Raw genomic sequence first — 70225 nt, forward strand, 5'->3', positions numbered from 1 at the left:
CATGGCTCTGTGATGGGTTATCACCGCTCTGTGGGATGTTGAAGCTGGTCCGTGAGAGCAGCAAGGTGCTCAGCGTGGCCAGCCTGTCCCCGAGGCCCGCTGGAGGTCACCTGGCCACTGCCAACCTGAGCTTCCCAACCTGTGTAACGGGTCACTGTGATGACAAAATGAAGCTGTGAACTCAAGCAGCTCAGCCTGGAGCCCGGCACAGTGTGCTCGGTAAACAGAAGCCCCGAGGAGCAGCTGGCCGGGCCAGCCAGCGCCCAGCACCCACGTCTCACGGCCCTGCCGGCCCCACCCCACGGCCCCCAGCCCTGGCCCATCTGGCCGCCCCACCCCAGTGCTTTCAAGGCTGGCTCAGGGCATCATCACGGAGATCTGAGGGTATGTCCTGTTTGAATCCTGTTCTACAGCTTGGGAACCTACGTCCCCTGAGGGTCAGTAAATGGCCATCATCACACCACCGGCCATGGCTGGCTCTCCCCAACCCTGGTCACACTTACCTCCAGCACCTACTGCCTCCTCCACAGTCCAAGAAACCCTCTTGGGGCTGCCTTTGTGGGTGTCCCTTTTGGCTTCCTTTGTGGAAAATGGCTGCCCCCAAAAGCCCATGCCAGGGAGGACAGCAAGGGAAAGTGAATGGTCAAGACTGGGGTGTTTCTTACCCCAAAAGCCACCCTTCAGATTACTTTCAACTTGGGTTTATAGACTTGTGAGGGCTCAAAGAGGCTGCCTTTTTTCTATTTCATTACATCTGCATGTGTGAAACTAGCTGCTGCTTTTGTATCCGAGCATTGCAGACTCATGAGCACCTTCTGGAATTATCTCTCTGTGCTAGACAAAGGACCTGCGAGGGGTGGGGTGTCACACGTGAGCTGCAGCATGGAGCTGGGTGCACCACAGCATTTGTGGGATCCCCGTCCCGGGGCAGATTTCACACCAGCCTTCCTGGGTCTAACGCAGCAGCCAGCAGCCTTCTGGGAGGAAGGGCCCAGGACACTCCCGTTCTGGCCGCTGTCAGTCGTGTTTGAAGCTCCAGGATTCACAGGCCAGGCCTGCAGCCGCCGAGCTGCAGTCAAACTTTAATTGGATGTCTCCTTTCCCGGCCCTTCCCGAGTTAGCGTCAGCGTCTCTGGCTGACCCGCTGCAGCCACTGTTTTTCTTCTTTATTATGTTCTGCCACAGCCAATTTAGCGGACACAACAGGCGCCTGTGTAAACCAGATGAGCAGCCTGGAGCCCAGAGCAGAGCCCGTCCTGCTAATTAAAGGAGGCGGCAGCAGGGCGAGCAGCCTGGAGGGAGGGCAGGGGCCACAACGCCTGCGGGCAGGTGGGCACCTCTGCCATCTCTGCTGCCTCGGGGACAGCCAATGGGGTCTGTGCTGGGGAGGCTGGCCAGGAACATGCTTCTCAGGAGATCTGAGCCAGCCATTGGTGTCCTTGAAGCGAGAAGCTGTTGGAGAGAGAGAGAGAGGCGGGGAGGGGGTCCTCCAGGAATCATGCAGGAATTCAATAAGCAAAATGAAGCCATGAAGAACACGTGCTGCACCGTTCTCGGTGACCTTATTTTCAAGGCTTAGCGGGCAGGAAAAGATCAATAAGGAAATTACTGTTTCTTTTCATGGCGTCAGCTGCTGAGGCCTCCCAGCTTGCCACGGCCCTCCCTCCCGGGCCTGACTGGAGAGGAAGAAAACGCCCCAGGGTGGGGGCAGAGGGTCCATCCCGGGCAATTCTGGAAACTCCGGCCACTTAGAAGACAGTTGTGTGACACCGCACCACTTTCTCCAGGCAGGCTCCATCAGCAAGGGCCCCAGACTGGGTGAGGGGTAAGTGGATCCATCCAGGTTTGCCACTAACTAGCTGTGCTAACTTGTTCTGGCATTAATTACTCTCTCTGGGCTTCTCTGTCCTTACCTGCAAAGTGGGGACAGCAGTGGCTTCGAGGTGGCGTGAAGGGCCGAGGACACAGGCTTCATCGAGCAGGAGTGGGGTTGGGGAGCGCCAAAGCCTTCTTTTGTCTGAGGCCAGAAGCCCTGCAATCAGCCCAGGTGCTCCCGCCGGCCCAGGCAGAAGAGTGTCACAGAGCTGCGGCCACATCTTGCAGAATGGGGGACGGCTGCCAGCACCACTGGAATGCCCCCTGCTCCCTCTCACCAAGCCTGGGGCAGCTGAGGAGGCTGAGGCCCCAGGTGGGGTGTGTGCAGTGCAGGCAGGTTGGGGTCTCACCTGAGCTGTGCCCTCCCTCCTGCAATGGCGCTGGGCTTGTGTTGGGCTGGAAGGCCTGGAAGGCCGGGGCAGGTGAGATGAGGCCTTGGAAGCAGAAGGGTCCCCCGGAAGTAGGCTGGGCGCATCTCCGCTCATGTTTTGCCAGGGAGGAGCCTAAATGCCGACGGAGGACCTTCCAAGCCTGCCTTGCTCGCCTGCAGCTGCTCTGCGCCTGGTGGGGGCTTGGAGTCAGCTGGTGTGTGTGCACATGTGTGCACGCGTCGGGGCCGTGGGATGGAGGGCATACAGAGGACGGGTGTGCTCCCCCACCCGGTGACCCCCGGCCACGGTGGAGCAGAAACAGATGCCAGCCCTCGGCCTTTGTTGGCCAGGCCTCACCTCCCCCTGCTGTCCTGCTCAGCGCCCGGCATCCATGACTCACCAGCAGCCAGGCTGGAGGACAAGCCCGGATCCTTGCCGGGCACACCATTCTGGCACTTTCTGCTGCCTGCTGTGTGATGAATAAATGTCCGGTGACTCACCAGCTGAAGGACATGGCGTGCGTGCCAGTGCGGTAGAAGGAACAGAGAGTGGGTCCAGGGCCGGCCTGCCACTGACCATTGGGCCATGGCTGCTGCTCAATCTCCCTGTGCCGACTTCTGTAAAATGGGGAGGGCATAGCGCCACATCGGGCCAGGGGGACCTCACCTGCATGAGTCCTGGCAAAGTCTCGGGGTTGCTGCACTGTGTTTGAACACAGAACTCTTCAGAGACAATCATCCCAAAACCACGTTTCCCTTTGCTGATCTGACAAAACGGGTGAAGGCAAACATCCTGCTCAGATTTAGTGACGATCCCTGAGACTTTACAGCCACAAGGGCAGGTGTCACGTACACACGACTTTAAAGAGCACTTGGAAAAGCACGGAGGGAGTGCCAGTCACAGAGGTCACCAATAGTCACCTGCAGGCAAACCCCCGCCCAGGTTATGTAAATGGCTCTTTCCAGGGACAGCGTCACAGACTCAAAGAGAAGAGCCCAGAAACGGGGCAGAAATATAGGGGACACTCAGCATAGGATTCAGTAGTGGGGGAAAGTCGGGACATTTAATAAATAATGTTGGGGCAACTGGGCAGCCTTTGGGAAAAAGATAAACCTGGCCCCACACTTCACACGACATAACCCCAAAGGCACTGCCATCGCAGTGTAAGCAGGGAGCCAACAAGTGGCAGAGAAGATGCCTCTTAACTGTCCTGACTGACTGAGAAGCCAAAAGCAACAAACAAACAAACAAACAAATGAACAAAACCCAAAAAACCACACCACTGAAATCAACAGAGATAATACTTGCAACTCACAGACTCACAAAGACTAACTTCCCACACACAGAAAGAGCTCCTAACATTTATATGGGAGAAAACACAACAACTGAGTGGGAATAAGTGGGCAGAAGACATGAACTGAGAGCTCATAGATAAACACTGCCAACGGCCTTGACTCTTAATAAGAGAAATAAACACTCAAGCTTCTGGGGGACCCAGGTCCTACCTCCCAGACTGGAAAACGCCCACAGACTCTCCAAACACTCAGCGGGGAGGCCGGCCGGCACTCAGGGATCCTGCCAGGAGGACGGTGACCTGGCGCAGCCTCTGTGGAAGGGAATTCAACAGCATGTGGCAAAATAGCAGACACCTGTCACGTGCAAATACACGACGCGACTTTGCATAAGGTTATTCACAGAGGAACGGCTCTAAAGAGCAGCGTATTGGAAACAAGTGAAACTCTATCAAGGGCGGGGGGGCCCAGGATAAAACCAATGCCAAGTGTACACGCTGGAATACCACCCAGCAAGAGGGGGAGCGAGGCAGAGTTCCGTGTTCCTGTGTCACCTTCAGGGAATATTGTTACGTGAAAACAGCAAGATGCAGAGTAATATACAAGCAGGGTGCTTTTTGTATAAGAAAAGTGGGGTGTGGGCACCAATTGATGCCTCTCTTTGCGGTTGGGTTCAAAGGTCTCCATATCTCATTCTCGTCGCCTGTGAAAATAATCCCTAACGTGGGATTCATTAAAACAAGATCGTGATGCAAGAGGCCCTTTTAGAAACAATTCACCCACAGGAAGCCAGGTGGGGCTTGTTCTCCAGAGAGCTGGTCCTCCACACTGCAGGTCTGGGCCACCAAGGAAGGGACCTCTCCTCTGATGGTGAGCGGACTGTCCCGCTGCTCTGCCTGGGCCTGAGGAGGAAAAGCATCGGGTGGGCCATCGGCTCTGAGCTCCTTGGGCCACGGCGCAGCCCTCCTCCAGCGCGTCCAGGGGTTTGGCCTCGCTCCTCAGGTCCCAACAGGCCCCACAGCCGCTTCTTTTACCTACGCAGGTGGCTGGACAAGGATCCGACCCCAATTCCCCTCCCCCCCAAACCCAAGCCCCGCTTGGCCTCTAGGAACCACCTCTGGGGGATTCATTGCGCCACGAACACCAAGGAACCGCTTGTCCACAGTCTGGGCTCAGCCCCTGCCCGGCACCTCCCCCCCTTCAGGGTCCCATCCTCAGAGACGGCTTCCAACACGTCTCCATGTCGGCCAGTGCTGTGGCGTGGGCGTGGACCTTCACAGGGCAGAAACTCAGCAGCCGGACAGAGTTCCCATCTGTGGACAGGGAGCTTGGTGCCTCCCCTGCAGGGTGTGTGAGGTCAAAGGGATGCATGGGGGGCAGGGATGGGTGCTAACGCGGCTCCTCAGTGTCCTCTGTGCTCACGCTTCCACTGATAACCTTCAAACGGAATTCAGGTAAACGTCCCAATAGAAGACAACAACCTATCCCCGAACCTGGCGTGTTCAGCTCCTCTCAGGTCCCTTCTCACAGACGGAGGCTGGCACCTGCATGGCAGCCCTGCGCTGCCTAAGAACCCCCGAGATGACCGCTGCACCCACGGCAGCTGCCTCCTTCCCGCTCACTGTGCGAGTTGGGACAGGGAGAAGAGCCACCCACACCGCACGCCTCCCATAAACCCCACACGGGCGTCATGATGCTCCAGGAGCCGGGGAAGAATTCCACGGGCACCTGTGTGGGGTCACCCGTCACAGGCCTCCTTCGGGAAGAGGAGTCCTGTGGAAATCAGGAAGATTCCAGGCCCAGCTGCACGCAGAGCTGAGCGTCTCAGGCTCGGGTCTCCGAGGACCCCAAAGAATTGCTGGATTTTGATTCCAGGCCAAACTTTTAATAAAGAAAATTCATACAGAGATGTTCAGTTATTGGAATCTGGGAGATTCAGTGGCAGTCCGGCTGTTTGATTTGCTCGCTGGCGGGACTATTTTTCTTGCGTATTTAATATTCTGGAGGAGTATTTTCCCTAGTAAATACTCGGTCTGAGGCAATAAATCCATTCTGGACCCATGAGGTCATTACTTTGTCTTCTGGTGACTCAGAACAGGTATTTGTATATCTGTCGTTTCCTCTGTCACGAGGTGGAAGCTATGAAGGAATCATCCGGAAATGCGGGTAGTTACAGGACAACCCCTGCTGATTGTGCTGGGGGGGTTCCTGTCACCTCAGTAGTTGGTGGCCACGTGGAATTGCCAGCTCCCAGCTCTCATGGGAGGATGTCGTATGCCATCTCCCTCTGTGATGATTTGTAAATGTAAACGGAGGAAGATGCCCCCCACTTGTAAAAGTTTTAGTTGCAAGCTGGTCCAGTGGTGGTGTGACGGCTGATTTCCAGCTAATGAGGCTGATGAAGGATTAGGCGTTCCTTCCCTCCCTCCCCTCCCCACCTTATTGTCACAGTCCCCAAGAGTGACAGAAAGGACTTTTGGATTTTTCGGTCTTGGGCTTGGTGACTCCCAAAGACTGTGTGGGTGCAAGGGTCATCGGCTCTGGGGAGAAGGGGCAGACGAGAGCCCATGAAGAAGCAGTGACTTCTCCTTGGAGACAGGGATGAGAAGCTTCTAGAACGTGGGGCCTTTGTCATTGGAGCTGGGAGGGGAGGAAGGACAGCAGGGAGGCCACAGCAGAAGGCACCGAGAGGCTCCAGAATGCCATGGGTCTGGAGGCGGGCCCAGCAGGGAGTGGCAGAGGGAAAGGGCAGGGTGCACTGGGGTCCAGAGATGGCATGTGTCAGGCAAGAGGAAGCACTGTCTCCCTGCAGTGGAGTCCAGGAGGCCTGTGATCTGGGAGCCAAGGGTCCAGCCGTGGTATAGAGCTGCGGCACTATGCTGGGGGGGAGGACGGGTCCCAGAGCAGCCAAAGGCCAGGCCAGGCAACTGCCCCTCCCCCGACACTGAATCAGGACCTGTTGGCCAACAATCACCAGCACATTTCCAGAGTCCCCTCTTGTTTCCCCCGCCTCCTCCCCCAGTGGTTTAGGGTTCACCGTATTTTTCCCCCAGGGGAGCTGACCACCATCTGAGGACATGAGGACATGCCCATGCAAGCCTCGTGAGGGGTGAGACTCAGCTGGTAGCCACCCCCTTCTTCAGTGTGATATTTGACCAGAAGGGGGGAGGGGAAGAACCGGGGAGCCTATGCCTTATTTTTCGTCCCATCTTTTCCCAACTGTTGGCCAGGGCTGGATCACAAGGGATGACCACGCCTGACATGGTGCCCACACCCCCAGCTGCCTCCTTCCCCGACTGGCTCCCTATTTCAGCGTCTCCAGCTTCTGAGTGAGCTCAGGAACCTGTGTTAGACATCCTCAGAGCGACTCCACATGCACCGAGCACTGTGAATGTCAGCTGTGTCTAAGTGCCACCAACAACCCGCCTGGGTACTGGCCCAGCTGTCTTTCCAGGACAAATGAGAGAAATCCAGGAAGATTGTTTTGGAAATATGTCGGCTTGTTTGCTCACTTGTTTGAATGCCAATTGGGCCAGGCTCACCGAGGCTGCTGGCTTTTCCCAGTGCCCACGTCACTACCCTGCTATCCATTCAGCCAAGGGGTGCCAGCTGCCCCAGAGCAGAGGGGAGGGGAAGCAGGCGGGCGGCTCCCACGTACCATGCCACGCCTTGGACCTCTAGTGCTAATGGCTGGTCCCTAGTGCTGTCCTGTGAACTCTGACATTGTAACTTTTCTGGCTGGCACGAAGCCCCAGGGTACTCCAGATGGGCTCAGGACACCGAGATGTGGCTGTCCTGTGGAGACCTCAGGGATGGCTCAGAGGCAGAGCCCGACTTGGCACTGACGGGCGTGGTCCATGATGGCCTGGGTTCTTTGAATACCCTGGCCTCTCTGTCTCCAAGACCTGGGGACCCAGATCCCAGAGGGGGCCAGCTGCTCACCACAGGCCCTGGGGTTCCCTTCACCCACTCTTTAGCAGGGTCTCTGCTGGCACCACCTGTCACGTCTAAAGCAGGTGCCTGTCCCAGACTCTTCGCAGCTGTGACCTTGGGGGAGACTGGCAGGCAGAGGAGTGGGGGTGCCCAGTGCTGTAGCCCTGGAGTCTGAGTCACCTAAGGGGGGAGGGGACCTCCAGATGACCTTCAGGCTCCAACTTTTCAGGGGATGGGTGGTTAGAGCCCCCACAGGGAACGTGTCCACTGCTGTCTTCCAGAAGGAGGGATCTTCCTTCCTCTTGGGGGACCACTCACATCCTGAACTATATCTGCAAGGATCTGGAAGAATTCATCATTTTTAAAACCCTCAGAATGACAGTGAAGCAAAAACATCTCCTAATATTTTTATTGTTCCTTAGATAACTGGAGAGTACAAAGTTCCCCTCTTTTTTACTTAAAAAATGTACTTTCCTCACACGGACGCCCTTGGGGACATCCCTTCCCATGGGAAACGGGTTTTCCCCTAGATGAGCCCTTCTCATCCGTGGTTACATGGTTTAGATAATTGAACAAGAAGAGAATAATTCCTTTGATTATTATCAACACGAACTTGATGACCTCTCTAGAAGGGTGAACACTGATTATTTTTTTTCTTTTTAGAAACAAGAACCATCCACTTACTGATCCAAACTACAGCACTGCATTACAACATCCACTGCATAAACCGAATGCACAGAGTTACCACCTCAAGGAGACAATGACAGACGTTGCACAATACACTACGGGGAGGGTGGGCACCGCGGCTGTCCGTGCCACACACGCCGACCATCGCGCGGCAGGTACTACACGTGGGTCCACGGGCTACTGGGGTCTCAGCACGTTAATCTAAGACACAACACACAGTCGAGGAATAGCCGCTGTGGTGGGTACCAGCTGCACTAGCCTACGTGGACCCCCCTGGATGCCGAGCGCGGCCCGGGGGGCTCTCAGTGACACACAATAATCCTGTCCATCGGCGCCGACCACGATCTAAGGAAAGGTCCATGCGATCCTAACAGTGGGTTGTTCTCGGGCGCGAATTGGCCAACAGTCATCGCCTTACTGCTTTAGTATGCTATTTGACCAGAAAGGGGGCTGGGGTGGTGATGGGGACAGAACCGGGGAGCCCTGGGCTGCAGTTCCAGCTGCAAAGACGGGGGTTTCTTCCCAAATCTGTCGCCCTCCGGCCTGAGCTGGAGAAACACGGAGGTCATGCCATCACGCGCTGCCGGACTCCATGTTGCTGATGAGTTTCCAAGATTAGCATTATTAGTATCGTGAGTGGGTTTATTATTTTTTTTTTTGGCAGCTGTTTCACAGGAATGTCCACACGGGTGAGGACTTGGACCCTTGGCGACTACAACTCATCGGACCGGATGACGTGGAAGAGGGTGACGTTGTAGAGGACCTGGTGTCCGTTGTTCCAGGCGTACAGGGCCCGGTCCTTGGGGTTGTAGTCCAGCATGGAGATGTGGGAGTACTTGTTCTGGAAGGGGATGTCTATGTACTCGTAGGTGGAGGCGTTGGTCTGGTAGGCGTAGTGGACCTTGGTGCCGCCCGAGTAGCCGTTGGTGACATAGAGGGTCCCGCAGATGATGAAGGCCTCGCCAGCACTGCGCTTGGGGTAGCTGGTGTTCCAGGTCTGCAGTACCTGCAGTGACACGGGGTCCAGCTTGCTGACCACGATGTTGCCGGCGTTCTGGTTGGTGGCGTAGACGGCCCACAGCCCGCTCTCGTCCACCATGAGGTCGATGTCCGAGTGGCCACCCCAGGCGTAGTGGTACATGTTGTTGTAACCGGCGTAGTCCAGGCTGCGCGTCTTGAGGATGGTCTCCGTCTTCAGGTCGAATCTGATGATGATGTGACTCTGGAACTTGTTGAAGTAGATGGAGCCGTTGTAGACCACCTGCCCGGTGCCGGACCAGGGGTGCGGGAGGCGGTGCGACGTGAAGTTGTCCGTGGCCATGAAGTCCAGCATGGATCTGTACTCGCGGACGAAGCGGTTGTTGTGATAACCGTCCATGTACCAAACCTGCAGGCACAGCAGACTGGTTAGCGGGGGACGGCCCTTCAGACTCGCGATTTTAATTTACGGCTCTGACAGAGGGGCTGAGAGGACCAGGCGAGAACTATTAAGACTAAACAATGTCATGTCCTTCCCCCAAACCCTCAGGGCACGCTTCCAAAGGGGAGAAGACTATTTCCCCCCAGAGGAGGAAGCGTCCACTTTGGCAAAAGGTCGGGGAATGAAGTGTGGGAACTGACAGCCTGGGGCACCCCAGTTTCCTGTGGGTATAGGCTACTCTGTACCCACATGAGTGGGTGGTAAGGAAAACCATGATGGGAGCCCAAATTGAGCCCTCTGTTGGGGTGCCTCCAGGCTGTGGGTCTGCGGGCATGTCTGTTTGTTCACTGCCCTCTCCTGGGCCAAAGGCGCACAGTAGGTGCTCACCTATTTGAGGAAGGAAGGAACCCCATCAATGTATGAAACCCCAGGCCAGCAAGATGGTGTTGAAAAGAGCATGGCCGCCTGGGCCCTGGCTGAGGACACAGCGCCGGGCAGCTCCTGTCTCAGCGCTGACCCACACCAAAGTCACCCGGAAGGGCGGTCCCTGGCATCCAACGGGCACCATGCGTCAGGCCTCTTGGTCCCACCTTTCCATTTCTGGCACAGCAGGCAGGATTGAGTCATCCCGTCTGCCAGGCAGAACGTCATTAATTTGGCATTTGGGACGCTGCGAGTGTCGTCACTCTTTGTCACCCAGTCCGGGGGAAAGTGATTGTCCAGGAAGAAAGTGGGCTCCTAGAGGGCCCTGACTGTCGAAATCAACCAAGATAACGAACCTAGTACTGGCCCATTTGGGGTGACGGAGGAAGAGATGTCTGCTTATTGCTTAAATGCCAGTTGACTCAAAACTGTCTAGACTTTGTACAAAATGCTCTAGTCATTTTCAACCAATATGGGAGCAAATTAGAAAGCAACGAGTGAGTCAGGAGAGTCTGCTGGCTGCCACCACTGCCGGGACATCTGTCTGGCAGGAGGACAGCTGTTGTACCCATCTTGTGCCTGTGAGCTGCAGGGTGGCGGATGGGGCGGCAGCTTTCCGAGGTGGCATTACTCAAGCGTTAAAAAAAACCACCAAAAAAATAAAAATAAAAATAAACAAATAATAAAAAAAGAACCAAAAACCCCCAAACAACCTTGTTCCTGAGATATCCATTCAGATGTGCTTTTTGTTTTTCACAAGATTTAAAAGGAAAAAAATCCCCAAACTGGGTCTCACTCGAAGCTTTCAGTGTTTTTCACCTCTGCAGACCAGCCCTGAAGGATGTAGTCACAGATTAGAACGGGGTGAGTGCAGTGTTGCAATGGGTGGAGGTACTCAGGGTGTCCTGCAGGCCCTGCCCTGACCACGTCGCCCAAAACTGGCCCTCTTGCCTCTGTGTGACTCTCTCCTGAGATGGGAGCTCACTGCTTCTTTCAGGCTCAGCTCAGAGGACGTTCCTCCCTGAAGCCTCCCCTGACCCCCTCTAAGGAATGGCCTTGCCTTATCTCAGTGCCCAGATACTTTCTGAACCTGTGCAAACGTCTGCCTCCCACACGACTGGGCCTTTGATAATAGGACCGGTCTGATGTGTTCCTGTACCCTCAGGGACCAGTGCTTCCTTTCTGTGTGTGGAACTGGGTCGAATCATAATCAAATTACTAAGGACTTTGAAACTGCCTGTTCCTCCTGTAAACTGGCAATCTGGACACAGGGCACAACACTTCTGGAAAATGCAACTTAGGTGGGAAGGGAAAATCAGTATGAGGAGCTGCATGTTTAATGACCAGCTCTTGACCTGGGGGCTTTAATCACCAATGAGAAGCCACCCTGTGCAACAGAGAAGGGCGTGCGTGGCATCTCAAGGGCCTTGTGATAAGGGCCCCATTTTTCACTGAGGGCTCCCCGTCCTCTGGGTGTGTGCACTCTGGTCTCTTCTTTCCTTCCTGTCCAAGTCCCAAGTTCAGAGGTATCCTGTCCCATCCAGGACGCCTCCCTAGCTGTCTGTGTCTGAACTAGTGGCCTGGGCCCCGCGGAGCTTTCTTACCCAGAACAATTACATCCGACGGCTGAGACTGAGCCAGGCATTTGTGTTTGGTTAAAGCTTCCAGGGGAGTCTACCGTGCGGGAAGACTGGGAACGTAAGCGGCTCACCGTGGACTTGACCACACTCAGCCCTTTGCAGGTGTTCTCGGCCTCCCCAAGTCTGGGTCCCGGCCCCGCCGTTCTTACTTAATTAATTTGAGTTGTAGGCTGGCACCAAGAGTCACAAAGTCTGCTCACAGTTTATAACGTACAAGCCAAGCTGGAAACCACTACTGTAGCGACGTAGGAAGTATGTGGGGCCGGGTCCTCTCCCTGCGTCCCCCCCAGGGGCCAGCTCGGGCCTAGCAGGGAGTACTCCTGAGTTCTTGTTCCCAGCCCAGGTCCAAGGCCAATGTTCCATCAAGGCTGAGCTGCACTGGCTCCTGCAGGAGTCTGGGGGCTCAGCTCCCGGCTGGAGGCCAGACCCAGCCAGGGTGGGGCCTGGGGGCAGCTTCTCAGCGGGGCATGTGGGCACTGGGCAGCACAGCCAGGGGGGTCCTGGGCAGCACCTGCTGCTCTGTGCCTGGGGGGGCAGCCCCACAGAAACGTGGGCTTTCAGGTGCTTTAGCGCTCGTATTTCCTGGAAGGAAGGGCTAGGGTTCTTTGCATCAAGACCCAAGGTCACCCAGTGAAGCACTGGTTGCAGAACGGGGTGTCTCTCAAAGGAGGGGAGCTCCAGAGGGGGGTGCCAGTGGCTGCTGGGTTCAAACCTGGAGGGCCCTGGGCACAGCTGTGGCCAGTGCGTGTCCCTCCTCCCCGCACGCAGGGGGTGGCTGCATCACTCTTCATTCACGCCGATAGAGGCTGCTCAGGGGCCGCCCCAGCCACCTGGCGCGCTGTGGGCTAAAACCCCGTTTTATAAGAGCCAGTGTGGCTGTCAGTGCAACGGTGCACGGAAAGACCACGTGTCCGACCCTGAACCTTGACGTGGGCTCATCCCCGTCTGGTATTTCCTGACCTTGGCCCTGAGGCTCAGAGAAGAAAAGTGTCTGAAGGTCAGACAGCTGCTCAGGGCAACAGGGAAATCCAGACCCAGGTCTGAGCGGTCTTCCCACAGGAGACACCCGTCTGACATGACCTTACGGCTCTCTGCCCCTCCACAGCTCGTCTTCCCTCTATACAGGCAGTGGGGGCGTGATGGCTGGCCCGGGATGACGCCGGGGTCGACCCCAGGCCCTGACAGCCCACAGGACGCCCTCGGGTCCAGCTGAGGGAAGGCCAATGGGTCACATCCCCTGGGTCTTGGGGTCCCTGCTCCTACCCGCAGCCTCACCCTGCCGTGCACCAAGGCTGCTGGGGGCTGGGGCTGCCTCCTCACAGGCCCCTTCTCTTAAATAGTCTGTCTGTAACCCTCGGTGCCTGGACACCGCCTGCCCTCGGGGCTGGCCCGCGTCCCTGCCCAGAGCGTCCATGAGGCTCCGTGCGCCAGAAAAGGTGAAGTGAAACAACCTGCTGACCCTTACATTTGTAAATGCCACCCGTTGGGCGCACGAGGCCAGCAAGCTCATACACACGCCCGACGCTGCCTCCCGTCAGAAAGCCACATCTCGGCTGCGTTTGGGTCCATGTGGCCGAGTATACTGGGAACGTGGGATTCTCCTAATTGTCTCTATTATTCTCTCTGCTTTTCGGTGACGAGGAGGTCTCGGTTAAGGCATGGCCGGGCAAAGGGCACCTGTCTGGCACTGAGTTGGTGTCGCCATCCAGATGCACCGATGTGGCCAGGGCAGGTGGGAGGGGGCCCTGCGCAGGGGCCACTGCGGGGGACATGGGCTGAGTGTGCTCCTCCCTTTGGGTTGTCAGGCCTCTGTCACATGTCCTCCTGACAGGACTGCTGACATCAGGGCATCTGGGCTGGGAGGAAAGATGCTGGGAAGGGAGCCGTTAGCTGAACGGGGGGAGGGGAGCGGGGAGACTTCCCTGGGAGCAGAGGGTTACACGGAGCAGGGGGAGGTCAGCGGCCCCAGGCCGTCCCCGCTGCCTCAGAGGGGACAGAAGGGGGCTGGTGTCTACTGAGCGCCTCACTGCGCTCTGGGCTGACCGCTGACCACATCAAATAGTCCGTCAGACCAGGTGACCTTCAGAAGAAGGGATTCTGTACAACCCTTATAAAATGCATGACTTTGACACCCTTTAGATGACAGGGAGTAACTTTTACACACTCAGCTCAGCTCACTGCTGCTTGTGACGATGCACCCCTCTGAACATGAACTTTCTGGGGGTGGCAAGAGGTAGCCGGTCTCCTTACTAATGACGTCTGGTGTGAGTGGGGCTGGGGCACCCACGGCAGAAGCAGACCAGTAAAAAGAAAGTGGACACCGGACTCCAGAAGGGCCCACAGGCAGAGCTATGTGCCGTAGCTTTGGGGAACAGGGTCCCTGGAGAGCACATGGTCCCCTGGGGGAGAGGCACAGCCTGGCAGGGGGCGGGGACGAGATCCCGGCATCAGGGTGAGAGCTTCCAGAGCTTGGGTACCAACAGAAACACATGGGCGGGTCATCGCTGAGAGAAGGTATCTTCTGGACTACCCCCCCCACCCCCCACTGCCTGGTATAAGTTGGTGCTGAATAACTAAGTCGAGGAAGGATGGCTGCAAAGGCACACCCAGCTAAGCTCATGCTGAGAGCTCAGCGCACAGGTGGCAGGACCTGACAACTCCGCTGCTCTCCTGCAGCCCCTTACCCTCCTTGGGCCCCCACCAGGGGTCCTTGGGCAGGTTCCTGCCCCTCAGCCCTTGGCCACACCCCTCTCACCACACATGCCCTCCCTCCGTGGCAGCCTGCATTGAAGCTGACATTGATTTTTTTTTTTTGAGCGAGTTATTGGTCTCCTGCGTGTGTGTGATCAAAATTGGATGGGAGAATGGAAAAAATCAAACGAAACAAAACAGTCTTCCAGATCAATGGCAGGACCTGGGGACGTGTTACTTGGCAGCTGAGCTGAGCTCATGGCTCAGAATGGCCCGGGCCCAGCTTGGGGTGGGGCTGCCAACTGCCCACAGTGCTCCGAGCAGGCCCCCGGCCGCCCCTGCCAGCCAAGCTCTCTCCTCCCTTCCCGGGGTGCCATCAGCTCCCCGAGAAGCCCTCCTCCTCCTGCCTTCCTCGCACAATCTGTGCATCACCAGGGCCTCCTTTTCTGGAGGGCGATCAAGTCATCAAGCAGAAAATAGATGTCTAATTATCAAACGCATCCATCACCACCTCGACAGCTTCACGATTCTACGCCCGCCCCGTACGGGGGAGGCAAACAGCGGGCTTCCGGGAGCCCCGATACTGGGTGTCTGAGCAAAGATAAATGACTGGCCCTCTTGGAGACAAAGGGAAGTGATATTAAATCAGGGCTGAGACATATTTTCAGTGTCAGATACAGGCGGAACCATCCAGACTTGGGTTCCTTCTCTGTAGCACTAAGGTCAGGGGTTCTGGCTCACGGACCCCAGGGGGTCTGCCGGGGCTTGTGGGGTGTGTGTGGTGGGGTGGGCAGATTGCAGGCAGGAGGTGGGGAGAGGGCAATTGGGGGGCGGTGCCAGGAGACTCAGCTTGGAACGCCAGTGCCTGCTGTAGACATTTATTCATCAAACCCCTGACTTGCTTTCTGAGACCCTGGGTAAGTCACGTGACCCTTCTGGACCTGCGTTTTGTCATCAGCTCAGTGGCGATGACAACGGTCTCGTGCTGGAGGGTGCTGGAGGCCCAGAGCAGGACAGGCCTGCAGCGTGCTCAGGTGAGGGCCAGGCCCACGTGGGGCTGTGTGGGCCCCCTCACTTCCCCTTGTGTGTGGGGAGTGCCTGCACACACCAAGTGCCTCACCAAACCCGGGCACTCAGAGCTGGTCCCTCAGCGTCTGCCATCGTCTCTGTTTACTTTCGTATTATTGTCATTGTCACCAGCACCTTCAGCTAGAGCCTGATCCTGACCAAGCTCAAAACAGACGTGAGGTTTTGCAGATGGGATGTGGACAAAGGAACAGTCGGGTAACGGTTGGCCAATTAAACTGTTAGAAAACTTGTAAGCATCAGCTAGTGGTCACGACGCAGAAAAGGAATCAGAAACAACCTTCCCCCAAATACCTGACCCTCATGTCATCCTTAATCGTATCCGAGGCTGCAGAGTGCAGCCAGCCCCTCCAGAACTGCCCACTGGCCCATGCTGGGATGAGCGTCTGGGAAGACGCTGCTCCCTGCTGGGGGGCGAGACGGGGGCCGAGGATGAAGACAAATGAGGAAGCTCCCAGAAGCCAGTACTTGTTCCCTCTCCCTCTTCCCCAGAAGCACAGTGTTACCCACATTTTAATTACAAGAGGTCATGCCTTAGGCTGCCTTCTAAATGGTGGAGTTGGCAGGGTGTACAGAGGTTGGAAATCTCGGGACAGAGGGACCATGCGTGACCCATCCGTTTCCATTAAAAATCCTCCAGACCTCACACTTCTCAGCCTCTTTTTCAATCCGGCTCAGAGGAGGAATTGAGTTGTTCTTTTTTTTTTTACAGTGCTAATTTTCTACACGTCCTGCAGGCCCCTGAAGGGGAGGGGGCTGAGAAGCAATGCTCCAGGCTATTGGTCTGCTCACTCTGACAACAGTGGTCAGGCTGGTGGACACCAAAGGACAGCGAAGCCCAAGCAGCTTCTCTCACCCACTGGGGATTTGGGCAGAATCTGCCCTTGGTGGACACTCCGAAACGCGGCTGTCATAGTGCCCAGTGGCCGAGCAGGCCCGCCATTCCCAAAGGGGCTCGAACAACAGCCCCCCCTCACTCCCATCAATCGAGACAGTGAGTGTGCGGCTTGTCTCTCTCTTCCTTTTTGAGATTTTACCCAGGTGGGAAAAGTCTAGAAAAAAGGAACATGGCCTCTTTCCTATATCAAAAAGAAGCATGAGTTTCCATCAGCCATGAAAGGAATGGCAAATGAAATACAAATGATATGTCATTAAAACAAGAAAGGCTAATGGATTCTCCTCCTGAGCAGAGGCGGGTGGCATGTCTCAAAGGTCTCAGACTCTGAGCGCCACCCTGCCTGAGGGACACACGCCTGGGAGGGCAGTGCAGGGGTCTGCCGCTCCGTCCTCATATCTGTCCCAGTGGTCTGTGACTGGTTGGCACAGGGACCTCAGCAGGGGAGGACAAACCCCTGGGGGCACCAAGCTCCGCTCCGTCCACAAGCTCTGGTTGCCGGGTAGGTGGGCATGTTGGCATCAGCGTGAGAGCCAGACACTCAGGGATCCAAATGACGCCAGGCCCAACCAAGGGGGCACTTACCCTGTTATCACCTTCTGGGGCCAGAGGGTCTGTCATCCAGGACCCGAACCTCGAGCCGGAGGTCTTGATGGTCACGGGATCACTTATGCCAGTCAGCTTGCCACACGCTGGAAGAGAGCCAAGAGTGAGTGCCTTGGCCGACCCGACTGCCCACCGGGGGAGGGTGCAGGGTCTCCTCTGGCCATCGGTCTGCGATGGCTGCTAAATAGGCGGCACCCCAAGTCCCAAAGGCCAGAGAAGGCACCTTTCCCCCAAATGGAGCCACAGAAGCCACGGAAGATGGGGAGGGAGGGGCCACTGCCCAGGCCTCCCTCCCTCACCATGGGGCCTGGGGGGCATGAAAGCAGCACTGCTGGGGAGCGGGGTCAGCCTGCCAAGACTCGGTTTTCTCCTCTGGGAAATGGGGACAGTGGCAGCTTGGCCTCCTATGTCTGCTAGAGAGAAGGCACTGGCATCAGCTGGCAGACTTGGGCACGTAGTGAGGCTCCACGCAGGACGCTGTGCGAGCCACGATTCCTTCCACGTGGTAGGACAGTGCGCTTCGCTCCAAACAGCTGCCTACTCTGCTCCCTTCCGTCAGTTAGAACCAGACAAGGAACAAGGGGCGGCCCCCCAGCCCCCCACCCCCTGCAACCTGCGGGCTTTTCCTGCAGGGTGAGAATGTCTCTTCTGCCTGGAGGAGGAGCCCAGAGGTTGGAAAGCTGGGGCGCTGCGGGCACTGACAGATCGGGGGGCATCAGGATGGCCAGGACATTGGATGTGACCTCGGGGTACCCCCGCCCCCGAGGTCCAGCCTCTCCCACATGGAGGCTGGAGATGGGGTGGGATGTCCTCAGGATGTACCATCCATCACACGGCAGCTGGAACACAGCACTTCCGACTCAGCCCCTGCCCTTCCCACAGCCCGCAGGCCTCCCAGGCTGCAGCTGACGGCCCAGGGTGGCCACCACACTGTGCAAAACCCCACTCCTCCCACCCGATGCCAACCTGTGTGCACAGCTGCCAAGGTCCGGAGAGTAACCGGATCTCAGCCAGCCTCCGGGCCCTAGGAGCCGATCTCCGTCTTCAGGTGGGAAGCGGGCGGCTTCCCTGTGAGGACATGTGCCCTCTGTACTGTCCTCCCTTCCTCCTGCCCAGACATGCGTGTCACTTCCCCGGTCTGTTCTGCTCTATTGACACCGAGTTAGCGTATGTACACAGCGGTCTGCAAAGTTCAGAGAGGACCTGGGCACTTTCGGAAGATTGTCAGTGACTTAACCCCAGGGCCTCAGTTTAGCCAGGATGGTCCTCAAAGTGCAGCCCCAGGGAGGTGCGTGGCCTGGCCCACCCCACCTCTGCATGTTTGGGGTGCCTCCTGCTCTCTCCTCGATCTTTAAGTGGGGTACGTCCACTGGTAGCATCACACAGGACTGGGAAGACAGACCCTCCTGACCCCGCGCCCAGTGCCAGGCGCACCCGCTCTCCGTTGGCAGGAGAACACGGATCTGGACAACTCGGAGGCTTGAGGACGGACTAAGAGCTGCCGCCTGCAATCAGAACGGCTGGCTTTACCCCCGATTGCACCAAATCGCGCTCCTCACCCCCAGAGCCCGCTCCCAGGCTGTTGCCTCTGGCCCAGATTCGAAAAAGAAACACCACAACTATTTTTACTCTATTTCTCCTCCGGATTTCTGTTGCCTGTTCCTCCTTCAGGAGGAATTATGGCGCTTCCCATGTTAATGCCGTCCCTCCTCGGTCCCAGGCGGCCAAGCTCGCAGCACCGGGAGGCCAGTGGGCACATGGGTGTGGGTCACGGCTGAAAATCACAGCAACGTCTGCTCGGGCCTGCCCAGCCCTCCCCCAGCTGTGGGAGGAGAGATGGAGGAGAAAGGACCTGGAGGCACTGCCCAAGGTTAACCAGCGTCTATGGCCACTAGAAGAAGAAAGTGGGTGGGTTTCTGGAAATTCCAGGGGATTCCTGGTCAATTTTTTACCCCCACTCACCTCTTGGGGATTGGGGGTGGTGTTCCCTAAGAGCTTCCGGGGCAGGTAGGACAGTGTGGGAGAAGCACGGTCCAGCTGGACGCTCTGCACTCTCTTTGCTCCTATAGGCCCTGGGGGAGCTCTGGGCTGCCCCCAGGACGGTGGCCCCTCGAGCTGGGTGGGAACGGGGAGACGCTAACAGGGGTCGTTGACACCATCAGCAGCCCCCCCTCTGGCCTCTCCCTGCATCCACAGGCCAGCGCCCACTAAGAAGTCATTGAGCCCCTGTGACTTTCCCATGGAAGCCGCCCTCCCGCTGAGCCAGGGGACACTGGTCCTGTTGGAAGTCCTAAGAAGCCATTGTTCCCAAGGCGTCGTGGTCTGGGGAACCGTGGGTGGGAAGCCTGCTGGCTCCCCACCCAGAGCACTTGGTGGGTTCTGGTCATTTCTCAATATGATGGTGACTCAGTGGTACTCTGCTGGATGACCTCCCCCAAAGGACACCAGACTTCTCTCCTCCACGTCACACTCTGCAGGTGAAGTGAGGGTCGGCACCCCAACTCAGATCACATGCCTGGCCGTGAGCCTGGCCTTCCTGCCCCCAGCCTTTGTTCAAGCGACTGTTCCACCTGGAATGCCACCCCCCTTCCTACCTGTCTCCTGTGGCTTGACCCAAACTGATGCTTCTTCCAGAGACCTGTCCCTTCTGACCCCACCCCCTTGTCCTCACTGACCTGTGCAAGTGACCACACATTTCCTGGGGCCTCAGACATGAGTATCTGGCTCTTCCTGCCCCAGGCAAGAAGCTTATTGCACTCGCCCACTTCCCCAAGGCAGCCTGGGGAGTTGTCCAGACTGAATAAATGAAGGGGTGAATGACTCACCCCTCAGGCGCTTGGAGGTGAAATTATTTATCTCCCAGAAATTCCTCGTCCGTCTATTGCTTCACTCTCTGTCCCAGTAGAGGGAACGGGGGGCGAAGGAGTGTGGCCCAGGGAGACGGTTTTCCTTATCTACAATGACTGTGCCCACCTCCGAGGGTGGTTGCGAGAATTACAGCACTGAAGCCACGGAGAGCTTCGAGAAGGATGCCTGACAGGGAGCACATGTGCAGTGCAGGCCCCACTATTAGCATTATTGTGACATCAGACTGAGAATGTGGAGAAAATGGGGTTCACCATCAGTAAAGTCCAGGTCATGGCAGTAAAGTCCAGGTCATGGCACCGTGTCCCGCACATGGTGGACCTTGCGGCCTGTGGCCGCAGAGAAGAAGCTGGTGCCTCGGGAGATAGGCCACAGATCCAGGTGTAACCTGCAGCCATGTCAGCCCCACTTTCCCCGGGCCCAGGTCTCCCTTCTCTCTCACCCAAATGCCCCCAGGGCACCCTCTCCCAGCCCCTGGAGGAGCCTTTAAGCCACAGGTTAGAGCGGGTGGAGAAAGATTGCAGCTGGCCCAGGAGCCCTGCTCTTCAAACGACGGCTGCATGCTCAGCTCTCCAGGGCCGAGGGGCTGGAGGCCGCAGCTCTGCTCCATCCAGACTGGTTCTGATAAGACCTCTGGAACTGACAGGATCTATAACGCCCTCATGGCAGAGCCAGGCAGTACAGCCTCGGCAGTTTCAGTTCACAAAAATGTCCCTCATCACTGGTGCTCAGGGTGTGTGCATGGGAGGGGGGTGAAGAGGAAGGGCTTGGGGAGCAGCCCCGAGCAGGTGCTCTCACAGGAGTGTGAGCTCCAGGATGGCACACCCAGCTGGAAGGGCCTGGCACCCTGAGAGCCCAGGAGGATGGCACCTTGCGAAGTGGGAAGCTTGGACAAAGCAGTGACCCTGCAGATGAAATCGTCACCTCTCGCTGTTCCTAGAAGGAGGCTCTTTCTGAACAAGAGCCAGGGTGTCTCCAAAAGGTGCGTGAACAGGTCCAGGGTGACATGCCCACAAAGGGACTCAGGCCAGAGACCAGACTGAGCGGGCTGGTTGCCCCACAGCAGGCAGAGTGGGTCCTGGGACCACCCCCTGGCCTCCGGGCCCGTCTCCCAGCTTTTACCCCTTAAAAACGGGGAAGAGCGAAGCCAGAATATATAAGAGGTCTAGAAGTTACGAATTTCAGATTCAAGGTTCTGGGTGGACCATCAGGAAAAACATGCAATTCCATGGAGAGATGGATTCAAAAAAGAAAATGGAAAACAAACAGAACCTGTTTTGTTCTGTGTATATTCTGGGGCCAGGAATTGTCAGTAATATCGACTTGAAGAGAAGGTGTGACACAGAGAGACCTCACTATGCAATTTTGGGGAGCGGCAGGGAGGCCCTCTTCCTACTGTTACACCAGGAAGGTAACCGAGACGCTGTGCACGAGGAAACCTGCAGTCAGACTTCATCCCGAGGAACCAGGGAGCAGAGGGGCGGGAAGGAAACTGCAGCCACTGAGCCGCTACGTTGCTACGTCATGCCCTAGTCCTCCCGGCTCAGGAGAGCTGTCTGCACACATGGTGCCACACAGCAAAAGGCTGCCTCCCTCTGTTCTCTGCTGGCCAGCAACCTCAAAGCAAGGAAACAGGCTGCTAAGACCCTACCTATTTGCAAAGCTAAAATACACAATACATTAAGAAGCCACAGGATATGAATTGGGTCCTTAAGTTACTGAACTAGAATGAAAATCTAGGAGAGAAGCAGAAGCAGCTATATCCATGTCATCTGTCTATCATCGACCTTCTATCTATCTGTGTACCTACCTATTCTTTCTATCTGTCTATCTATCTATCTATCTATCTATCTATCTATCTATCTATCTATCTATCTACCTACCTACCTACCTATCTTGTTTCCCTGAAAATAAGACCTAACCGGAAAATAAGCCCTAGCATGATTTTTCAGGATGACATCCCCTGAACATAAGCCCTAATGCATCTTTTGGAACAAAAGTTAATATAAGACCCGGTCTTATTTTTGGGGAAACACGGTACCTACCTACCTTCCTATCCTCCCACCACCTACTCTGTGCCGGTCACAGTGCAGAGCCCGTGACATGAATGACATCTGTGCATTCACACAGTAACCCCAGGGCACAGGAACTCTACACCTTCATTTTATAGACAAAGAGGTAGCTGAAACTCCAGTCGGTCCGTGCCTTCGGAGAGTCACACAGCTGTCGAGTGGCACTGAACACTTTATGACCCTGTTTCCCCAGCCTGGGGTTCTCACAATTTGGTCCATCTGAATAAAGCGGGTGCTGGTTAAATGCTGATCCCTGGGCCCCACCTGCAGACTCAGCGGGTCTATCTCCACATCAATGTCTTTTGAAGAAAGAATGAAATGCAGAGGTGAAAGCATGTGGCTGCCGTCCCACAAGGAGAACGCAGCCTCTGTGGGCCCAGTTGTCCTCTCTTTACTCCCCAATCAACCATTTAGCAGCTGGGGGTAACAACGTGACAGCACCAAGAGCCTAAACCACAAGGTAAATTCGTCCAGTTTCTAAAAGCAGGACGGGCACAGCTGGGAAGGCTGCTTGTCCCGAGAGGGTTGCACCCCCCTCAGAAAGACCCTTAGCCTGTCACCATTTGTAACTCTTTGTTCTGAATTTCCATTTAGCTCCTTGATTCATTAATCAGAAAATGTGGGGGTTTAATCGTGTTTTTCCCTGGTTTCCACAGCCTGTATATCAGGGACGGAAAACACCACTGGTGGGGCAATAGATAACAAATAAAGCCCCCCCGCCCCGGATTCTTCAGAGCCAAGCGAGATCCCCAATGGGCAGGCAAGGAGGGTCTGGAGAGAGACTGGTGAGCTCAGGGTCATTATGGGCAGAACCCCAAAGACAGTGCCCAACCTACATAGTCTTATAGCCTCGTTGTCATTAATAGAGCCTTATAATCACGGACATTTCAAATATCCCACTGACTCCTGGAATGTCAAAATGGAAAGAGCCGGTATAGTGCATCTAGCCCAGACCCCTCCTGGGACTGTCCCAGGCCACCCAGCCCCTGACACACCAGGACTTACGAACCCTGCAGCCCATCACTGAAAAAACGCAGCAGACACTCCCACACGTGACACAGCCAGAGAGCACACATTAAAACAGATTAGTTCTGAGACTCCCAACATATGTCAGTGTTCTCTCCAGGACTGGGGAACTTAAAAGTGTATGCCTTTACGGGGTACCTACAGCAGCATGGAAAATAATCTAGATATGGGAGCCTGTTCAAACAAAGGTTGGTGGACTATTTCCATGCCCTCTGCAGGCTCTCTCTTTCACCTGACAACAGCACTAGGGATTTAAAAACTGTTTATTCTTTTGGGATGTTTTAAGTTTATAATAAGGCATTTGGAGTGCCTGTGTGTAAGTGTGGGGGGAGGATAAAAGGGATCCAAGTCAGAACATCACATAAACCCACAGGGAAGTCTCCTCACAAAGCAGAACACCCCGAGTTCCTCTAAAAAGTATTTGTATGAAAACAAGCAACCTTTATTTTAAAACTAGTGGTGAGAAGGGCCTGCTAATCTTTAATAGGAAAGCCTAAAAATGGAATTGAGATTTAAAATGTGCTACTTAAAAGTGGACTCAGACACTAGCACGCTAGTGTTTGTTAAAGCAATTAACAGGAAGGTGGATAAGGCAAGTGGATGTTCAATCACAAATAAGAATTCAAAGGGGATACCCCACGTCCAGGGTCCTTTGGGAAAATCTGAACATGAGCGAGGAACTTGTGAGCTCACAGGCTGTGGGAGGGATTCCTTCACTCACTGAAGGGCAAATCTTCCATCGTGGTGTGACTGAACTTGTTCTTTTTTTATTCAAACTTTGCATGGTGCAGTATTGGACAGGCTTCCTCAGCCCTCGTCCTCAACCTGGAGGGAACCTGAGATATATGTTTCCAGCCCTGGTGTCTTAAGAACTCGGCCCAACGCACACGCACGTGCAGACACACACACACACACACACACACACACACACAATTCTTCAGATGGTCTGCGACATCTAACATCATCCTATTTATGTCTAGATGTGCAACTCAGTGGACTCTGTGAGCTGGCCTCTGCACAGGGTGGCACAACCCGCTCGCATGGGTGCAGCCTGCCCTCCGCTCTCTCTCCAGGTAGCCCTACCCAGGAGCCCTAACGCAGCCATCACCTCCTGGAGCCAGGCGGGCGCTGTCCACTTCAGCACCACTCCCTGAGCCTGCGCGTGAGCCGCGGGTGGGCGGGGCCGCGCCCCGCCCCGCAGGGCGCTGGGCCTACCTAGCTTTTGCATGCACGCACGGAGCCTCTCTTCAAGATTGGACACTCTGCTCTGAAGTTCTTCGTAGTCATAGGCGCCAATTTCCTCTTGCAGCTCGTTAAGCACTGACGTCAGATTCTGGACCTCCTCTTTAAACTGCAAAACCAATTTGGCATCGGCCTTGTACTCTTCCAACACAGGTATCAAAGGCCTAAGTTCATCCATTTTCGCTTTTATCGCCTGCAAGGTTAAAATAAGCTGGGTTCAGTGCGATGCGTGCAAAAACTTGTAACACCCTGCCTTGGCCTGGCTTCTCCCTAGGTGAGGGAAGTGTGCACACTCCCGCTTTATTTATGGATTTATTTATCACCTGGCCCAAAGGAGTTAGAAGAGCATATTAAACAGTCTTCAGAACACCATCGTATTTGGGAAAGGTCTTTATTGTCAGTTAGAAGGCAACATCTTAAGGTTACATGCTGTAAGTCACATACACAAAGCTTCTTGTTTTTCCTTTTTCAAAAAAATGCATTGACAAGGGTTCAAAGTATTCATGAAATGCATCTACAGTCGCATGCAAATAGAGGATCCTGGTTGTATTCAAGGTTCCTTAGTGAAATGGTGCTAAGAATTGGAAAATAATAGTAAAAATGCAGGGTGCAAAAAGCTGTCTGGCCCTCTTTCATGGTTACATGGAAATGCACTGCTTCTTCAGTCATTGCAGCATTGAAAAAACGCTTTTAAGTTAGCCCTGCAAGCAAGAAAACGAAATACTGTTGAAGAGCTACCTCACTAGCCTGCCTTAAACAGACAGCCACTAATAGACAAATATTTTCACGGTCATTCAAAAAAAAAAAAAAAAAAATCACACTTCAGTGCCAGAGTTAGTCCAAACAAACAGCTTTGACAGTTATGTAGATTCCCTCACAACTATTTCAGTTGAACTTTTTAATGCAATTAAAGTGTGGTAAAAGGCAAAGGTTGCTTTTCTTCCCCTAGAGCCACGGTGCCCCAATGTGGGAGCTGGGAGACAGATGGCTGTGTGGACAGTGCCTGCAGAAATGAGCTAGCCCTGGTCGCTGAAGACACCCTCATCCTTAGAGGAATCTGACTTTGCCCCAGAGAAGGGAATGCTGGCCTTTCAAGGAGAAACACAAACTCTTTTTAGTCAGGCAGGACGAGGTCTCTTTCCAAGACAATTCCTGATGACACATCAGAGGGAAAGACAACACGTCCACCTGCCTCCAACCAGAGTGACTGCCCATTTCTCCTCCGTAGGATCAGGCCTGCTGTTATTTTATTCACAGTATAGATTTATAACTTCATTAGCTTGCCATTTCGTCTATAAAATGTATTGCTTTTAAAAGTGAATTTGTTCTTGCTTCATCAAAGGAAAACATTAGCATTGAAAGTACAGGAAGGCAGAGCGTCAGCAATTTCTAGCCAAGCGGGGCTGTGCAATTTGACCCGTTCATTTGCATCTGGGCTAGATTTCTAATTAACATGCATGTATACCTTAATTAAGGTGCATATAATTTCTCCATGTAATAATTTGGAAGCTTTGTCAACTCTAGGGGTATGTATATATGTATATAGAATTTTAGGTCTAACAAACTCCGGCTTTCATGGCTAGAGTTACCTGGAGAAAAGGAACACTTACCACGAAGTGAGAAAGATGTTGATGTCTCTCTGTTTCTTCCCTGTGAACCTACAGTGAGCTGTGTCACAGCTAAATTAGGTCAGATGTGAAAAACTGCCCTGAGTGATCCCTGCCCAGAAACGGCTCTAATCAATTAAGCTAATCCTTAGCTAATGGGATTTACGTGCAGCAGCTGTGGAGCGACAGGGACCCTTGATGTCCCTTCCCAGCTAATCTATGACTTGGCTGGAGAAGCTCAGGACCGGGGACCCCTGGCCTCAGAAACTAATAGGATCTGAAAACCACTGTCCAAGCCTCCCCCTCTATAAGGTGCCTTTTGTCAAACCAGGGCGAGGGGAAGTTGCCTCTGATCCCAAAGCAAAGAGCAAGGCTCAGGGCTCGTCGTGGCCCCCAACTGCTATTTCTGGAGGGAAAGGGGAAGCGTGAAGGGGAAACACGCCTGGTCTCGGAGAAGGAGGAACACGCGTACCTTGAACTGCCGGGCCAGGTGTTGCTTATGACTCTCCTCCACCTGTTTGAACTTGGACTCCAGCCCTTTCATCTGGTTCTCCATCTTCTCCACGTACTGCAAGTCCCTCTGAGTCCGCCGGTCCAGGACCTCTATGGATTGGGACATGTTTTGCACCTGTCAAAAAGGCAACAGGTTCAAGGAAGGAGCTGTGGCAGGTGCCAGACGAGCTTATCCGCCTCCTAACACGACAGTGGCCTTTCCGCATGGCCGCCACGCTGGGAGCCGGGGGAGGCCCATGCATTATTTACTAGTTAATCACCGGCACCACCGGGGATTGCTAGGACCAAGCACTCCCCGAACACAGCAAATTGGTTTGGTAAACATTCCCTCTGCCATCTTCCAGCCTGTGTTCTTACAACCAAGGATGCAAACCAGAGCAGGGGCTTCCCGGACCCCACTGCTCATAGTTCCAGGCACATGGCTTTGGGTGATTCCTTTTCTGTGTTTTTCTGGGGGTGGGGGGACGGCTCCTAGTCTCTTTATTCTGCAGGAAGAAATCAGTTCCACACCAACGAAGATGGTCAGCATTGTGGGGTTTCCCTCACCTCGGGCACAGCTTCCCTTTCCCCCCAAATCTCACTGGGCATCTCTCTGAGAAGGTCAGTTGCAGAAGGAAGGAACAAGGGATTTGCCCTCCCTGACAGAGCATCAGGCTTCTTTCCCCCACCTCGTATGCCATCCATCACACCCAACAATATCATAGGTAGATGACTGCTGTGCAAACAAGTACATTCGGAACCTAGAGTCGGGAATCAATCACCCAGCAAATGAAGAATCGCTGTTTTACATCCTTACAGGCAGATCTGAATTGAGTCTAGCCTCAAGATGGAACTTTAATATTCAACAGGGTTCCAGGGAGCTTAAAAGAAAAAACAGTTTTAGTGCAGCCACCTGCCCGTGCTTTTTTATTTTCAGGAAACTGGCTTGTGATTCTGTACAAATGCATGTGGGCCGATGGGGAGGGGGACGAGGCTTGGGATTGCCGCAGTGCCGTTGGAGCGTTTGCTCAAAATCTAACCCAATCACGAGGGAGAAAGACACCTCCATAACCGCAAATCTTCATTTCTGACTTTCTGCTGAGTTTGAAAATACGCTCCCTTTTAGGAACAAAATCATTTGGGGATGAGGCTTCACTTTGCCTGGTCCATAAGAAGAAGAGATGGTAGGTGGTTTCCACTTCTTACTGTACGATCCCTCCCCCCAAATAAAATAAATAAAATAAAATAAAATAAAATAAAATAAAAGAGACACCACCAAAAGGCTTCTCAGTGGGAGAAAAACCTGGCATTGCTCACCTCAGTATTTAAAAATGCCTGGAATTTTCTGACTTGTTATTTGAAAGCAACAAACAAAAATTCTGCTGAAAAATTCAGGCTTGTCTAACACAACATGTGGGTGCCTTTGACTCTCTCTGATGCTTTCTCTTTAGCCCTCTCATGGGAGCTGAAATATATTAGCTTTGTTACCGTAGGTCTCCCTGTTCCCTCTCACCTGTCTTATTCTGTCACTTTGAATAACTGCAGCACTTCTTTTGAGAAAAGTTGTAATGTTTGGTTTCCTTCATCCTTCAAGGCCCAGCCCATATGGCACCTCCTTCAGTGAGGCCTCCTTGATGAGTTAAGCCAGTGGTGGCTGCTTAAGACTTGGAAACACCATCTTGTTGGCACAACGCCTGCACAGCAGTAACCCACACACCTGTCTCAGTCGTCTTGTTGGACAGGAAACTCATGGGGGAGGGGAACTGGGCCCCGTTCACCCCGTCACCCCAGCACAGCGGTCAGTACCTGGTGTGCAGGCTACCCTCTGCAGCCAATGGCTGGGAGGAAGGGACACAAATGGTGGCTCCAGTCAAGTCCAGCCCCCTCCCCAGGGGATAAGATTCTAGACATGAAGGCAAAACCCACAAGGCTACAGGCTATAGCTTTCTGAGTGAACAAAGTGACTCTGGTCTCATCCTCTAATAGAGGGCTGTCTGCACACAGCACTGGGCTTTTCATGTGCCAGAGAAGCAATGCTTTTAATGAACTTAAAATTTTAAAGACTGAACTTTAAATTTAGCAAATAAACGTTAAAGATGCTATGCAGTTGCCTACGACCAAATATATACCCTCCCTGCCTACAGTTCTTCCCATCCTGAGCTCCTTTCTGGCCAATGGTAAAGCAGACGATTGGGCCTGAGGTGACACTCGCCTGCAATCGGCTCACCCGTGAGAAGATCGTGGTCTGCAGCCCCCTACCTGACATGGTCCCCTTAGGGTTTGCCCACTGTGGCAGCAGGAGCTGAGACTGGTGGTGGGGGGAAAGCGGGCGGCAGACACACCTGACCTTGAGGGAATAACTGCTAATATTATATTTATGGAGGACTTTCAATGTTCCCGACACTGCCGAGCCTGTCACATTATTTATCTCACCCTGGGAGGGGAACGCTATTTCGAGTTCCATCTTACACATAAGGAGACCAAGGCTCAGAGAAGTGAAATAACTTGCCTGCCCTCACATAGCAGCCAGCCACGCTTCAAGGCCTGGCCTGACTCCCAACCCCACACTTTCAATTTCAGGGCCATGGACATCTTCAAAGAGAGCAGAGCCAGGGCCCCTGCCTGCCTTGTGCACTCTGAGGGTCTCCGATGGTCCACAACCCTGGCCACAGGTCAGAACCAAGGGGGAGCTTTGATGTTCTGACGTCAGGTGTCTCCCAAGGACTCCAGGCCAATGAAAATTACAGCCCCTGGGCTGGGACCCAGGCTCTGCCTTTGGAACTCTGCAGGTGGATTGTAACATGAAGCCATTGTACAGAAATGGAAGTGGACGGAATGTGCTCAGTTGGGACTCCAGCCCCAGTGACAGAACACATGCTCCCCGGGATCCTGCATGTGCTCTGTCTAGGCCTCCCTCCCCCCACCCCCCACAAAAAGAGGAGGGAAGAGAGGGAGCACCACACGGACGGGACGCGGAGGGAGGGTGCAAAGGATTGGACGCTCTGTCCCTTAACACAGAACGCATTGAGCAGAGCGGCCTCTTACCACAAATGACTTCTGCCTCTGAAAGCAGAGTGCCCACCAGGGTATAAACAGGGCTGTAAATCTTTAGGCAGCAATGCTGTGGCATAAAGAGGCAGGACAGCTCCAAGGCCTGCCGTCCCGGGGCTCCTCGCGCTCTCTGGGACCCCTTTCTGGCTTTCTGTCGCCTCTCAGGGGCTGCAGGTCTCGGTCTCAGCGCTCCACCCGGCCCCCAGCAGCCCCACCACCCTCCTCTATAATTCTAAATAGTTAAAGGCTCGATTAGGCTTCGGTCTAGTTTGGTGTTAATAAGTGTTTGTGGATTCTGTGGAGTGCACTGTACTCTAATTCTCGTTAAATGACTTCTTCGGGAGGCTAAAGGGCGAAGGATAGTCTGTTCCGTAAAGGGGAGGAGGCTCTAAGAACCAGGCCCTGCCCTGTCACCACGCCCTTCTTCTACCCAGAGAAACGAGGGGGCCTCCCTATGCCCATTCCAGATGGGCAGTGGCTGGGACAGTCTGGGAAACTGAGTCCAGGAAAGGGACCTGCTTTGCCTGCAGTTGTGTGAGGGTTTGTGGTTGAGTTGGACCCGAACGGAGCAAAACTGAGTTTTGCTGGCCCCAGATGCCGGCCTCCCACTGGGCTGCTACTGCCGGCCGACCTCCCCCACCCACCCACCCACCCAGAGTGGCTGTTCTTCTAGCACAGGCCTCCTCCAAACTCCTTCACTGCAGGGAGGGGGGGGGGAAGCCTTCGTTTTACTGGTGTGTGTGTGTGTGTGTGTGTGTGTGTGTGTGGTGTGTATTTGTGTGCAGTGTGTGTATGCTATGTATGTGAGTATTTGTATGTAGTATGTGTGCAGTGTGTGTATGTGAGGTGTATATTTGTGTACAGTATGTGTGTGGTGTGTGCGAGTATTTGTGTGAGGCGTATGTATTTCTCTGTGTGTGTGACATCTGTATATGTGAGTATTTGTGTGTGGTATGTTTATTTCTGTGTGTGTGTGTGGTTTGTGTATGTGAGGTGTGTGCAATTGTCTGCAGTACGTGCATATATTTGTGTGCAGTGTATATGTCTTTCTGTGTGTGTATTTGTGTGCTGTGTGTGTATGTGTGCATTTGCATGTGGTGGGTGTATGTGATGTGTGTGTGTATTTGTGTGCAACGTGTGTGCTGTGTATGTGTGTATATACATGTGGTATGATCCTGTTCTCTCAGGGTGTGAAGGGTCCCACATATAAAGGACCCCTCTCCTTGCGGGAGGGTGATGAGTGGGACAGAAGGGACCACCCACTTCTCCTTCCTTCTTCAGTAACTCCCAGGGACGCCGACACTTGGGCTACCCGAGAATCCAGGGTTCTTGGGGTGGGAAGTGCCAGGAGGTGAGGTGGCGGTGCCATCAGGAGCAGCAGCTTCTGGGGCTGAGGCCACCAGGCCAGGTGGGCAGCTTGGACCCGCGCTGGTTCCCCTGCGAATGGGCTGTTTGTGTGGGATACGTCAGTCCCCCTCCTGGGACCCAATTTCTACTTCCTGAAATGGGGTGAAAAATCTCATCAACTTCACATAGTTCTTGTGAAGATTAAATGAAATAATAGATTGAAATGTTTATGCAAACTGCTCAATGCTGCTCCCAGGTGGGTTACAAAGGCAATGATGTAATCTGCTTTGGCATCAGGAGCGTCCACCGTGGGGAACACCTGGCCTGGCTATCGGCCAAGGGCAACCACTCAAAGGCAGGGAAAAGATCCTCTTGGGCAAAATCCAAGTGGGTCCCAGGTAGCTGCTTGTGACAGAACTCTCAGGTCTACAGGTGACAGGTATTGCTCAAAGAGACAACATGTGGGAGAGCAGCCCTGCATCCCCTCCCGCCAGGCTCACGTGGCTCCTGAGTGAAACCTGCAGTGACTGGGAAGGTCTATTCACCTCCTCCTGGGCCATCGCTGCGGAGTCTCCACCTATTCATTCATTCATTCATTCATTCATTCATTCATTCATTCACTTACTCATTCATTCCCAGTGGGACATGCCAGGAGAGAGCGAGGCCTTAGAGCTGGGAAGGACACTGCAGGCCAGCCTCGCCTTGCTGCTGGTGAGGGCACAATGTGCACGCACACACGCACGCACGTGCGCAGACTCACCTTTTCCAGCAGCTGCCTCAGCTGTTTGGTGCGGGCGTCCCGCGAACACATGGTCTGCTGGGGGGCGACCACCGTGCAGATGCACCTGCCCTCGCTGTCCTGGGCGGAGCTGTACACCTGCCAGCTCTCCTCGGGGTTGGTGGGCAACACCTGGAGCAGGGGGCCAGTGGGGCAAGGGAGGAGAGAAAGTGAGAAAGGTAGGGCACCAGGGACCAGCCCCAGGGAAGACTCCCCATCTGAGCCCGGGTGGGGAAAACAGAGACATGTTCTGGCCACAGGGAGGAAAGGGTCTCTGAGAACAAAGAGACCCGCAGGGTCCCTAGGGCTGGAAGGGAGGCAAATAGGCACTACTCTTTAAATTTTTTTAAATTCAAGGGAGTTTTACATTCAAGGGCCATTTGGGCATCTGACCGAATCGATCTGTTACAAAGAAGGACGAGGCAACAACAGGCGGCTGGGAGAGCAGGGAGGCAGGGAGGCAAGTGCTGGTCGACTCCCAGTGGGCACGTAACTGAGAAATAAGATCTCTCCACAAGGTGACAGAGGTGGATGGCACAGCCTCGTCTGCTGCTCCCTGCCACTCGGAGATGAAGCACCCACCATAAGAGCTGTGACAGCCGGGACCCAGCAGCTTGTTAGCCCAGAGCTGCAACCCTGAGCCTGGCCACCTTCCCGCCGGCCGCGTGGCACAGACTGCCCCAAACATGCCGAGCTTCCGACTCTGCACCGGCTGCCACCCACCAGGCATTTGGTGGATGTCACCAAGTTTCTGGTGACATGTGGTGCAGGGATCACACCCAATCTCAGTCCTGAGGTGTACCCAAGGGCCACCAAGAAGCCAGAGCTATGAATGGCTGGTGTCACCTTGCAGCCCAGCTCAGGTAGTCCTGACCGCCAGGTACACAGGGTGAAGGCCCAAACACTCCCTGAGCACACTCCCTGCCCACTCCCGCGGGGGCCCTGCAGCCTGCCGAGTCGCCTCAGGTCACCTGCCTGCTATTTTTAGGACTGGAATGGGGAGGAGAAGTTGGGTGGGGAGAACCTAGAGTAGGGATACATTTCATTTCATTCATTTCCAACCCCAGCAGCTTAGGACCAGGAAACACTGCATGTAGTTCTTGAAACAGCAGGTGATAAGGGAGGGTCTTAGGATGGGGTCAACCCACAGGCCTCCTCCCAGGTCTCTGCGCCCTTGACAGCAGAAAGGGAAGCAGACGGAGACTCGTGTCCTTCGCCTCTCCTTTCAGCTGCCAGGGAGCCGGGCCTGGGGCTTTCCCCTGCCCCTTCCTCCCTGCGCCCTGCCCATCGCTCAAGGTGGTGGCAGCTCGGCCTCTGCTCCAGCCGCTCCAGTCACCATCTAAGTCAGCCTTGCCCAGAAGCGGCCCTGGCAGCTCGCCTCCTCCCCGCAGGCCTTGAAAAAGGAGGCATGGCGGGAGGGGTGCGTGGAAGGCGAGGGGGTGAGCTCCGCAGCGAGTGGCTCCCAGGGGAGCGGCCTGGCCCCTCTACACTCTCCTCTGATGGACCTTAGGGTGGGGGCGGGGGCGGGGAAGGCGTATTGGGACTTCGGAACGCGGAGGCGGACGAGAGCAAGAGCTCCCAAGCCGGCGGCCAGGGCGGTCCAGTCCGGCTTTTACAAAGTAGGGCGGGCTTTTTTCAGAGCCCGGAGCGGACTCAGCCAGACCGGGCTCGCGCGGCGGCGGCATCTCCACCCCTTACTTGCTGAGTGACCTTGGACAAGTCCCCGAGTCCCCTGCCTCAGCGTCCTAACCTTATCAGCGAGGGACTTGTTATTAGTTGAATGAGGACTCAAGTCTGAGTCCCTGAACTGGCACCCCCCCCCCCCACCCCGCGAAGGAACCAGGCAGAACAAGGGAGCGTCGTCCGGGGGGTGGACCGCGGCGGGAGGAGTGGCCCGGCTGGGGGCGTAGGGAGCAGGGTCAGCATCACCGCGCGGAGAAGCCGAAGCCCTGCCGTCGCCCTTGTCCCTGCGCCCCGCTCCCCGCGCGGTGCCCACCCAGCCCTGGGTTGGGAGTCGGGAGGAGCGAGGGAGGGGGCCGGCGAAGGCGGGCGGCGGGCACACTTACGCCAGTGCTGCGGTCGAGCGTCCCGCCGCTGGCCGCCGAGAGCTGGGTGGTGTTGAGGCCCACCAGCGAGGGCAGAGTCTGGGACATCCAGTTGGTGATCATGGCCATGGTACTCAGCACAACCCCGATCTTGAGCAGCGGCACCGACATCGCGCCTCGAGTGGCCTCCTGCGCCCGCGCCGCGCCGGCGCCGGCTCTGCGCCCCGGGCAGCCTTCAGGCGGCGGGCACCGCGGCGGGCAGGGGCGCCCGGCCGTGTCCCCGCGCCCCCTCGGCCCGCCGCCGCCCGCCCGCCGCCGCCGCCCCGCACGGCCCGGCCATGGTGCGCCGCCTGCGGGCGCAGGGAGAGTGGCCGCCGCCGGCCGCTACACGCGTCCCGCCGCTGTCCCGGTGCCCGATGCCGCCGCGTCCGCCGCGCCCTCCGCGTCCCTCCGCGCGCGGCCGCCGCTGCCGCCGGGAAGGGCCGCCCGGCTCTGGCTCTGAGCGCCGCGCGGGCTGTGCGCGGGGGCCGCGGCCGGGAGGCGGGGACAGGGCCGGGCGGCGGCCGACGCAATCTGCCCAGGAAATGGGTGGATTTTTCCTCTCGGCTCTGGCTCCCCGCCGCCCCCTGGCTGCTGGCAGCGAGGTCTGCAAACCTCAGTCGCCAGGAGTTGGGATGGGGTGACTGGGGAGGAAAGACACACCACCGACCCCTAAATCGTAAAATTCCGCGCGTACCGCGCGGCGGCCTTAGCTGCACGGATTGGTCACTGATTCCCCACTCCACTCCCACCGCCGGCCGGGCTGAGCGAGGCCCCGGCACCCTTCAGAGACCACACTCTCCCCAGCGCCTACTCCAGCCCAGCTGCTGGGGACCTACTTCACGGGTGGCTTCAGGTTCCCTCACAGCCCAGAGGGCGACCTCTTGGCTTGCTCCGAAAGCAGCCCTTCCAGGGTCTCCAGCCCCAGCACTTGGGGAAGGGAACGAGGTGTAACGGGAAAGGCCCTCCAGGGAGCCGTGCAGACAGGTGCGCTAAATAAGGCCTTTGGAAGGCAGGGAGTCTCCTGGCAGGTGCCGGGACCCACCTGTGCAGGCTCCCGAGCGCGGGTACCAGAGATCTGCGCGCACAGCACAAGAGGTGGGTGTAGGTTTGGGGTTCCCGCATCCCAGCAGGGGAGCTAGGAGGGCCCCACCCATGAGCAGTGTGGTGCGGGTGTCCCCCCTCGTCTGTGATTGGGGAGCAGGGGTGGAACCACAGTCCTGGTGCCCAGGCAGAGGAGTAGGGTAGGATGGCACAAGCCCCCAGCCCTCTGCAGCCTCAGTGCCAGGACACATGTAAGTCTCCTTGAAGACGCAGGCCTGACTGGGTCAAACACCTTAATAGGGCTTATTTCTTCTAAATGCTCTCAGCCATTTGGGAAGGACCATCCTCCATCACTTCCTAAACTCTTTTCTGCCTGGGTGAAAATTTATCTCCATTCCTGGATGGACACTGGCAGGAAGGAGCCAGCCTTTTCGATGCCCACCTATGATGGACACCACCTTCCTAGGACACTACCTCTCTGCTCTGTCCCTATTTGTAAAAGGGACTCAGTTACAGCCAGCATGGTCCTGGCCTCAGTGTTGAGTGTGAGACCCGCCAGCTGCAGGGGTTTCTCTGATTTGTTTTCCTGATTTAATCCCCGCGATCTGTGGCAGCTTCTGGGTAGGATGCCACGAACTCCAACTGTTGGGGAAGGGCGCCATCTCCCAGTACGAGCTGGTACTGCAGGCTCCGCTCAACCAGCCGGGCCACGTTACACCCGTGGGTGCTGGAGGCAGCATTCACCCCACTGCCGATGCTCCGCCCCTTTCTCTTTCAACGCACATTCAACACAGATTCAGGTACACAGGCCGCTCAATCCCTCTTCCCACTGCAGAAGGACGGCGACCGCTTGCTTACTCAGCCCAATCCGATCTATAAAACCCTCAGGCTATCGGTCTCAGAAGCTGCAGGTATTTAATTCCTACTAAGTGCAAGATGTGGGTGGGGTACAGCGTGTTGCAGACCCCAGGTCAGAACCAAGACATGGGATAGCGTGTGCTGTGCACCCAGAACAGATGTGACGCCGAGACAATAGTAGCAGATTCCCAGGCACTGTCCATGGCCGGGCACCGTGCGTGAACAAACACCTCCTCACAACCAGCCCAGTACATGCCGGAGAAAGGATCTCAGAATGATCACTCTGTGCACACACGCCAGCGCTGGGCAGCCTGGGTTCCAGCCGGGACGCTGCCACCTACTGGCTGTGGGACCCTGGCCAAGGTAATTTGACCTCTGTGCCTCCGTTTCCCCATCTCTTAAAATGGGCTTAATAATAGTAACCTTCCTCTCCCGGCATTTGGGAGGATTAAATGTTAGCGCAGAAGCAGGCATGCCATCCACTAGGGGGCGCCAGTCCTTGCCGTCCCCACTTTGCAGAAGACCAAACATGCCCAGAGGGGACCTCAGCTGAGTGATGAGTGGCAGAGCAGGATTCAATGTCTCTGGGGACCTCTCCAGCGCTCTTAAGAGCTGCTTTTGCCTAAGGACCATGGACAAGGGACGCTGTGGATATGGCCGTACATGTGTGGGGGGTACAGTCGGATGTGAGAATGCCTCTCAGCTATGTGCTGGGAGGGTGATGCCCCAGACCGGCAGATACAAAGAAAAAAACTGCTGGTTTGAAGAACTTCTGGTTTGATTTCATGTCAGTAATGTCCCACAAGGACTTCCAGTTGGTACTTGAAATTTGAGGAGCGCCAACGTGGCTGGCTTCTCGCTTCTCAATGGAGGAAAGGAAATCCAGGTGGTTTTCTACAATGAAGCTGAATGCTGCTCTGAAGAGTGGCTGGCAGACTGGTGGGTGGGCTGCCATTAGTCTCCCTGGCCCAGGGACTCACTCCGATCCTCTAGGGGACAGGCAGTTAGAGCCGACCAGCCCAGAGGTTTGAAACCCCCTTCTATTAGGTTGGTGCAAAAGTAATTGTGCTTTAAAAGGTTACAAATAATTGCAAAAACCTCAGTTACTTTTGCACCAGCCTAATGTTTCTCCTGAGTTTGCGGTCGTGTTGGGGAGTCAGAAGGGACTTACACATCCCCTCAGGGTTGGCTGAGAAGCAGCCTTTTAAATGTGTCTTTGGGTGGCTGTGGGTCACACTGGGCTTGTCAACTGTGGCCTACACCTTGGAACTCTTCTGCCTCCCTGGGACCTAAGCTGACCTGGGAGCTCTGGGAGGAAAAGCTGACTCACACCCACCAGGCTCCCTTTAAATCCCGGTCTTTATTACTTGTCTATGTTTATAGGGAATTGAACAGAGACACAGCTCTCGCCCCTCCCTCCCAGATGGAGTGTGTGGACAGGACAGGGTGTGTGTGGGATGTGGCCAGCTCGCCACCCAGCTGGAGCCTGCGTCGTGCTGCTCGAACCCGCTGGGAGATTCAAGGTAATCACTTCCAATGCCTCTAATGCCGAAGCAGAGTCCTCTCCAGGGTCTGGAATCTGTGATTCCGGAGGAGACACGCTGCTTTTAATGCATGTGAGAGGGTCATCTGAGAAGCCTTGAGCCAGTGCTATTTGATTTTGGATGCTACACGGTATTTCCAAAAGCAAACTATGGATTGCTGAAGAGTGAAGGCATTTCAATTAAAGGGTCTGTGGTGTCGGCGAACACCAAGTATGCTTAAGGAGGAATTTAAACCCCAATTTCCACACAGCTTCTTTTTGCAACTGAATCTCTCATTACAGCGACTGAGCAGGTTTGTGGCCCAGACACCCTCAAATTAACTGCACGTGCTATTGCCGGCTCCACCTAGCAGGTGAGGCTTAGAAAGATGACGAGACCCGTCAAAGGTCACAAGGTGAGCTGGCTACCCAGGCCAAGCTCAAACACACGGCGCACCTCTGCCCTTCACATGCCATGGCGTCTCAGTCAGCTCAGCTGAGGTAACAAAATTGCACCGACTGGTGGCTTATAAACAACAGAAATTTATTGCTCACAGTTCTGGAGTTTGGAAGGCCGAGGTCAAGCCCCGGCCAGGTCACGTTCTGGTGATGGCCCTTTTCCAGGTTCACAGCCAGCGCCCTCTCGCTGTGTCCATGGGGCAGGAGGTGCCAGGGAGGCCCCGGGAGCCCCGTTATAAGGCACTGAGTCCGTTCGTGAGGGCAAAGGACGCCCACAGGCCCCACCTGCTACAGCCCTCATCTTTGGGGGTTAGGATTTCAACATAGGAATTTTGGGGACACACAAACATCCAGACCACAGCACACGGTCACCGGGAAGTCTCACGAATCCTGGGAGGAGCAGGGTCTGCGTGACCACAGATGCCTACACAACTCCACAGTGCATGGGGGCCCAGCACACGCATTTCTGCCAGAACATTCCTAGGTCCTTGTCGCCTACGCCTGCACGTGGGAAGGCTGTGAGCCGGCCCTCTCCACATGGTTCCTGGCTCAGGCCTGCGATGCTGGGTCACTGGTCATGACGCACCGGACTGGCCAGGTTTCCGTCCTCATGCCAGCCCATCCCATCCCTGACCTTGGTGGGCTCTGGGCAAGTTCACCAGCACGCATGCAAACAAACGAGAATGGCAACCTCCACAGCCCTGTTTCACGGCTCTCCAAACAAGCACTGATGTTACCTAACTGGGATGCATCCTGCTGCCCCAAATCCTGTCGCTCTTACAAGGGACGTGCTCTCACGTGGTACTGGGGCAGGACCCAGTGAAGCCCTGCAACAGCTGTGCCACACATCTGATGTGTCCATTCCACAGATAGAAAACTGAGGTCCTTGGGGTGGGAAGTTGCCCAGGTCCAGCCAGTCCCCTTGCTCCTTGGCAAAGGGACATGCCCTAAAGGACAAAGTTTGGATGCCCTTTTGCTATTTAAAAATAGGCATATTATTTTCAAGCTATTGCACATGGAAGGGGAGAGAAAGGGAGGGAAGAAAGAGATGGAAGAGAAAGGAAAGGGGATGGATTGGGAGAAAGGGATTGGGAGAGAAGGAAGGGGTGGGAGGGAGAGGGGAGAGCAACGGGCGCCACATGGAGCTGCTCTGCTCCACACGCCCTGTACGTGCCCTTTGGCCCCCTTCCTCTGCTGGGGAAGGAGATTCTTGACGCAGAATGGACTGGTCTCGAGCCAGGCAGCTTGGGAGAAGCCTGCGGTGTCCTGGCCCCTCTCTCCAGCAGCCATGCAGGACCACCACGGGCAGTCTGATCCAAGTGTCCCCTTCATTCCACCCCCTGTGGCCTCGGGTCTACACAGGGGCGGACATGATTGCCCCTCACGTCCTTCCTGTAAGAGGATTTTCCTCCTGGCTGATCGCCAGGCGCCTTGCTGGGCTTCCCTACCGACGTCGGGCATGGCCGTGTGGCCTGACATTTTGGCCAGAGGAAGGCGAGGGGACAACTGCCACGTCTGAGCAGCTTGCAGTCACGTGCGTCCCTGCAGTGTTCCTGCCCGCCCTCTGCCATGTGTGAGGAAGACACATGGGCCAGAGCTGGGCCAGCCCACCTCGACCCCTCCCCACCCTGGCCCCCTCCCATACCCTGCTCTCCCTCTCTGGAAAGTTCCACGCTCCCTTCATAACTGTTGCCTCAGACTGGCTCACGTCCAGACCGCGGGGCCACAGGTCCGTGTTCTGTCAGTCGCCCAACAGAAATGGATCCCATTCTGGGTGGCACTTTGAAGAGCATGACAAGATAATTCAGTGGGCATATCTCCCTCTGGGCTGAACTGGTTTCGTTTGTACTTTCCAGGTGAGGAAACTCAGCACAACTAGCTGAACAGGACAGTCTGCTTTCCACTGAATAAGTAATTGATCCTGACTAATTAATTGATGCCGACATGAATGAGACGGGGATGTTGCTATAAAAACATCTCAGAGTCCACTCTGGGGTCCAGCTGGGGATGCAGGAAATGCCCAGGATGCAGCATTTGGCTGGAGCAAGCTCTCTGGTGCTGCTTGGTTCTAGAGACTGAGTTTCCCCGCCCTCAGGGCCATCACCACCATCCCACAAGGACGAGGGTCCCTGCCTGCTGAGCCGGACGTGGCCTCGGAAACCTTCTCAGCCACCTCCACCAAAAGTTGCTGCTGTCTCTGGGGAAATCGCCTATTTTCAAGTCCCAGGAGTTGCTTGTGGAGTAACTCGATCACGCCACTCACTGACACCCTCTCCCCAACTGCCACTCACATTGATTCTGCCCCTGCATCAAAAGGACAAGATTCGGGCCGGCTGCCTGGAGCGGAGCATGTGGGTGCTTTAGCGGCGCAGGGACACGGGGACTCATAACTGAGAGCACAACCATTGACAAATGGCTGGCTTTGCGTCTTTTGACTCCTGTTAAGCTGTCAGACTTACAACCAACACCCTGGGGTGTTGAGTAAGTTATTTATAATATTTACAGATATGTCTCTGCCTTTTCTTTGACCCTCAGACACCCAACACATCACCCGAAGCAAGTGGGAGTTGCTTGCTCTCCAGAACCCCTGGTGACAGCCACACTGAGCACTAAACGCCATCTCTGCTGGGAGGTCTGAGCTCCGAGGACATCGTGTGTGCTCACTAAACCTGCTGCGTGGGACTGAAGAGCGTCGGGTAAGCGTCTCTGAGGTGACGCTGTTACCTGAGCACCTGCTTGTGGACAAAGGCTGGGGGTTCAGCATCCCCCCATCTTCTACCTGGACTCTTCATAGTCACCTGCTCCCTTACTGACCGCCAGTCAGATGTGAAATGTCATTGAACTGCATATAAGGATTGTACAGGCCAAATGCCCATTGCCTGGGTCAGACCGAGCAGGGCCCACGTCTTTTGAACACTGCTGAGAGCAAAGGTACCATCTCCCACTGTCACTAGGCACTTGTCAAGAGAGCTAACCTGGGTACAGAAGGAGGGGGAGCTGGTGTCAGCGAGAAGGCCTTCCTTGGACCCGGAGCCACGAGCTAAGTACAACTGGGTCCTATTTCCAAAGTCTTGGGTGTCGGTTCCTCAAGGGTGAAGGGTCTCGTTCGAGGTCACCCATCCTTAGGGGTAAGAAGGAATGATCACGTTCTGACCCCGCCAAACACTCCTCCCTGTGCCCTGCTGTTCCCCTACTAAAAAACCAAGTTTCAAGGTCAGTGGCAGGCGAGCATTTGGCCACACAGTTAGAGGGACAGCTGACCAGACCCTCAAATATACCTCTCAAGGCTCAGCGTGCTCTGGCTTCTTTACTGGTTCTCAGTGACACTGAGCCGTTTTCTGTACTTTTTATTTTCTTCTCTGTCCTAACAAGAACCTGAACTCAGGTGTCTTGGGTATCAGACTGACCTGAGACTACACCTGGCCTCTGTCACTTACTTCTGGGCCATTAGGCGGGTTCCTTAACCCCCCTAAGCCTTGGTTTCCTCCTTTTGAGAATAAGGACAATGACAGAGGGCTGTGGGGACTGTCACGACGTGACCCAGGTTAAGCTCCAGGCAGGGAGCTCGACACGTGCTAACCCTCAGAAAATACTAACCCTGGCTACTGCTGTTACCCCTCAGTGCCTCACGCTCCTGGCAAGTTGCTTGCATTGTAATAATCTAGAAAACAAAGTGATATGCGTTTCCCTGTCTTTCCACGTGAGAGGGACCTTCTGGCTGCTGGCTTCAGAGTGGGAAGCACGTCCAGAGCATCTTCAGAGCCCCAAACTGGTTCCCTCCCATCAGCCCGGCTCTGGGCTCTGGTTGCCATGCATCTAATTCAGTTTAGCTACTAATTAGTTTTGTATTACTTTACACACTGATGTTAATACTGATTACAAGGCCTGATAACTTTAGTAATAAATATCACCCAAGGCAGAAAATTACCTTTCTTTTTATTAGGGAAGACTGGAGTCAGTGGGATGAGAAGCAAATTGCTTTCAGAGACGAAGCAGCTGCCTAGGGTTGAGGTTTACGGCTTGACTTGGGAGTGTCCCTCTCCCGTGGAGTCCCCTGGGGCAGAGGCCAACTGCAGTGTGAACGCAGAATACATTCCATGTGTTCTGAACTGTGTAACTGGTTCAGGAAAAGACCCCAGGGCCCCCCGAACTCCCACACCTACTACCACCACCACTCAGTGTCCAGTGCAGATGTGGCCCTAGACGTTTAACTGGGGGAGACGAGAGGCAGGGGCAAATGGACAGGAAGTCACTGGGTCATCCGGCCCAAGTTTAGGCGTGAGCACGTGACAAAATGTGGGTGTTTAATTCTCGTTACATTTGTTCAGGGCAGTGGGTTGGGGTCTCTCACTGTAGAGTGAGCTAAGTCTGAAAACAAGAGAACAGATTCACAGCGATGGGCCTCAGCGGGGTCCTGAGGGGCTAACGCCATGCCAGTCCCACTGTGACCCCTGCCATATCCGTACTCAGCACCCACCACACCTCCCAGATGGCAGCCCGGGGTTTGCTCACCTCTCTACTCAGGCACCTAGACTTGAAAACAGCTCATCAAAGTTGGGGCCGAGCACACAGCAGTCACCCCATAAAGCTTGAAGGCACACGACAACCACAGTTGGCACTCAAGGAGCTCTGTGGTCATTTACAGCTGGAATCCCACCTGGGTCTCAGGAGGTTAAGAAGGCCACACCCGGCCTGGGGTTATCAGGGCTGATGAGAAAGGCTCTGCTTCACTCTTAAATACCAATTCTCAGCACACCTTTACTGAGCTCTATCCAAGCACCAAGGTGTCCCCCCGACCCCCCTCCGGCCACCCGTCTGTCTTCATGCTTCGGCTTCTGTGTGCAAGCCCCCTGCTGCCCACCTGTTCTTGCCCCATCTTCCTGCCCTGGCTCACTGCTGGACCCAGATGCAACCATGGGGCCCGGCTCACACGTCACCCTTCTCCACGCTTCCTCCAGTTCCCAAGGCAGACCTCCCTGGGATCCCACTTGGTTCAGACTCTCGTGGCTCTTCAACAAATCTTACGGCAGGCCCTGAGTGTTCCCACAAAGCCCGTCAGCCCGATGCCGGATGGTGAGGCTCGGACTTGCTCGGCATTGTAAGCCCAGGTTTGACCATGTTAAACCTGACCAGCTGACATCCAAGAACTGTGTGTGGAAAGAGGGACGGGGGAGCGGCTGAAAGAACGGGACTGGGGTTTGTGGTAGGGAGACTTCCTCCAGTTTAGTCCTCCTTGGTCCCAAAGGGTGGACGTTCAGGCTGAGAGGTCAGAAGCTTCTCTCAAGATCACCAGACTGTGCCTGGTGGGATTGGGGTGAGAGTTAGGGCAGCTGGGTTCAAGGTCCTTGTTACTGAGCTTCCCAGCCCTTTCAGGCCGTCCCACACAGGGAACACGCTTCTATCTGAGGTGGGCCGGGAGCTTGGGGAGCCCTAGCACTGTCCCAGGCCCCCCAGAACAGAGAGATCCACTCCTGCCCATCCTGGCTGGGAAACTCCATACGATGCTTCTCAAGGGGTGGGAAACGCCAGCCCTTTTATTGAAAAATCACAGAACAAGACCAAGGAAAACGTCTTTCTGTCTGAGGTCAGAGTTCATCAGGGCCCACAAGCCTGGCGCTTAGTAGGCCATTGACCAATAGTTGGCATGTGATTGAGTGGCTCATCGTAAGCGAGCTGTCGGGAGGACCGATGGCACGGCCATGTGCTCTGCTCCCATGGCCCGTCTGTCTGAGCCCTTCTAGCAGCATTGGTAACATGCAGGTAAAATCTATATGTTCCTGACTTGTTCCCCACTCGATGCAGGCTAATCCATAAACACAGCGGCTCTGGACCCTCATGTCCCTTGGAAGGGCCCTAGAGGTGAGGACATGGCTATGGGAGCCGTTTACCTAAAGTGGGAGAGGAAAAGGGTGGAGGGGAGACAGATACCACATAGGTCAACCACCAGCGCTCTGTTCTCCCTCCCCTGAAGCCCAGAGGTATCGAATCCAATTACAAAGGAGGGACCCTGTACTGTGGCTCCCTAGGGTCGAATCACTTTGGGATCAAGAAAGCAAGATTCTTGGGCATGGATGTCCCCACGTAGCCTCCGATTCAGAGCATCCCAGCCCTGCGTCCACACCCACACCCACTCCCACTCCTAGGCCCCACCCTACAGGTTACTGCTAAAGTGGCCCGAGGGGTCCACCTGGGCGGGACCAAGGCAGCCGCTCTCTAACTCCTTCTCACTGGAGCGATTTCAGCTACTTGAGCCTTTCCTCTAAAATCTCACCACAATTACAGACAATAGGCCTCCCATGGAAGATTCTGAAGGCTCAGAGGTGGCACAGGGAGGGTTGGGTCACCCAGAGCAGTGAGGGGAGGGGAAAGGAGGGGAGGGGAAAGGAGCTGCCCTGAGGGACACATCCCCCTGAGAGATCCCAGGCTCCGCTTCAGGAAGAGGAACCTCCCAAAGAAAACATTTCTCTTCCTGCCCCAGGGGAGGGCTGCAGGCCAGGGGAGCTGACCAGGGTCCTGATGGGACAGTCGGGATGCGACGTCAGGGTGTGTGTGTGTGTGGGGGGGGGGGGTCTGGCCGAGATTCAGATGGCTTCCACTGTTAGGATACATGGGCAAACACTCTCAGCATGGAGACAAAGCTTCCAACTGAAGCTGAACCAAAAGTTTTTTCGAAGAACAGGGATCTTTAAAAAGACGTGAGGAGGATCGAGCCTATGGAGGAGATGCATGCTGTGGTATGGGGACAGACGCTTAGGGCACCTGGAGGTGAGAAGGCCACGAAGGTTTGGAGACCCTCAGGGCAGCCACTCCCAGGCCACCCAGCACCAGCCACTCTTCTCCAAGAAGCCTACACAAGGCACAAGCCGTGAATGTCTGCTTGCCTGGCTCCTTCATGCCTGTGTGCTCGTGTCTGTGGGGTGAGTGTGCACGTGCACACATGCACCTGTCCATCCGCAGGGCAAAAGCCTGCCCCTCGGCCAGGCCTGCCTGGCCACCAAGACAACTTCTCTCACAGACCCCGGCTGCACCTCTTCAGGGCCACTGGCCATTGTCTGGGGCCTCGGAGGTTAAGTGGGACAACACGCTGGCGCTGGCGGAGGCTGCACTTTCCAGCAGAGCCAGGGAGCAAGCAAGTGCTTCGGGCAAAACCAGGAAGCTTGTTCCAGAGCCTTCTCTCCTGTGAGCCACCTCGCACCCTCTCTTCTCTCTTTTGTTTTCTCTTTTGTTCTGAGAGGCGGGGAGGGTCGGGCATCTGGGGCTTGAGGCTAAGGTGTGGGCTGCCCTCCCCCCTCCCGGACTTGCAGGTGCAAAGGGCCAGCGTCTCAGCTCAGAGCATGGCACAGTGGCACCATCAAAAGGGCATTTTAATGTCACTGCCGAGCAGCCTGGCTCCCGACGCTAGCAGGCTCTTCCCAACACCATGGTGCCAAAGCAACACAGCCAGCCCAACGCTCACAGACAGCCTTCCTCCTCCTCCCAGACCTGCCAGCTCAGAAGCACATTTTTAAAATGGAGAATACCAGCCGGAGTCAGGCTTTCTATTGATACATTGTTCAGGGGACGATAAGCCCACGCGAAATGCCCAGAGGTCCCCACACGCACATGGCGGCTCGCCACTCACACTTCATGCTGAGCATGTGGCCACAACCCCCCCCCCCAGCCCTCCACACTGAGCCCACAAAACACCCCAGCCCGGCACACCCCACCACCTGCCCTTCTGGGTCTGGTCTCAGTGGCACCACTGCCATCGCCTGCTTGGGGAGCACCAAGGGCAGCGTTGTAACCAAAGGCAGGGACGTTTCAGAAGAGCGGGGTGTGGGGGGTTGGGTGGGAGTCAGGTCAGATCTACCTCTGAAAATGCGGGGGGTTGGGGGGCTTCGACATCCTGCTCTAGCTCCCCCCGGATAACAACAGCAGCTAAATGACCCCCTCGTGCTGCCGTTGGAACTTCTCGGCAGGGAGTAGGGGGCCCGCTGTGCAGCCTCGCTGGGCCAGGTCTGGGGGTCCTGGGACGCTCGGCGCCAGTCTCGGTTCGTCTGCACCCCACCTCCCTCCACCCCAACCGCGGGGCTCGGGCGCCGGGGCAGGGGGCACCGGCTGCGCGGAGCTGCTCCCCGACTTTGCCGGGCTCGCAGGGGGCCGGGCGGGCGCCTCGCACGCACGGAGGAAAATGGCGTTGAATGCACGTACTTGAGTGAGTTCGGTGCCCATCAGGACGAGGAAGAGGAGGCTGAGGAGCTTCCGGGCCGGTTGCATGTCTCGCTGCCACCTCCAACGTCCTGGCATGCAGGAGCCTGGGCTCGCCGGCGGCGGCGGCGGCAGCGCGGCGGTGGGGACGCGGACGCGCTCCCGGCTCTGCTGGCTCCGCGGCGGCACCTGGTCGTGTCCCCGTGCCTTCAGCACCCGGAGCCGGAGGCGCGCGGGATCTGCTGCGCGGAGCCTCCGCTCTGCATATTGATGGGTCCCAGCTCCGCGGCCCCGGGCGGGGCGGGCCGGCAGGGCGGGGCGGGGCGGGCGGCCCCTCCGGGCCCCTCCTCCAGCGGCTCCCCGCGCCCCGCTCGGAGGCGCGGCTCGCCGGCGGGTGCCAAAAGTTTGCTGGTAAGGGGCGGGGGCGGGTGGCGCAGAGGGACCCGCGCGCCACAGTCGCGCGCGGGAGCAGGGAGGGCGGCGGCCGGCGGGGAAGCAGGCTGGGACAGGATGTGACATCAAAAAGGCGGGGGAAATTTAACTCGGTGAGAAAACTCCCTCCTGGCCTGCGGCCGCGGCCGCTGAGGTCCAGGCCCCTGGGATCTGGAATCCGGACGCAGGGGCGGCCAGTGCTGGGGACCCTGGCCCTCCAGACTCCATGAGTGGACGCAGAATGCGGAGGGGTGAGTGGCAGCTGGGGTGGGGCCTAGGATGAAAGTCTTGGCATCTCCTAGAGGTATGGAACAGAAAAGCGGACCGTGTCCTCAGAGGTCACTCTTTTCTGAGAGAACCTGAGGCTCTGACCCAAGAAGGAGGTTCCAGGGCGGGGTGGGGGTGGCGCAGAGCTAGAGGCAGCTTCCCGGAAGAAGCCTTGGCTGGCAGGTGAGCGGGAACCCAGGAGAGCAGCTCACCTGCCAGGCAGTGGCTTCCAGACCCGAGCCCCTCCCACCCTCTTACATCCAGCCCTGGGGACCACCGCCCAGTGGGTGTGGAGGGGAGCGTCCTCCCTGTCTGTGTCACCCTATGCTCTCCTTTCAAATGTACTTCCAGCCGCTGATCCCAGTCTCACTTCAGGAGCTTGTTTTGGGGGCAGCATTTTCCATTGTAATTCCTCATTTGTGGGGAGAAGTCCCCAAGCACCTTTATTTTCTGAGAAGATAGGGTGGCAATAGGCATCTAGAAGCATGTCCCATTGTTTAGTGTTGAGTCTTTGGAAAAGAAACTCTATAAAGAACATCTCTACCAGCAAGAGTCTCCAGACCCAATAACCCCAGGAGGAAGAGCTGTGTGAGTGATATGGCCCAGCCCTGTCACATCACAGAAGGGGACACTAGAGCCCTGCGGCAGGGGGGAGGGTAGCTCAAGTCAGGTCACGCAGGGAGTTCCAGAGCAAGGACAAGATGCCAGCTCCTGCAGGGTCACCGTGGCACCTGGCACTGGAGGAGGCATCCTCTGGGCACTGGGTGAGGGCGCTGAGCAAATGTGCCTTGAGGAGAGCAGACTGTGCTGCAGCAGCCACGCCTTCCCTCACCTTCCTTCTTGGAGGTCTGTCCTCTGAGCCCCAGAGGGCAGAGTGGCCTGGACAGGAAGCAAAGTCGGGCTGGGCTTTAAGGGGCGGGCTTTCCCCCCCGGGGAGGAGTTCAAAGGACAGAGTTCCTGGTGGACCTGAGGTTCTGAGATGAGATGGTGCTGGGAGAACAGGGAAGGCGAGCTGTGGGAGTTCTTTTGCTCTCTGTCCCCTCCTCTCTTTTATTGACCCAGGAATAAATGAAAGAAAGCTCTTTGTGAGCCCCAGGGGCCCTTCACGGCTGAGAGATGCAGCAAGGTGTCGGCAGAGAGTGCTGCATTTGGAGCTGGAGGGACAGTGTCTTGTCGTTTCTCTTCCAGGTCGTGTCTCACAGCCTCAGTTTCCACTTCTGTAGAATGGGAATGAATACTGCCGACATTGCATGTCTTGAGAAGATCCAGTACAAGAATGGGTAAAAACATTTGAACATTGTATTTTAAAATCTTTGATAAAAAACATCGAGAGAACTGTGAAGAAGGTGCTAAGAGTGCGTTGAGAGCCTTCGGCCCACCAGGCACCCCACCTCCGTTTCTCCCTTAGCCTTTTGCCACTGTCCCCGGTGTGTGGAAGAGGACAGAGGCTCAGAGGTACGCGGCATGGTTAGGGAGCTGGGATGCGAATGCCGGTCCTGGGGCATTTATTTCTATGCACGAGGAGGAAGCCGCCTTGATTTCCTCGCGTGGACTAAGATCTAACATCCAACTTCAGAAGGATCATCTTTATTTTTGAATCCTGCTTTTGGATACCCACCCAGAGGAAATAGATGCAGAGTCTGCATCAGATATTTGCGCCCCCGTGTCCATAGCAGCCTTATGCACACTGGCTCCCAAATGGAAACAACCCAAGTGTCCATCGACGGGTGACAGATAACAAAATGTGGTGCATTCACACAGTGGAATATTATTCAGCCTTAAAAAGGAAGGGAATTCTGACCCATCTTACAACGTGGGCTCACCTTGAGGACATCCTGCTGAGTGAAATAAGCCAGTCACTGAAGGACAAATGCTATATGGTTCCGCTCACAATATGTGGCATCTAGAACAGGCAGATTGATAGAGATTGAAAGCAGATTGGAAATTACCAGACACTGGGAGTGGGGGGCGGTGGGAAGAATGGGGAGTGATTACTTAATTTCTGTTTGGGTGATAAAAAGTTTTGGAAAAGACAGTGGTGATGGACGCACAATATGGTGAATGTAATTAATGCCACTGAATTGTACCCTTAAACATGGCTAAAATTTTACTACATATGTATGTATACACATATGTACATATATATGTATAATTTTTTGCCACAATCGAAAGAAATAATGATGTATTATACCAATAACCTTTGATCTGTACACTTTAAATGGGTGCATTGTCAGGTATGTGAATTATATCTTAAGAAAGCTGTTTTCAGAACATTACAGACTCATTGTTCTATCACTTTCAGGAAACAGGATACAAAGGAGAACACCATAGCAGGAGCCCACTACCCACAACAACCTGCGTCGTCACTGGCTGGTGGTCGCCGTACAACCCACACCCCGACCCTGTGACCGCGAGCAAGCCGCCTTCTGCGAGTGGGGTTGATGAGGCCAGGCCTTCCCTGCTGGCTGAGTCGAGTGAACGAGTCACAGCCGTGGAAATGCCAGGACAGTGCCTCACGCACAACCACGAGATCGTCCCTCACGTCCTGTGCAACTCAGAGGCCCTAGATTGCACTTGAACTTGACAAAAGGACAGGACACCAAGGGGAGACTGAAGAAATTGCTAACTAAAGCTGGTTTATCTTCACCACATGGGCTATTATCCCCTAGAAGAACATTCTAATGTGGGAAAGAAAGTCCAGCAGACCCCTCTCCGTCGGCCTCAGACGCGTGTCTGTCCCCCGTTCCCATTCTGACCACGTCGGCCATGTCCTGGTCAGAAAGACGGGCGGTTGTCGTGTCCTCTTCCTCTGGCCTCTTCTTTCCCGTCTTTGCGTGTTTAGTGCTTCTTTTATTTTCACATTGTCGGGGTTTGTAATGTTTATGTTCAGTCCTGCAGCCACAATCCTCTTGTCAGTGGCCCCACTTCTAATTTAGGGGGTTTCAGCGCCCCCTCCCGTGCCACCAGCAGGCTCCCCTGAGTTTTTCGCTTCCTTTCACCCCTGTGGGTGGTCTGAAGTCAGTGACACTGCCACACCTCTGTGCTGACCACCTTAGATTCTTGTCTTTCCTCTTACCCACTGCCTTCCCAGCTGGCGTTCCATGTAGCTCCTCAGAGCAGTGGCTCCAAGCAGAGGTGGGTGCGTGCCCGGCTGGCCTGGGGCGGCTGCCCTGTCCCTTCACACCAGCCCTGAGCCCCAGAGCTGTGCTGGGACGTGGCCCAGGGGGTATGGAGCCATCAGGCCCTACTCTGCTCTTCAGCTGGTACCGCAGGTCCCGGGCACCCCCACCATCCCCTCTCCTGCTGTCCTCCTGGTGGAACTGGGCCAGAGCGCCAGGAAGGAGCCTCGGGAAGCCGCCGGCAAATCGATATGCTTCCTGCTTCTTTAAGACAAGCCTCTCTCCACTGCCAGCCTCATTATAATGTGACAGAGCGGTTGCCAAGGCAACGGCACTAACTCTCCTGTCTCTGCAAATTTCCTAGCAAATGGGGCCAAACCCAGCGAGCTGTCAGGCACTTGTCTCCCAGCCAGCAGGATGCCCGGCCTTCACGCTCAGCCCAGTGCCTGCACAGCCTTTCCTGGCCGCAGCCCTTCCTTCTCAGCCTCCTGGCCCGGACTGTCCTTGTGAAACTGACACGCATGAATTGAGGACCCACTGTGTGACTGGCCAGACCAGACAGAGGACCTTCTCGGGGCTGCGGGCACCAGCCCGGGCGACGGTGACAGACTTGTCCCCAGAACTCACGGCTGCCTTCCCTCACTGGCTCCTGGGGCTGCTGTGCCCTTCAGCTGGTTTCTAACTCTCAGGGGTCATCAGGGAAGAAACGGGCACCGTCCCTTCGTTCCTGGACACGGAGTAGTCACTTCAGAGACGGTGCGACCACACTGCCGTGACCATTCTTAGCTCTACTGTGTCGGCCCGTGCTAAGGCTCATGTCTCCTCTCACGAGACCCCTGGGCCTTATGGGGTTCCTTTGCAGGTGTTCACCCAGAAGCTGCAGCACCGAGACCCCCACTCCGTTGGCTGCAGCCCTCCTCACGTTCCCCATGAGGCAGCATCCCTCCTCCTTGTCCAGCTGGGATCCCAGGCCTCGTCCTCAGACCCCGCAATATCCACCCCCACCATCGTGCAGACTGGTCCCACTTGAACTTGCGACCTTTCACAAGGCGCCCTGCCTCAGCCCCCCGGCTCTGACTCTCCTGCTGCTCTCACACACGCCCTCTCCCACTGCAGACCCCCCTCTGATGGCGTGACTCTGGCGACAGGAGGAAGTCAGAGCTGGGAGGGGAGGGGCTCCCGTCAGGAGATCCGGGTCACAGGCCCTCTGCCTGGCTGTGCCCCATGGAGCACCACCCTTCCCCCCATACATGAGGCCCTCTCTTCTCTGCATGACTGCGCTCATCACCAGCATGGAAGGTTGCCATTGGTCCCTCTTGGAAAAGAAAACCTCTTTCCCTTTCACCCCTGCCCCACGGCCCCACTGCTCTGCTCCCCTTTACAGAAGTGAGGTCTTCACTGACTGCGTCCACACCCTCCCCTCCAGGTCTCTCTCAGCCCAGCTCCCAGCAACTTCCAGGTTGTCAAACCAATGGTCAGAAATGAGTCTTCATCTCACTTGAAAACGTCAGCAGCACTCGGGTCCCATATACACCCCCCATCCTGGAGCCCTTCCGTCCTGGGACCCGGCAGGCCACTGCCCTGGTGGCCCTCATCAGGCTCCTGGTTGGTCCTTTCATCTTCCCACCTCCTGGAGGTGGGGCGGTACTGCTCTGCCCCCCGCATCTCTGTGCCAGGCACTTGCTCCAGGCCACGGCGCTGACCACGGTCTCTGATGTGTCCCTGCATGCATCTGGTGCAGCTTCTTCCTGAACTCGACTCGGAGCCAGCGTCCATCCGGACAGCTGCCTGGCCATCTCATCATCTCTCGTACCTGACATGCTGACCACACAGCTCTGTACACCCCACTCCAGCCCCGTCCCCCTCCTCCTGCTGCTCCGGCCAACAGGCCAGGGGGCACGCCTGGCTCTCTGGTTTCTTTCAGAGCTCACACCCCACCCGTCAGCAAATCCCGCCAGCCACCGTCCACACCATGCAGGATTCGCTCTCTTTTTCCCACGTCCACTGTTAGCAGGGCTGGTGCAGCTTCTCTGCCATCCTGACCCTGCGAGAGTCACTGCTCACCCTGCCCTGCGATGTCCCCCATCCTCTGTCATGAGGCCCCTGTCGCCGTTCTAACTTGTCCCTTCACTCTCTCCCAGCTCAGTTCTCCCCAGCTGCACCGTCATCCTGGTGGCCCTGGGACGCACCAACGACATGCCTGTCTCAAGGCATTTGCGGTTGCTGATCTTCTCGGGGACCTCTTGTCCCCAAACCCTGCATGGCTCCTGCCCTGGCTTCTGTCAGGTCTCAGCTCAGATGTCATCTTTCTGGGAAGCCCACCCCATCTCTCTCTAGCTCGCGACTCTGCTTTGTCTTCTTCTTGGCTCTTATTACAGTCAGATGTAATAATATTTACTTGTTTAGTTTTCTTCTCTGCTCCACTAAAGCTTCCTGAAGGTAAAGCAGATAACGTCCACACCTTTTGGGACCGAACTTGTGTCGTGCGGCTGCCGGAACAAAGGACCACAGACGCAGGGGCTTCAAACAACAGACAGGCATTCTCCCCCAGCTCTGAGTCCGGATGCCCGAAATCAAGGTGCGGGCAGGGCCATGCTCCTTCCGGAGGCTGCCGGGAGGGTCCCTCCTGCCCAGCTCAGGCTCTGGTGGCAGTCCGTGTTCCTTGGCTCGTGGCCACATCACGCCCGTCTTCAAGTCCAGCGTCTCCAGACTCTGCTCACCTTTGCACCACCTCCTGTGTGTGTCAGACGACCTCTGGCTCCTCCCTTAAGGAACTTGTGATGGCCAGCAGACATTCAGGATGGCCTCCCCATGTCCACACCCTTAACTTGGTCACATCTGCAAAGACCCCCTTTGCATAGAAGGTGGCATTCACAGGGTACAGGGAGTAGGGTACAGACTTCCATTGGAGAGCTGCTTTTTCAGCCTTTGGCAGGGACAGAAAATAAACAGCCAAGCAAATGAAAGAGCTAGGTAAATATTGATGGTGGGGAGGCTGCAAGCCAAGAAACAGGATGGTGGAGCTGGATGTATGGGGAAGGTGGCTGGACAGGCGCCCTGAGGAGCCCATGAGAGGCAGGCGGCGGGGGGACGTGTGTCATGGGGACAGAAGAGAGAGAGAGGGCTGCTGTGGGGTGGGGTCCCACCTCAGTGCCCCTTTGTAGTGGAGAGCCACCAGGGGACACTGACAGAGCTGTTACCCAACAATTAATTTGTGCCGGGCACTGGGCTAAACTCTTCTGCTATCTCCTCCCTGCTGTTATTTCATTTTACATGTGAGGAAACTGAGGCAGAGATGAGGGAGTCACTGGCTCAGCGTTACAGGGCTGACGTGGCAGAGGCTGCCTCAAACCCAGGACCCTTGGGATCAGCGTGGGTCTCTCCCTTGCCTGCTGCCCTCCCTACAGCCGCCCCCTCTTCCAAACTCGGCCCCACTGGGCCCCACTCAGCCCCAAATCTACATCTGCAGAGACGCACTGCCACAGAGGCCCGAGGTGTCACCTGCCCACTGTCCATTCCCCAGGGTGCAATTTGAGACAAAGACACAAAGGCTATTAACATGCTGGTGAAGGTCAATGGTTTAGAAAAAAAGGCAAAATGAAATGACGTGTCAATTTCCACGGTCTCTCAGGCTAGCATTTTGTCAGCAGCAACAACAAAAAACTTGGAGCCAGTCAGAAATTCTGTACCAACCTGCAATTTAGGAAAAGTCAGCGAGGGCGAAAAGTCAGCGAGGCAGGAGACTGCTGGGCCTGCCCTTTTCCCAAAGCCCTTGTTTAGGTAAAGAAATGTGAGGCTGCTGCCTGCAGTGGTGGGAACCAAGTGCCTTCGGGGTCACGAGCAGTGACCCCAGAGGGAGGGCTCACGGGAGGCCTTCCCCAGAGGCTCCGTTTCCTGAGTGATGGATCGGCGTGTACATGGCCCAGCGTCACGTGTCCTTGGCGTGTCTCAGAGGACATAGACCTGGGAGAAGTGCAGGAGGGGCTGGCGCAGCAGAGATGAAAGTCCTTGCTCCCGTGCATGTGACACAAGGTGGCATTTCACCCACAGAGACTGGTGCACTTCCTTCCAGATCTGTATGCATTTATTTCGTTCTCATCCGCCCGTCAACGTGAGCCTCCAGCACACGGTGAACAGGAGCGTGAGAGCGGGGAGGCTTGCCTCGTTCCCAGGCTGACAGGTGCAGCGTTCACCACCATTAAGGACGACGTTAGCTGCAGATTTCACATCGCCACCCATTAGAGCCGATGGAGGCCTCGTCTTCATTCACTGAGGGTTTTTCTTATGAGTTGATGTGTAATTTGGTCAAATGCTTTTCTTGTGTATCTGTTGAATAGATCATATGATTTTCCTCCTTTATTCTGTTAACGTGGTAAATTACGGTGATTAATTTTCAAATGCTAACCATCCTTGCATTCTGAGATAAACCCTACTTGGTCATAATGCATTGTCCTTTTCATGTGTTGCTAAACATCCTGAGTTGCTAGTTTTGTTAGGGTCGTCTTGTCTGTGGTCATAAGGAATATTGGTTTGTAGTTGTGGATTTTTTTCTTGTAATGCCCGTATCTGTTCTGGTAGTAGGATTATGCCGGCCTCAGGAAACAAGTTGGGACGGTTCCCCTACTCCTCTGTTATCAGAAAGGGGGTGTGTAAATTTGATGTTATTTCTTCTTTAACTGTTTGATATAATTCACTAGTGAAACCATCTGGGCCTGGAATTTTCTTGGTGGGAAAGTTTGTTTCTTTATATTTTAAAACTCGTTTTTAAAAATAGCTATAGAGATATTCAGATTTTTTCTTCCATCTATGTACATTTGGGTAAGTAGTATTTTTCAAGGAATTTGTCCCTTTAAGCAAAGTTGTCACCTTTGTTAGTAAAAAGTTAGTCATGATAGTCTCTTATTAAATCTTCTTCTTTTTTTTTTTTTAACATTTTTAAAATTAGTTTCAGGTGCACAAAACAATGTACTAGTTAGACATTTATCATTTATATCCCTCACACATCCACTACATCTTTAATGTTGTTGAGTTTATTGTCATAAAGTTATTCAAAATATTTTCTTATTGTTTCCCTTATCTTTTTTAAGATCTGAAGTAACAACCATGTTTTTATTCCCTGTATTGATGTGTTGTGCTTTTTGCTTGGTCAGTCTAGCTAGGGTTTTGTCAATTGTTTGATCTTTTCAAAGGATCAGCTTTTGGCTTTGTTAATTTTCTCTATTTTTGTTGGTTTCTTATTTCTTTCCTTATCTTTATTATTTTCTCCCCTCTACTTACTCTGGGCTGATTTTCTCTTCTTATTTCTTGAAGTAGAAGCTTAGGTTATTGATTTTAGACCTTTATTTATTTCTGATACAAGCCATTTAAAGCTATAAATTTTCCTCTAAGCACTGTTTTAACTGCATCCCATCAACTGTCGTATGTACTGTTTTAATGATCATTCAGTTTCAAGTGTTTTCTAATTTCCCTTTGATACCTTCCTTGAGCATGGATTATTTAGATGTTATTGGTCTCCATAAGTTTGGGAGTTTCCTAGTTATCTTATCATTATTGATTTCTAATTCAATCCCTTTGTGGTCAGAGAACATAGTGTGTGTGATAGCAATTCTTTTTTTTTTTTTATTAGTTTCAGGTACATAAGACAAAGTAATACTTAGACGTTTATCATTTATATCCCTCACACTGTGTGAACCCCCCTCCCCCTATCCACTATCCCTCTGACATCTCACACAGCCATTACATTTCCACTGTCTCTATTCCTAATGCTGTGCTCCGCTTCTTGTAAGTATATATATATATATATATATATATATATATATATATATATATAAAATTTTAGTTGGCATTCATTATTGTTCAGCTTCAGGTGTACAGTGCAGTGATCCGGCATCTACATCACCCCTGAGGTGGTTTCCCAAATGGGACACGTGTCCATCGGATACCCTATCTGTACATTATTGATTACATTCCCCAAATTAATCTGTACATTATTGATTACGTTCCCCAAATTAATTTTCAAAACCCCATGGCCATCTTGTGGTTACTGACTGTTTTCTAATCCCCTCACCTTCCCCCTTATCCCCACCCCCCCTCCCATCTAGCAACCCTCAGTTTTTCCTCTGTGTCTCCAAAACTGTTTCTGATTAGTTCATTCACTTATTCTTTTCTTTAGATTCCACATATAAGTGAGATCATATGGTATTTGTCCTTCTCTGTCTGACTTATTTCACTTAACATAATGTTCTCTAGGTCCATCCATGTTGTTGCAAATGGTAAGATTTCTTTCTTCTTTATGGCTGCGTAATACTCCACTGTATAAATGTACCACAGTTTCTTAATCCAGTCTGTGTGATAGCAATTCTTTTAAATTCAGTTGACTTGTTCTGTGGCTTGGAATATGGTCTGTCTCGGTGAGCAGACCGTTTGCACTCAGAGAGAACGTGCGTTTTCCGTTGCTGGCTGTAATGTTTCATACACCTCAGTTATGTCAGGTGTGGATAATGTTCAGGTCCTGTCTGCTTTTATCGCTCTTCTATCAAGTGCTGGGAAAGGGGAGTTAAAATATTTTACTACAATGGTAGAGTTGTTTTTCTTCCTGGAGTTCTGTCATGTTTGTTTCATGCAGTTTGAGGCTCTGTCATCAGGTGCACACACATTTATGACTGTTGTGTCTTCCTGATGAATTGGTCCTCTTAACCTTTACGAAATGCCCATCCTTATCTTTGGCAACACTCGTTGTCTTGGGGTCTATTTTATCTGATATCAATGAGTTCAATTTATTCCTACTGTTTGCATGGTATATATTTTCCCCCATTTACTTTCAACCTGTTTTTTGTCTTTATATTTAAAGCGCTTCTCTTGCAGACCATATAGAGTTGGGTCTCGCTTTTTTTTTTTTTTTTTTTTTTTTAAATCTGTCTGATAACCTCTGCCTTTTAATCAGAGCACTTATTCTATTAATATTTAGGGGTCTTGTTTGATATTTTTTGTTTGTCTGTTTGCTATTGTCCCTTTGCTACTTTCTTTCTTTCAGATCATTTGATTGTTTTTAAATAATTCCATTATAATTAACCTCCTAACTTTTAAGTGGTACATCTTTGCATTGTCAGTTTCGTGGTTATTCAGGGCCTACGATACATACTCCGAATGTTTCACAGTCTGCCCACGGTTACCACTGTACCACACTGCCAGTTACAGGTCCCTTCACACCTCCATTCTTTAGTATCGTTGTCAAATGTGTAACTTCATGTACACTATAAGCCCAAAGACAGTGTCTACTTTTTGCTTTAACCAACCATACGTGTTTTAAAGAAATTAAGGGGAATATAGTCGTTTTCTGTTTCCCTGTATACCTGTCATTTCTTATGTTCTCCATTCATTCTAAAGATGCATGTGTCCATCCGGGTCCTTCCTTCTGTCCCCGGAGCCCGGTAGCTTCGCTTGTAATGCAGGCTCCTGAAGAAGGACGCTGTCCGCCCACTGAAATGTCTTATTCTTCATCGTCAAAGGCGCCACTCCTTTAATTGGAATTCTTGGGTGCGAGGTTTTCTTTTCCTCTCAGCATGTCGTGGGTGCTGCCTCAGATGTTACCCAATTTCACAGTGTTTTTCTCTCTCTTCTTCACATTGGGTGATTTCTATCATTCTAGATTCAAGTTCACTGATAATTTTGTCCAATCTGCTAATTAAGCCCATCTGGCAAATTTTAAAATTTATGATGTTTTATTTTTTAGTTCTAAAATTTCCATTCGGACACTTTTTTGCATTTTCCATGTCTCTGCTTGAGTTTTTTTTATTTTTTCATTCATTTGAGAGACTTTTCCTTTTTCTCATGAGCAGAGTGGCAAATGGCGGTCGTTGTCTGGTAACTCCAACATGGGCTCCATCTCAGGGTCTTTCTCCTTGCATGTGTGTCCCGTTTTCCTGACCCTTGGAGACCGTTATGGCCCTGGGCTGCAGCTCTGTCTTCTGTGGTATCGCTCCAGTGGACTGGCATTTCTAACGGGCCATTTACTCGGTTAGATCCAAACCGCCAACTCTGTCCCGCCTACGATGACCGAATCGCAGTTCTCAGTCCAGCTTCTGTGTGCTCTACGCACGTGTACTTCGGGCTCCAGCAAGAGTCCCCGGCAGGACTTTTATACAGAATGTGTGCCCCCTTCTTGGCTCTCTCCTTTTCTGGGTCCCTCCTAACTGTCCGGCACCCCTGCCTGCCCAGCCTCCTCCAGCCAGGATGGCGGCTCTTTCCATCAGAGTTCCCACTGTCCGGCACTGCCCTGGTGACCGCCACCCGACCCAGCCGTCTGGACACAGCTGCAGAAAACGAGACTCGCCCCAGGCATAGTCTTCTGCCCACCCAGTATTTGCCTGCTGCCGTCCACTCCACTGAGGCCTCAGCTAACTCTTTTCTTGGGTTTGTCCAGCATCTATAGCTGGTTTCTGAGAGGATGAATTTGTTAGTTTATCTGTCCTGGGACTGGAACCCTGGAAGCCATTCCTTCCTTTGAGCATCCTTTATCACCAGCAGGGGCAGGGGAGGCAAGGTCGTTTTATTTCAAATGCAGCCAGTCCTGGTCCCTTTACAGCTCACAGGTCAAACTTTAACTTCTTTCATCGTTGACCTCTAGAAGCATCCACGTGGTACTTTGAAGACTCTGTCTGGAAACTCCAGACAGCTCACTGAGTTCATTAAGTCTATTTCCGATTTTCCACGAAACCACAGGCGGCCGTGGTACGAAACGTGCTGCTCTGGCACAACAAGACCTCACGCCGCCAAGGGCACTCACTGCCCTTCCTTTAAAGCTGTGATGTCGGCCTGCTCGGCACCGTCCCTTAAGTGCCTACGACCACTGCCACATGCTTTCATCTTGACCAACAGTCTTCCCAATGCTTCTCCAGCTTCCTCTCTCCACCTGGCATCAAAGCCAATGTCATGTGTCTTAGGTGTTTGTTATGACAGCACCCCCCTTCCAGGAACCGCACTACACTCTGGTATCTATCATGCATAATAACTTACGCAAACTTGGTGCTTAGACAACCATTGTTTCTTTGCTCACAAAGCTGTGGTTTTTATCAGGGCTCAGAAGGGACAACGTCAGCTCGGGCGGCTTGAAGGCTGGAGAAGACTCTGCACTGGGGGCTCGAGTCACCTGCAGCCTCGTCACTCACACACCTGGCCATTGTTGCTGGCTGTCGGCCGTGACCACAGCTGGGGCTGTTGGCCGGAGCACCTGCACATGGCCTGTCCACATAACTGCTTGGCTGAGTCCCAATACGGCGGCGGGGTGCCAAGGGCAGCCTTCCAGGAGAAGAAGGGGACGTAAGTGCGTGGCGTTTTTGTGACCTGGCAGCACTTCTTCTGTACCCTACTGGTTGAGGCAACACGAAGTCTGCCCAGATTCCAGGAGAGGGGACGCAGGTCACACCATGAGATGAGATGGGGTGACGGGGGCACCATCACAATGCAGAGAGAGCTCCGGAGACGGGAGTATCGGGGTGGCCACATTTGGAAAATACAAACTGCCCTGGGGAGTATCTAAGGAAGGGAGAGGGTTAACCATTATTCATGAATGAGCAGCTATTTCGTCTTCTGCTTTAAAGGGCTCAGAATGGATTGTCCAAAACAGTTATTTTTTAGTCACCTATGCTGTTTCGGCTTTATCCTCTCTGCTATTCAAAGTTCCTGGTCTTCAATTAATAGTAATAACAACCACTGTTACCATGGTTATTATCGAAAACAGTGCTTACATCGTAATCATGAAAAGCCGAGGGCTTTTGAGGGCTTGATGGATATTGACTCACGTACTCGCGTGTCTGCCAGTTGCATCTGAGAAAGACAAACACGCGCTCCAGGACACGAACCTGCAAACCGTGTGACAGGTGAAACATGCCTCCTGGGTCTCCAGATTCATTTCCTCCCCATCGCTGTCTGCTCACCACACTGGCTGTGCTGAGTGTCAGGTCCCCTGAGTGCTGTGATGCCCCCAGGCATTCAGGACTCAGCCCAGCGTTACAGTTACAACGGGAGCAGGGTGACGAATTGTCATCAGGCCAGACCTGTCTTAACATTGTGACCTGAGGTGAGAAGGCATGGAGTGGCCAAATGAAGGCTCGGTGAGAAAACAGAGCAGTGGTGACAGGGGGTCATTTAGCTGAAAATATCAGGGTGATTCTTTCCAGCTCTGAAAAGTTGCTCTGAATCCGATCAAGAAAGACGGGCTCTTTTGCATCCACTGGAAGTTCAATCGCAAGCTGCGGAGAACGGGTGGTTTCCGGAGCCTGGGGTCTGGAGCAGGTGCTGGACAGACAAGGCAGACGCATGACGACAGGCCTACCGCCCAGCTGCCGCTAACGCTGCAGGCAGTGGCTCCCGCAAACCAGGAGCGTGGGCACGTCTCATCTGTGATCCTGTCCATCCCCACAGCCAAGACCTGGGCAGTGGCCCTCGTCACGGCCACCTGAACCACTGCAGTGCACATCAGCCCTCCCTGCCCCCACCCCCATCTCCCCCATGTTAAATCCATCCTGCCGCTCCGTGTCGCCCTAGGAGTGGCCTTTCTCTCATACTAGTTTGCAAATCTTGCTCTTTGTCTTGTGTTCACAAGTGTCATGTGGGGTGTCATGTGGGGTCTCAGCTCCCGCTCCCCACATAAGAACACAGGATATGGTGAGGCCAAAAAGGAACACCCACGGAGCCATAGGTAGGGGAGTCACACCACTATATTCTCGCTGGCGGCCGGGTTGGAGACACAGGAAGCAGGAGCCACATGATCTGCAATCCACTGTCCACTACTCTGCCTGCCAACCAACCAACCCCCTAGCCCAGTCACGGCAGTTATATCAGTGGCCAATGGCTAACCAGTAACAGCTGATGGTCACAGCTGATGACCATCTACTACCCGAGCCAGCACCTTTCCATGTGAGGCCGAGAGCCTGGAAACTGCTCTCTGGGGCTCTGTCCCCACAACAAGACAGGGGTCAACCTCCACGCGCAGAACCCGATCCCTGCCCTCCCGTCTCAGCATGAGAGGGAGCGGCCACTCCCTCTGCACGGCACTGGCCCTGTGGGGTCTGGCGGCCACCCCCATGCAGATCCTGTGTGTGTCTCCTACTGCACGTGGCCGCGAAACCCAGGAGGGCTTCTTGCTTTCTGGTCACAGAGAATTTTCACTCCATTTTCTCACCCTTGAATGTGAACCAGAAATGGGGTGGGGTATTAGTGATGGTGGGGCAGTGTGGTCTGTGCAGTCAGGCTGGCAAAGACTACAGCGCCCACGACGGTTTTTCTCCTGTGATGGATACAACGTGGAGAGGGTTTTGGATCAGATTGATTTCCTTCCTGGAAGTGCGAGCGGTGTTAGCATGAACCCCCCACAAACCCACTGGGGCCCGACCCAAGCCTGGCCAGCTCTCCCTCCTGCAAATGCGATGGCCAGCCGGGCTTCCCGAGGCACGTCTCCCCGGATCCAGCCATAAGTCCATAATCAGGGGGCGATGATTGATTTATGTAATAGACTGTGTTCTGTCACAGAGACAGAGTATTGATCGAGTGGTTCGATTCTCGTAGCAGGTGCAGGTCATTCTGTCCCCATCTGCTGCGACACGGAGAGTTTATTCTTCTGACAGCCAGCGTTCTCCATCGGGCCCCTCACCACTATGGGGGTGGTCGTGGAGGACGCCGGAGGCCTGCGTTTTGTAGGTCAGCGGCCTTTTCTCCCTGTCCTCTCCCTCGGCACCCTTGTCTTCAGGCCTCTTCCTGCTGTCCATGCCGCAGGAGAAAATAGGCCCATTAATTACCCTCCAGGCAAATTGGGGAGTGCAAGGACAGGAGCTGAAGCAAAAAGCGTCCATTCTTAGTCGAGTCCCGTTGAAATGGATTTTTCAGAGCTTCACGTGGTGCCGTAGCTGTGGAAATGCAGGGCAGTAGGCGATGAGGACAGAGTTGGGGCGCCTGGGCTCCATTCAGGCTGGCTTCTGGCGCATTGCACTTCTCAGGGTGGAGCTGGGTTTGGGCATCTTCCCTAGGCCAACGCGGGCGGGCGACACAGCGCTGTCTGCATTGCGAACCCCGCTGCTGAGGTTTGATCCTGCACGACCCCACCAAGAGCCCGGTGGCACAAACAGGATAGGGACATTTGGGCTCATTGTCCCCTCTCCAAACTCTGGTGATCCTCCACCCTGCTTTGGATTTACCTAACCAGATCCCTCTGTCCTCGGGAGGAAGGGCACCAGCAAGAGGGAGGAGGAGGGGGTGGGGGAGCGGCGTGACCCCTCGGATCAGGGAGAGAAGTGAGGCTCAGGGGTGTGAGCGGAGGACGGACTGTTCAACCAGAAGCAAGGGCCTCCTTCTTTCTGATAGACACCAACCCCCTTCCAGAGGCAAATCAGCATTGCTTCCAAAATTTCATGGCACGCTCTGACCGCCACTAGTATTACTGATTTCTATTTCTAACATAATTATCGAGCGCTCTTTCTGGCTTTTAAAAGCCATTTATTTGTATGTCCGTTTCTATTAACTTTTCATTCGTGTGCTTTTCCTATTTTTTCTTTTTTTTTTTTCTATTGGGTCCTCAGTCCTTTTCTCATGGGTTTGTAAGAGACTTAAACGTTGAGGAGATTAACCCTTTGTCGTATGTTGAAAGCTCGTTATCCTCGGATTCCCATTGGCTTGTGCCTTTTTTTGCCGTGTGAAAAGATTCCATTTTACGACAGGATATGTATCCATTTTTCCTTTCATGGATTCCTGGTTTTAGGCCCTCTCCACTCTAGGATTATATTTTATAGAATCAGTTTCCTTCTCATCAACGTATGGCTTCATTGTTCATAATTAATTCTTGCTCTTGTGGAGTAATGTTGGTGTAGGGAGGAAGATAGAGGCCTGTGTGAGCCGCTGTGTCCCAGCTCCCTGGATATACCAAGTGTTTCCCACTAACTGGACACCAGCTTTATCGCAGGTGGATTTCCGGGCCTTTGGGTTTCCTCTGGATGCCCGTCCACTCGGGACGGTTTGTCTCCCCACTCAGCAGGGCGAGGCCACAGTGATCCCTGTGCCCTAAGACATGTCTCGTGGCTGGTGGGGCCAGGGCTCTGCCTTGTAAATGACTGTATGCCCACCAGCCCACGCGTTCGTGCTGGCGTGTATGTGGGGTGTCCTGTGCAGGGAGACGCTGTTCCCCTGCCCCTACCTGGGCCACCAGGACCAGTCGTCAAGGATGGCACTGAAATAGTTCCCACCCTGGCAGACAATGGCAGACCCTCAGCAGCACCCACACTGCCCTCCACAGGCGGCAGTTACGGGCCTGCCCTCAGACCTGGACCCTGGAGCCGGGGCAGTGGTGCGGTAAGTGCTGGGGAGCTCCAGACGGAGAAGGGTCTCGTGGGCTCACGGGCCAGGCTTCCCTGCTCCAGTCCCACACGATCTGTCTGTCCCCTTGAAGTCCTGCCTGCCTGTCCCACATTGCAGGCCTTCAGGTGACCCACAAAACTCCATTAAAGGACAGTGTGGACTTCTCAGAAACAGCTGAGGCCGTGGGGCAGGCAGAGGAGGGTCTGGCTTGGACAGGAGTGCCTCTTGTCCTGAGTGAGGCTGGCCAGTCTTACTCCTTTCTGGATTCTCAGACCCCTTCTCCCTTCCACTCAGCCATTAGGACAGGCCTGGGTGGGGGGACGGAATGTGGCTCTGTGGGGTTGCAGGTGTACCCCGTTCTCACTCTCTTGTATGTTCCCTCAGCCAGTCCAGCATGCAGGTAAGGGGGACACAGCTGAGAGAAAACAGTGATTGTCCCTTCACCCAGGGTCCAGCCCAGCACCACATGCTATCACCAGAAAGATGGTGGCGAGAGCCCAGCCCGCAGCCGCTCGGTGAAAGCCAAGGGACTCAGAATTGGGTAAATGACCCCATGTTTACACAGTGTGGGACATTCAGCTCATTGTGATGGCCTTTCGTGGCAGCTGACAGATGCTGAACAGGCGCCTGTATCCTTGGCCCACAGCACGGCAGGGCAGGTGGCAGCCAGCAAAATGCCAGGCCCAGCTGTTAGCTGGCCTCACGTGTCCCGGCCCTCCCTGCCTGCTACCACACCACCGCCTGGGCAGCCTCTGTCCTGCTGGCTTCTACTCCGGACCATCACTCCAGTGACAGCTACTGGCCACTCCTGCTGGCATGAAGCAGATGCAATGCTCCTCTGACAAACGGCCAACAGTGAGAACCCAAAAGAAAACCTGTCCTGTGCCGTCTCTCCAGACCCTATGCCTTTTCTCTTTTTACCTCACATCAATTCCAAAGAGCTGCCTGACTCACTAAGCCCAGCACCCTTCTCTCCTCCACCCAAGGGCCCTGCCCCCACCGTCCCCACCCTGCCCCAGCATGACCCCCACTGACTTATCTCATCGGTTTTCTCTAGGACATCTATGACAACCTGGTGTGATGGGCTGAAAAATGACCCCCAATCGGCCCTCGCCCTAAGCCCTGGGACCTGAGAGTGCTACCTTACATGGCAAAGGGACTTTGCAGATGTGATTAAGGATCTTGAGATAGGAGATGGCCCTGTTATAATCACAAGGGTCCCCCTAAGAGGAGTCAGGATGATGGGACCAAGGGACAGAGGTCGGAGTGGCCACAAGGCAAGGAAAGCAGGTGCTACCAAAAACTGAAAAGGCAAAGAAGCAGGTCCTGGCCTGGGCCCTTCACAAAGAACCAGGACACCTGGACTCAGCCCCTCCAGGGCTGTGCTGTCATGAGCCACCAGCTCGGTGGCGATTTGTCACAGCAGCAGCAGGAAACTCATATGTCTGTCATGTTGTCTATTTTATTGCTTATGTACTTATCCCCCTCCCCACCCGGCACCCGGTAGACGGTAGGCTTAATGAAGACAGGAGTTTGGGTCTATCTCGTTCATGGTTTCATGCCTGGTGGCTAGAACAGTCCTGGCTGGTGGTAGGTACTCAATAATGACTGCCATTCAAAAAAAGGTGAATGGAAAATGGCCCTTAAGCATACGAAAAGCTGCTTACCCACCCTCACCATTGTAGAGATACAAATTAAAATGAGAGGGAGACGCCATTTATCAGTTATCAGACTGACAACATTCTGGACCTATGACAGCCCACTCAGGTGTCCTCATTCTTCGCTGGGACGAACGTGTTTTGAGGTGAATTGTGTCCCCCAGAACTTAGTATGAAGTCTTAACTCCTGATACCTGTTTGGGAATAGGGTGCTTGCCAATGTAACCAAGTTAGGATGAGCTCACGAGGGCGTCACGATCCAATATGGAGGGAGAGACGAGGGAGAAGACGGCCGTCTGAGGACCAAGGCCAAGATCGGGGTGATGGAGTTACATGCCCAGGAACCCCAAGATCACTGGCAGAAGCTGGAAGAGGCAAGAAGACGTCCTCCCCACAGGTCTCAGAGGCTGTGTGGTCTGCACACACCTTGACCATGGGCTTCTGGCCTCCAGACTGTTGTTCAAGCTGCCCAGGGGGTGGTACTTTGAGCCCAAGGAAACAAATACAGAGCGTAAAGTACCACCCCTGTGGAGGGAAAGCTGGAAGTATCTAGCAGAAGTGCTCTGGCAACAATATGAAGTGGCGTAGGCACGAGACTCTCTGTGAGGGAGTGGCGAGTACAGCAGGGGACGCCCCAGGTTGTTGCACGCAGCCGTACAAACAAATCAAGACAGTCTCCCCATCCTGCCCGGCAGGACCACACGGACGTGTCACGGGGAAGAGGGAAGTGTAGGTCAGTGTGGAGGGACCCCTAATCTAAGAAAGGTGATACATGCAAACACACAGGCGTATATTGTTACTTATATTTATTATGGGGAAGAGTGATTTTAAAATCTGGTGAAATCATTATTTACTTATGGTGGGAAGCTGGCCTTCTGTGCATGTGACTTCTTGTGCATTATTTCAGGAAACTTGAAACACTATATGCACTTACAGGCACCTACCATGTCCTACGGATGAAGAGGAAAACAACCTTAAATTGTTTCTGGAAACTTAGTTTGGTGCAAAAGTAACTGTGGTTTAAAAAGTTAAAAATAATTGGAAAACCTGCAATTACTTTTGTACCAACCTATAATGTTGTTAATGGAAATACTGACATTAACATTGTTTTCTGAAAGTATTATGTTGGCATTAGGGGGACACGCACATAGTGGGACAAAGGATTATAAAGATGAACGCAAGATACAAAATGAAACAAATAACATAAAAAGCCAGTGATCCTATATTCCATTGGAAATACTATGACACTGTGATAGATATATTTTCTCATAGAAGTCTGTGTGTGTGCACGCGCACGTGTGTGCACGTGTGTATGTGCACGTGTGTATGTGTGCATGTGTTCACGCACGTGCACATGTGTTGTGCACGTGTGTGCGTGTGTGTGTGCTCTGTCCACTGAAAAGGCTGGGAACAATGACCAACTCAGTAGCATTGAGCTCCCCAGCACCCAGATTGTGGTCTCACATACCATTTCCCTACTAACAGGGCCCAGGATTCTTTGGAGAGAGGGCTGGTCCAGTTTGGGGTCAGGGACCATACAAGTTGACCCTGGAGTATCTTATGGTACAAAAAGCAAGGGGTGTATCAAAGACAACGGGCTTCTGTTAAAAGGATGCAGTCCCTGCCCCCTCCGAGCCTTCATGAGCAGTGTACACCCTTCCACACCATCATGTGTCCATTGGCCAACTACTGTTCCTGGAGTCACACACAGAGCAGGAAATCGCAAATGTCTTTCCTCATAAATCCTCTCGGTGAAGCCCATGAAGCCAGCAGCCTCTGTGCTGTGAACTGAGGTGCCACCTCGGTGCTGCAGCTCGCCCCTGAGAGGGAACAGAGCCTGCCTTCAGGGAGGTTACCTGGGAGAGACGCCCAGCGGGTGAGGAGGACGCAGCGTGACCGTTGCGTGTGCTGGGCAGAACCAGTTCAGCCCGGAAGACCCTTAATCTGGGAGGCACTTGAAGAAGAGTTGGAAGGAGAAGAAAACCCTGAAGAAGGTGTGGGCACGAGAAGCCAGGCGAAAGCGCCTCTCCCTTCCTCGTACCAGGGGGTACAGATCGTGAGTCAGTTCTTTCCGCTCCTGACAAACGGGCGAAGAGAAAGGGGCCCACACCCTCCTGTGGCTACATAGCACAGGGAGATGTTGGGAGGAATCTTCCATGAATAATGACTGGTGACTGCTTCAGTGCTATGTGATGGAAAGGGTTTCTGGTGTGTCCTCGTCTTAGAATCTTATTTGCTGGCATCTGCTACCGCATTCTAGATGGATGCACGTGTATATTTCCCTTGTTGATATATGTTTCATTATACTTCAGATGACATTCTGGATGATACATGAAAGCGAATAACTTTTCATCTTTAAAGGAAGAATGCTAACCGGCCTCGCAGACACAGGTCTTTCCCACTCGCTCTCAAGCAGTGACTCCGCCTTGCTCCCTTTCTACACGAAGCAGGTGCCAAGTAAAATTTTGGCTGGTGGTTGAAAAGGCATGTAACCTGGAAAAACGCCATGCAGAAGTCCCAGAGTCGTGCATAGCTCAATGGACAGGTAGCCCTATTTTGATTGGGCTTTTCGTGGAAATGCAGTTCAGGGAGAAGAGGTAAGCTGGGTGGCAGAAGAAGGATCAGGCCGTCTGAATAAAGGGTCAGCGCGGGGCCCAGAATTGACCTCCAGACAAAAGCACCCAGGGCTATGTAAGGTTGATAAGACTACACATTTCTTGTTCTGATAACGAGACCCTCGGAAAAAAATGGCAAAAACTAAAATCCTCGATATATATCTATGTCTTGTTCATGGAAGACCTGACTTAACTCTGACCACCAGGCTTCGCCAGGGCCGGAGGTGGGCAAGGCCATGGGGCCCACAGCTTGCATGTGGGCTGTTTCTTCTCCTTTCGTGTTTGCCAAGGCCATGTCCATCTGGACTGAATCTTCTCGGGCTCAGTCCCTGAGAACACGGTGGACACAGTGTCCCCTGGAAAGGTCACAGGAGGAGGACCCAGGAGCCAAGGACATTCAGAGGGATGCAGAGTCCCTGGGTTGGATCGGAGATGTGGGTGAGATGGGGGCACGTGGGAACCAGGACCCCAGTCCCCCTCTGAGACTGATTGACTTCGTACAAACTGAAAATCGATTTGTAAGAGAGATAAAGGTTTTCTTTACTTTTTTTTTTTTTAAAGCAAAGCATTTTTATAAGGACATCGCTCAAAGATGCTCCCACTACGTTGATGATGAGACAGTTTGGGCTTAAAAATAATAACTAGTAGATTGAAACATGTCAAACGTGTTGCAAATTCATGAGCTCAGAGCTCAGCTAAGGAGAGCATGCTGCTGCCCGGGGAGACTCAGAGGCACCGACGTGCCCCCTGGAAATGCGTCAATACTGGGGAGAGCCAAGCACCCCTCTTTCCTTTCCTGTGGGGGCCGAGCCTCCGTGGCAATGTCCTTCCTTATGGAGGTCCTCAAGCCTGGAAACGCCGAGTTGGGAGGGTGGGGGCAGCACCCTGTGTAAGCCCCAGGGGAACAGCTGGTCGACCGAGGCCTCGCTCATCAGTAGCTCTGGGGCCTTCGGGAGAAAGGCTGATGGGGTCTCATAAGAACAGATGAAGCCCACATCATCTGCCCCCTAACAGGGACATCAGGCATCGGGTCCCCCCTCCCCATGCTTCCTGCTGCGGGGATGAGCTTGAGACTCTTTGGTTCTTCTCGCCTGTCTTCTCTCCTGGGTGGTGGCGGACAGGGAGACGACCCCCAGTGATTATAAAACCTGGGCTGGACACACCAAGCTCTTAGCCACACAGGTGCCCTCCCACCGCTCTGCCCCGGCCTCCCGCTCGCCTGTGGGGAACCCTGTGATGGAGGTTTAGGCCGAAGGTGAGGCTGCTCACTCCCCACACCCAGGGGGTGGGGTCTGTGGGGCTTTGGGGTGCAGCCCGCCCTAGAGACAGGTGACGTCCCACGTTCCCTCGCACCTGCCCGTGCCCCAAGCAGGGCCAAGCTGGCTGGCAGTGCTGACACGTTCCAGACGCTGCAGTGTAGCCACTTAATGCACTCCTGGCAGATAGAGACAAAGTAGTTTGCAAATCAAGGTCAATGGATTCATTTATTGATCAAAGAGCTGCCTCTTACTTTCCCTCCCAATGAGGAGCCTTGCCTTTCTTTGTCCTCAAAACTCAGCTCAAAGTTTCTGGGGAAAAGGGGATTCCACTCTGCCAGAGCCCGTTGGCACCTGGGGCTGGCTGCCTGGCCACTGGTCTTGGGGTCCGAGCCAGGCCTTGCTGTGGGCAGGCTCGGTCTGCCCAAAGCCCAGAAGTGGATTTGCTCTTTTTCTCCACAAAACGGAGCCTCTGTCCTCTTTGAACCCCCTCTGCACCCCTCCCTCCCAGGGCCCCACACCGGAGGGTCCTACCCAAGGTTCCGTGCCACTGGCTGTCCCATCTTACAGCTGAGCCTCTGCCAGGACGAGCCATCAGCCACTGTCCATGGTGACCACTGGTCAGTCCCTCTCACATGCTGGCGTCAGTCATTCATTATTCATTCATTTATTCATGCAGTGCCCATTTGACGAGACAAGATTGAGTATGGCTTTGGTGAGAAAAGAAGTCCCCACTGGGCCAGAAGCTGGGACCTGGCTTGGGACACACCGCCACTCACTGGCTATGTGACATGGAACACACTGCTTAGCCCCTCTGGCCCGAGTTTCCTAACCTTAAATGGGGGGTAATTGCAAAATAAAACGTAGTTATTTTTCCACTTTAGGGAAGAAAAGAGTCAATGAGATGATACGTAAAATGTTAGCATAGACACTAGACTAGCTATTATTGAGGGAAAGCAGAGAACAGCCAGTGCTGGCGAGGCTGTGGAGAAACTGGCACGGCCGCCGTGGGGGACAGGAGGGGGATCCCCCAGACGTCGGAGCCAAGCGGTCACACAGTCCCGACCGCACTTCTGAGCATGTACCCAAAGAACTACAGCGGGGTCTTGAACAAGCACTGCACACGTGTGTGCACAGCAGCGTGTCCACAGGGGCTAAAGGCGGAAGCAGCCTCAGTGCCCCTGCACGGAAGAGCGAGAAACATGGTTCCATCCACACGGTGGCACGTTATTCAGCCTGAGGAAGGAGGGACGTCCTGACACCTGCTGCAACACGCATGGGCCTTGAGGATGTTATGCTGAGTGAAATAACAACAAATACTGTGTTATTTCACTCACCTGAGGTCCCCAGAAGAGTCAGATTCAGAGACAGGAAGTAGCCAGTGGGGGCCGGGCTGGGGAGGGGTGGGAATGGGTGTTTAATGGGGACAGAGTGTCAGTGTGGGGAGACGAGAAAGTCCTGGAGATAACGGAGGAGGTGGGCACACCTCAGGGTGACTGCGCCTGGTGCCACTGAGCTGGCAGCGAAACGTGGTTGAGATGGTCAGTGTTATGTTGTGTGTGTTTTTCCACAATAAAAGTGCTGACACAGCCTGACAGAGGGTCAGTCCCAGTGACTGGTGTCTTTTGAGATCTTGGACCATGAGTTCTTGCCAGAAGAGGGGATGGAGCTTGTGGCCAGAGAAATCTACAAGCCACGCGGTGTCACTCTGCGAGGACAAGGGAGCCCACCTCTTCCATGTGAGGACTCAGAGAATCCACGAAGGTTTGACCCACCGTCGCTGTTGGCCGTTTGGGCAGCAGCGGGGAGGACAGTGAGGTTACCTGCGCGCCAGCTCCGGGAAGGCTGCCAGGTAGCACTAAATGAGCGCGTGTGAGCGAGGGAGGGCTGCTGGCCATGGGGAAGCACCTGTGATTCTGCCAAAACCTCCTGGAGAAATAAGTTCCTGCTTATTGTCACCTTCCTTTCACACACGTCACGT

General features: G+C 54.3%; 1 protein-coding gene and 1 long non-coding RNA gene across 4 annotated transcripts; one reads left to right on the forward strand and one right to left on the reverse strand.

Annotated features, from left to right (window-relative positions):
* Positions 1 to 7864: 7864 nt before the first annotated feature.
* Positions 7865 to 45983, reverse strand: OLFM1 (olfactomedin 1). Of its 2 annotated transcripts, none has more exons than XM_019756768.3 (6): positions 45557 to 45983; positions 31382 to 31531; positions 26204 to 26359; positions 24098 to 24317; positions 16899 to 17005; positions 7865 to 9545 (listed from the first exon to the last, which is right to left on the reverse strand). In XM_019756768.3, exons 1-6 carry the CDS (start codon positions 45650 to 45652, stop codon positions 8871 to 8873), a joined length of 1404 nt encoding a protein of 467 aa, XP_019612327.1. In that variant the 5' UTR covers positions 45653 to 45983; the 3' UTR covers positions 7865 to 8870. The 2 variants fall into 2 exon arrangements, with proteins under 2 accessions (XP_019612327.1, XP_019612326.3); XM_019756767.3 differs by lacking the exon at positions 45557 to 45983 and adding an exon at positions 33466 to 34010.
* A 97-nt stretch (positions 45984 to 46080) lies between these two features.
* Positions 46081 to 54956, forward strand: LOC141571210 (uncharacterized). 2 transcript variants are annotated; one of them, XR_016019300.1, is made up of 3 exons: positions 46081 to 46236; positions 47441 to 47707; positions 48555 to 54956. It is a non-coding gene; the product is annotated as an uncharacterized LOC141571210 (long non-coding RNA). The 2 variants fall into 2 exon arrangements; XR_012496002.2 differs by having other exon boundaries at positions 47441 to 47532.
* Positions 54957 to 70225: the final 15269 nt, after the last annotated feature.

Source organism: Rhinolophus sinicus, chromosome 16 (assembly GCF_057876585.1).
Source record: "Rhinolophus sinicus isolate RSI-liver-muscle chromosome 16, RSI-T2T, whole genome shotgun sequence".
Classification (NCBI taxonomy): Eukaryota; Metazoa; Chordata; class Mammalia; order Chiroptera; family Rhinolophidae; genus Rhinolophus; species Rhinolophus sinicus.

Bases quoted from the DNA above. Each gene is read 5' to 3' on its own strand.
- OLFM1 (XM_019756767.3), bottom strand. From the start codon at position 33,615: ATGTCGGTGCCGCTGCTCAAGATCGGGGTTGTGCTGAGTACCATGGCC. The intron at 31,532-33,465 runs GTAAGTGTGCCC...CCCCTGCTCCAG, and splicing joins CGCTCGACCGCAGCACTGGC to GTGTTGCCCACCAACCCCGA. The intron at 17,006-24,097 runs GTAGGCCCAGCG...GCTCTCTTCCAG, and splicing joins TGCGTGCATGCAAAAGCTAG to CGTGTGGCAAGCTGACTGGC.